This window comes from Triticum aestivum, chromosome 3D (genome assembly GCF_018294505.1).
Source record: "Triticum aestivum cultivar Chinese Spring chromosome 3D, IWGSC CS RefSeq v2.1, whole genome shotgun sequence".
Taxonomy (NCBI): Eukaryota; Viridiplantae; Streptophyta; class Magnoliopsida; order Poales; family Poaceae; genus Triticum; species Triticum aestivum.
The window spans coordinates 360,388,055-360,460,143 of NC_057802.1; the positions used below are offsets into that span (position 1 = coordinate 360,388,055).

Genomic DNA, 72,089 nt, shown 5'->3' on the forward strand with positions numbered 1-72,089 from the left:
GACCGGGACGGACATCAAGACCATGGCACTATGTATAAGAAACAATCATACAAAGTAAGAAAATTATAAATACCAACTATATAAATCATACAATCATACAAATAACTATATAAATCAAGTACAACATAAAAAATTGAATACCAAATAATCACTATCGGTAATGACGTGCTCATCGTCATCATTAATAAAAGCATCATCATCATCACTATCGGTAATGACGTGCTCATCATCATCATTAATAAATGCATCATCATGTGGAAGGCCACCTTTACGTAATTGTTCAAGCATTGACAGGTCATCTGCAGCAGTAACTTCTTCTTCTTCCGGCTCTTCTTGTTCCAGCTCAGGGGTGAAGTCGGATTCACTATCGTTGTCTACTTCAATGTTCCGGGGTGGAGTAGAGCGGTTCTTGAAACGTTTTTTTGGAAAGATGTGTTTCTTGGAAGAATTCTCCTTCGTCATATGTGTCTTGGTTAATGTGAGGTTCATAATCCTTTTCATTGGGGAGGAGGTGGTCTAACACGTGCGGCACTTCATAAATGACGTCCCAACCACTGGGATTTGGATCACTTTGACAGGCCCACGGTAGATAGAAAACTTGGGTTGCCTGTTGAGCCGTAATATAGACATGGGGAACATCCAAATGGGTGCTTTGTTTGATTTCGACTAGCCCTATATGTTCATGAGTCCTTCTTGTCTCCCTCGCCTGGAACCAATAACATCTGAAGACTACGCTGTTTGGTGGGTTTTCACCATAGAATTCAAGTTCATAAATTGCTTCAACTCTTCCATAATACTCGATACCTCCTTCGCCGATAGCAGAGACACAACAATTTGTAGACTTTCGGTCGGCCACAGATAGCTCTTTGCCATGGTACGAAAGCGATACCCATTGATGTCGTATTTGTCAAATGAACGGACATTATAGTCAAAACCATTAGCTACTTGTCTCAATTCGGCATCCATAATCTCTGAATTAGCCTACAAGTTTAATACGAAAGGATTGTTGCATTAGTCACAAATTAGCCAAAGAAACGAAAGGGTCCAATAGAAATTACCCTTTTTTGAACCAAGAGATGAAACCAGGATGTTCGTCTCCTTGTTTTGCCAGAAGCTCATACTCTTCGACGGAATCCTTTTGGATCACCGCTCCATACGAGAATATGGCGATGTATCGACTGCATCAAATATCCAGGAATAAGAGAAGTTCAAAGGAATTAGAAGTTGTGAAACAATGTACCGAGATCTTACTCGATGTACGGCCGCACTTCTGTTAGGTTGTTGAAGAGATACAGCGAAATGGTCCAGCATTCTTCAACATCCAACCTTACTGGTTTCCAACCACTTGCTGGTGCGAGATTCCCTTTGAATAGGCTGAGGTTGGATTGACCCTTTTGAGGTTTGTCAGCATTGTACCGAGGCTTCGGATTATGCAAATGACGACTTTTGGCTTCGTAGTGTGCTATCACAAAGTTTGCCGCCTCCTCAGTGATGAATGCCTCCGCCATCGATGCTTCTATTCTATGTTTATTTTTACATTTTGCTCGAAGCGTCTTCTGCATCCTCTCAGTTGAGTAGCACCAACGATTTTGCACGGGCCCCCCCAATCGTGCCTCAATCGGGAGATGCAAAATCAAGTGTTGCATTGGATTAAAGAAGCTTGGCGGAAAGATCATCTCTAACTTGCAGATCAACTCCAGCGCCAACTGTTCCATTTCTTCTAGGAGGCCAGGCGATAGTTCTTTCGCACAAAGAACACGGAAGAAATAGCTTAGCTCTGCCAGTACTAGCTATTCATCCTCGGGGATGAAGCCACGCAACATCACCGGCATTATCCGCTCAATCCATATGTGCCAATCATGACTTTTTAGACCAAATATTTTCAATTTTTGAAGACTCGCTCCCCTCTTTAGATTTGCTGCATACCCATCGGGGAACATCAACTGCATTTTCACCCACAAAATAATTTCCTTCATAGCTGGCCTTCCAAGATTGAACCATGCCTTTCGCCTCGTCGACTTCCCCTTTCCTTTCGGTTCTTTCATGTTTTGTAACGGTCTATCACATAGCTCCTCTTGAAAGACTCTAGCCTTAGTATTATCCTTTGATTTCCCCTCCATGCCAAACAATGTACCAAAAATGGCTTTGGCGATATTCTTTTCAGTGTGCATCGCGTCGATGTTGTGTGGGCAAAGGAGGTCTTTGAAGTAAGGCAGATCCCAGAAGCATGTCTTGTGAGTCCAAGCGTGTTCCTTATTATACCGCTTGAAATACCCTGGACGCTCTAGATCTGGCTTGAGAGAGTTTAACTGATCTACTGTTGGCCTGTCAACGCAGGTGGTGCAGAGTGTTTGACAACTCTACCTTTGATGAAGTTCTTCTTGTCTTTCCTGAACTTATGGCCAGGATGTAGAAACGGTCTATGCAAGTCGAAGCAACTATACTTGTGCCCTGCCGTCAGCCAACGAAACTCAAGAGCTCCCTCGCATGTGGGGCATGGGAACCTTCCATGCACACACCAGCCAACGAATAGCGCATACGCCGGCAAGTCATGCGTCGAGTACATGTACCAGGCACGCATTATGAAGTTCTGTTTGCTAAAGGCGTCGCATGTCTTGAACCCATTATCCCAAGCTTATTGCAATTTGTCCTTAAGCGGCTGCATGTACACATTCATATTCTTCCCCGGATAGTTGGGCCCTGGAATTATCAACGTCGGGAAAATGTTCTTTCTTTGCATAATCTGCCCGGGGGGAGATTGAGTGGAATGACAAACACGGGCCAACAGCTATATGGGGTTGCCATCTGACCAAACACACTGAACCCATCTGTGCTGACGGCGACTCGAGGATGCCTTGGATCTGCCATTTTTTCCTTATGTAATGCATCGAAGCGCTTCCACGCTTCACCATCTGATGTGTGCACCATCATCACATTCCCATCTGCATCTAGTTCAGTTCTTTTGCCTGTTTTGTGCCATGTCATCTGTCTGGCCGTCTCTTCGACCATGAAAAGACGTTGAAGTCTTGGTACGATTGGCATGTACCGAAGAACATTAACGGGTATTTTGGTCTGCGTCTTCTCACCCATACCGTTGTCTACCACAACATACCTGGAAGAATTGCAAATGGGACAATAGTTAAAGTCCTCATACTGAAGCCTAAATAAGACACATCCTTTCTCACAGGCATGTATCTTCTCATAGGGCATCTTAAGAGCACGAAGAATTTTGTCTGACTGGTACAGGTTTGGAGGTAGCACATGGCCTTTGGGTAGAAATCGTCCGAATACTGTCATCATCGCGTCGTAGCATTCTCTGCCCAAGTTGAATTGAGCCTTCAAAGCCATTATTTGTGAGATGGCATCCAGCTGACAAAGCTCAGTGTGCTCATGGAGAGGACGTTTTGAGGACTCCAACATTTCAGTGAAGGCCTTTGCAGATTCCTCCATCTCCTCGTCCGAGTCCCGAGCATCGTCAAAGTCTTGCACCATGTCTGCGGTCCCGGTACCATGCTCGTCGGTGCGACGACGAACCACCTTGGCTCTGGCACATTGGGCAGACTCACCATGTAATGTCCAGACCGTCTAACCAGGGGTAAAACCAAACTTCTGCAGGTCTTTACTCATTTCAAGCTCGTCCCTCTTTTTATAGTTGTCGCAATGGGCACAGGGGCACCAGCTAAATTCCTGGCCATTTGCAAATGCGGCTCTAACAAACCCATTTGTTTTTGTTAACCATTCCTCGGTCCAAACTTTCTGACTAGTGTAACCGGTGTACATACCTGCACGATCACTAATATTGACTTCCTACTGGACACACAGGAAATATATACATAATTAAGCAAACCATATCCATCAGTTAATGGAGTTTGTCAGTTTTATTACGTCCATACAACCTACACGCTAATTGGTAAAGATAGGTCCTAATCCCACCCGAGTATGTGTAGATTGGGTTCGTTTTCCCATGCTCTGCTCCGGATCCGACGCAAAATTTCAGCAGCACCTCCCCGCTGTTCTCCTGATACACGTCTCGGCAATAAGCAGAGAGGATGTGTACCCGGAGAAAAACAGGGAGGCACTGACGAAATTCTGCATCGGATCCGGAGCAGAGCATATGGGAAAACAAACCCAATCTACACATACTCGGGTTGTTCATGGATAACGTTGGACAATTCGAAAGAATCACGATTATAAATATGCAAATGCATGCATATTTATAGATGTAACCCTTTCGAACGGGAGACGCATAGTGGTTACGCATGCTGATGATTGACACCTATAGCTAGCAAGTTTCATCGGGACATGTCATTTGTGCTCACCAACGAATGCAGGGGCGGAGCTCGTCGAACACTAGACCCTCGCAGCGACGAAATAACTGCACATTTAAATCCAAAGATGAGTAACATAGCAATTTTGTTTCTTCTGTCGACCTAACTAAATATTGACAACAGGACGAGCGGGTTAGGGGGTCCTTGGCGTCGATGGAACCCTAAATAGCAAGTATCATCGGTGCGAGATAAATGTGGCGCTCGGCGTTGAACACTAGATCCACATTCCACAAGTGAAGCCGGCGCCCGGCGTCTCGCAACAATAGTTCTGGTGGCTGATGACGGTCGAACACCATCGCGAATTTGTCTGGCAGCCTCTATGATGAGGATTAAAGCCAAGTTTTGAAATTTCAAACAACCAAACCGACTTGAGTCAGTTTGGGTGTTTCAAGTTTCAACACTTGCCTTTTAATCGTCATTGCAAAGGCTGCCAGACAAATTCGCGATGGTGTTCGACCGCCATCGACGCCGAGAATAGTTGCTTTGGGACGCCGGACGTCGGCGTCACTTGTGGGACATGGATGTAGTGTTCGACACCGACGACCACATGTATCTCGCACCGATGATACTTGCTATTTAGGGTTCCATCGACACCGAGGAACCCCCTAATTAATCCGCTCGTCCCCAGGCGCACCCTTTTCCTACTTCTTTTTCTCATCTTCAACTTCTACTTCTTTTTTTCATCTTCTTCTTCTACTACTACTATTGTTCTTTCTTCTTCTTCTTCTTCTTCCTCTTCTTATTTTTCTTTTTCTTTTATCTTTCTTTATTATTCTTAAAAATAGGAAAAAAAACCTAAACAAAACTATAAACTAAATGTAACCTAAAATAAACTAAATTAACCTAAACTAACCTAAATAACCTAAAATAACCTAAACTAAACTAACCTAATTAACCTAAACTAAACAAACATGAACTAAATCTAAAAAAACTGGAAAAAAACTCACCACGATGAGGGGCAGGGCGGCGGCAGGGCGGGGCCGGACGGTGCGGTGCGGCCGGGTGGGCGGGGCGGCGCGGGCACGGGGCCGGGGCGGGGCGGGGCGGCACGGGGCCGGCGGGGCGGCGCGGGCGGCGGCGGCCCGCGACGGGGGTGGCGTGGGGCGGCGGCTCAGGCACGGGGCCGGGGCGGGGTGGTGCGGGGTGGCCGACGACGGGGGTGGCGCGGGGCGGCCGGCGGTGCGGGTTAGGGGCGGCGGCAGGGGTGAGGGGTGGCGGCGGCTCGGGCAGGGGACGGACAGATCAGAGAGGGGGGCACGGGCGTGGGCGCGACCCCTTTTCTGCTAGCTAGTAGGGCACAGCTCTTTGCCATCCGCGAGCGGACGGCAAAGAGCGTACCTAGTGCGGTGGGGCCAGGGGGAAACGGACGACCTAACGGTCATTTTCTTTGCCGTCCGCTGGCTGACGGCAAGGAACTTTTGCCGTCCGCCAGCAGACGGCAAAGAAAATGGCCGTTAGGTCATCCTCGTAAGCCCACCACCCATCCTCTTTGCCGTCAGCTAGCAGAAGGCAAAGCGTCTTTGTCGTCTGCTAGCGGACGGCAAAGATATGCTGATGGCAAAGCCTTCCGTTGCCGTCCGCTGCCTCTTTGTCGTCCGTTTTCCTGTGGCTGATGGCAAAGCCTTTCTTTTCGTCCGCTAGCTGACGGCGAAGAGTCGGCAGATGGCAAATCTGCTGATTCTAGTAGTGTAATAGCAAAGCTCACGGTACATCAAGATCGTGCCAAATCAAGAACACGAGAGAGAGAGAGAGAGAGATCAAACACATAGCTACTGGTACATACCCTCAGCCCTGAGGGTGAACTACTCCCTCCTCGTCATGGAGAGCGTTGAGATGATGAAGATGGCCACCGGTGATGATTTCCCCCTCCGGCAGGGTGCCGGAACAGGGTCCCGATTGGTTTTTGGTGGCTACAGAGGCTTGCGGCGGCGGAACTCCCGATCTAGGTTTATTTCTGGAGGTTTTGGTATTTATAGGAATTTTTGGCGTCGAGAACAAGTCAGGGGGTCCACGAGGAGCCCACAAGGTCGGAGGGCGCGCCCTAGGGGGTTGGGGGCGCCTTCCACCCTTGTGGAGGCCTCGTGAATCTTCTGGCCCAACTCTTCTACTTCAAGGTGTGGTGATCTCCATTACTATTTTCGAGAGTAAAAATTGCTCTCGAAATATGTATGATCTATTAGTGCGAAGAAAATAAGCTTTATACGAACTTGTGATATGGAAGAAATAAAAGCGACGGACTGCATAATAAAGTTCTTTATCACAAGTGGCAATATAAAGTGACATTCTTTTGCATTAAGATTTTGTGCATCCAACCATAAAAGCGCATGACAACCTCTGCTTCCCTCTACGAAGGGCCTATCTTTTACTTTTATTTTCTACCCTTATACAAGAGTCATGGTGATCTTCACATATTCCTTTTTACACTTTTTCTTTTTGGCAAGCACTTTACATTGAGGGAAGATCCAAATATATATATATATATATATATATATATATATATATATATATATATCCACTCGGATGTAGATATTCATAAGCTATTATTGTTGACATTACCCTTGAGGTAAAAGGTTGGGAGGTGAAACCATAAGCCCCTATCTTTCTCTGCGTCCGATTGAAACTTTGACCTCATAAGTATCGCGTAAGTGTTAGCAATTGTGAAAGACTAAATGATAGTTGAGTATGTGAACTTGCTAAAAAGCTCTTACATTGACTCTTTCTTGCGTTATGATAAATTGCATTTGCTTCAATGACTGAGATCATAGTTTGTTAGTTTTCAATAAAGCTCTTGTTTTATACTTTACCTTGTGAACGAATTGTTACTTTAGCATGAGAAGTTATCTACTCCTATAAATAGCACACTTGATGGTGATGGTGTGCCTGCCATCTAGGAATTCTGACCGTCTGATCTGACATCTAACGCATCGAAAGCGCCCAGCAGTCTCCATCTTCCAGAACAATCCAGATCCATCCACATCCACCTTCCTCCAGCCAGCCAAATCTGGCGCGATGGTCGTTGCCGCTGCCGGCGCCGTCCACCCCCAATGCCTCAGGATGCCTCGTCTCTACCGTGGGAGCCACCACCACCCCTCCACCTCTCCTTTCCCGTCTCCGACGCTGCCAACAACGAGAAGTACGGTGTCAACGTCGTCGGTTCTTCACGCCTCCCATGCCTCCTCCTCTACCGTAGCAGTCCACCAACTACCATAACACCAGCTCCTCCTCCTCCTCACCGTCTCCTCCAGTCCCCTCCCCCACCACCTGATGCCACCCGCAACAAGTGCGTCGACGGCTGCGCGCTGCTAATCCACGGCGGATGTGCCATCAAATACTACTGATTCCCCTCGGTGTCGGCCATCCCTGCCACCCTGGCGAGCTCCAACCCCCGCCATCCCGACCTCCGCCGTCGGCTTCGAGTGTAGTGGCGCTGAGGGAGTCCTAGATTAGGGGGTCCTCGGACAGCCGGACTATATCCTTTGGTCGGACTGTTGGACTATGAAGATACAAGATTGAAGACTTCGTCCCGTGTCCGGATGGGACTCTCCTTGGCGTGGAAGGCAAGCTTGGCAATACGGATATGTAGATCTCCTCCCTTGTAACCGACTCTGTGTAACCCTAGCCCCCTCCGGTGTTTATATAAACCGGAGGGTTTAGTCCGTAGGACAACAACAATCATACCATAGGCTAGCTTCTAGGGTTTAGCCTCTACGATCTCGTGGTAGATCAACTCCTGTAATACTCATATCATCAAGATCAATCAAGCAGGAAGTAGGGTATTACCTCCATCGAGAGGGCCCGAACCTGGGTAAACATCGTGTCCCCCGCCTCCTGTTACCATCCGCCTTAGACGCACAGTTCGGGACCCCCTACCCGAGATCCACCAGTTTTGACACCGACATTGGTGCTTTCATTGGGAGTTCCACTGTGCCGTCACCGTAAGGCTAGATGGCTCCTTCGATCATCCGCAACGATGCGATCCAGGGTGAGGTTTTCCTTCCCGGACAGATCTTCGTATTCGACGGCTTCGTACTGCGGGCCAACTCGCTTGGCCATCTGGAGCAGATCGATAGCTACGCCCCTGGCCATCAGGTCGGGTTTGGAAACTTGAACTATACTACCGACATCCGCGGAGACTTGATCTTCGACGGATTCGAGCCCATGTCAGGTGCGCCGCACAATCACGACGAGCATGATTTAGCTCTGCCATCGGACAGTGTTCGGGAGATCACACTTGCAGCCACTCCGGCCCTCAATCCGGAACAAAACCGCGCCATCTGAAGACGGGTGGATGGACCCCGCCACGGAGGCCGCACACTCAGTAGCGATAGAGCCGAATACTGACTTCACCTCCTACGAGACCCGTGTTGCCGAACCGTTGGATTCGTCCCCGGCCACGGACTCCAAGCCGCCTGCATCCATGCCCATCAAATACGATTGGGCACCGATCATGGAGTTTACCTCCATAGATATCTTTCAGCACTCGACTTTTGGCGACGTACTAAACTCATTGAAGTCTCTCTCCCTATCAGGAGACCCTTGGCCGAACTATGTCCGGCTAGAATGGGATGCGGACGAAGAAGAAATTCGCGCCCCACCCACCACCCACTTAGTATCCACTGTCGACGATTTAAGCGACATGCTCGATTTCGACTCCGAAGACATCGACGCTATGGACGATGATGCAGGAGACGAACAGGAACCACCGCCCACAGGGCGCTGGACTGCCACCTCATCGTATGACATATACATGGTGGATACACCCAAAGAAAACAATGACGAGGAATGGAAGGATGCAGCGAAGGATAGCTCCCTCGAGAAGCAACCAAAGCGACGGCATAGGCGCCGTTCCAAATCCCGCCTCGGCAAAAACAGCGATAACAGCGCAAGAAAAAATAACACCCCGGTCGACTCTAGAGGAAACGACGACCACACGGACCCAGCGACAGAGCAGGACGAACCAGCGAACGGCGAACATAGCACGAAGCCATTGTCCGATCAGGGCGACGCCGAGGATAAAGCTAATCCACCTCTCTCCGGAGAGGAAAACAGTCCGGAAGACGATGCACACATCATCCCGGAAGGGCACTTGGAACAAGAGAACCTCCGCAGAAGGCTTATTGCCACCGCGAGGAGTCTGAAGAAGCAGAAGCAAAGGCTTAAGGCCGCGCAGAATACGCTGAACAGTAGATGGAACAAAGTGCTCGACACTGAAGAAAAGTATGGTGGTAGTTACCACACAAAGAGCTATCCAAAGCGCAAGTTGTTGCCTGAATTCGATGATGAGGCCTTAGAGCCCACACAGCCGAAAAACAAAACGGCCGACCGGTCGGATCGACCACCTCGTGGTCGTGATAGAGCGGCTAACAAGGCCGCACATAAGTCAGCACACGATTCACGTGAGGACTTGCATCAGAAGGCCGGCGTGACCAGATCCATCTACAGATCTAGGAAGCGCGCTCCAGCGCACAACCAAAACCGAACACTACAACCATCAGAACGCCATGACACATCCAAATACAGGGGTGCCGCACACCCCCTATGTTTCACCGATGAGGTGCTGGATCACGAATTTCCAGAAGGATTCAAACCCGTGAACATAGAGGCGTACGGCGGAACGACAGACCCTGGGGTGTGGATTGAGGACTTTATCCTCCATATCCATATGGCTCGCGGAGACGATCTCCACGCCATCAAGTACTTGCCCCTCAAGCTGAAAGGACTAGCTCGACACTGGCTGAAGAGCCTCCCCGAAAATTCAATTGGAAGCTGGGAGGAGCTTGAGGATGCTTTTAGGGCTAATTTTCAAGGGACCTATGTCCGACCTCCGGATGCAGATGATTTAAGTCATATAATTCAACAGCCCGGAGAGTCAGCCCAAAAGCTTTGGAACAGATTTCTCACTAAGAACCAAATCGTCGAGTGCCCGAACACCGAAGCCTTAGCGACTTTCAAACACAGCGTCCGAGACGAATGGCTCGCCAGACACCTCGGCCAAGAAAAACCGAGAACAATGGCAGCCCTAACAAGCCTCATGACCCGCTTTTGCGCGGGCGAAGATAGCTGGCTAGCCCGTAGTAGCACCAGCGACCCAGGCACATCCGAAGTCAGGGATGGCAATGGAAAACCACGACGCAGTAAAAGCAAGCATCCAAATAACGAAGACAGCCCAGACAACACGGCGGTAAACGCCGGATTCAGGGGCTCTCGACCCGGTCAGCGGAAAAAGCCTTTCAAAGGCAGCAGGGATGGACCGTCCAGCCTAAACAAGATTCTAGACAAATTATGTCAAATTCATGGCACCCCCGATAAACCTGCAAATCACACCCATAGAGAATGCTGGGTCTTCAAGCAGGCCGGTAAGCTAAACGCCGAACACAAGGGGAGGGAGACACCAAGTGAAGACGAGGACGAGCCTCGCCAGCAAAGCACTGGGGGAAAGAAAAAATTCCCACCATAGGTCAAAACAGTGAACATGATTCACGTGACGAAGAGGAGAAGCAAACAGGCACTCCGAGACACACGCGCCGTAGAGCCCGTCACCCCTAAGTTCAACCCCTGGTCGGCCTGCCCGATCACTTTTGATCGCAGGGATCACCTGACAAGTATCCGACACGGAGGATTGGCTGCCTTGGTGTTAGACCCAATAATCAACGGATACCATCTCACACGAGTCCTTATGGACGGCGGAGTGGTCTTAATCTAATATATCAGGACACAGTCCGCAAAATGGGGATAGACCCGACAAGAATCAGCCACAGTAATACTACCTTTAAGGGAGTAATTCCAAGCCCAGAGGCCCGCTGTACGGGCTCTCTAGTACTAGAGGTTGTATTCGGTTCTCCCGACAACTTCCGAAGCGAAAAGTTAACCTTCGACATCGCTCCATTCCGAAGTGGCTATCAAGCACTACTCGGAAGAGCAGCTTTTGCTCGTTTTAATGCAGTACCGCATTACGCTTCTCTTAAGCTTAAGATGCCCGGTCCACGTGGAATCATCACAATTAGCGGAAATATCGAGCGTTCCTTACGCGCGGAAGAATGTGTGGTGGCTTTAGCAGCCGAACATTAACGGCCTCTCCAACCAGAATAAATGATCGGTCGTCAAGACCGCGGACACGGCTAGACGAGTCCAGCGCATCATTAGCTGTAACAGCTTAGATATACCTAAGATTGGTTCGATGGATTTACCCTCATAGGCGGTACCAGGGGCTTCCCGCATGTAAAAGGACTACAGTTCGGCTCGACCTTACTTATCTTAATTTTTAATGGTTTATTGAGAATAACCAATTTTTCGCACGACAACTTTCACCTAAGTTCCTCTCTTTTACAGATGGTAATCATGCTACACCCTTCCAGGATACGGCACAACGGAGACACAGGCGCAGACGTGCAGCAGGGCCCCGCTCAAAGGTTTCTTTTTAGATTAAGACCCTGCGTAAACCTTTTTTACTGTCTCTTGTTGCTTCACATCCTCCGGATACTCAGCATAACCGAGAGCGATGCTGACGTTATTGGCATTTCGCCAGAATGATGCACGTACCTGGACACTCAGGGATCATTATCAAGGGCGTTATTCAGCCCGGTATATGTTGTAAAGACCGAATACCTTAGGGAGTGTTCGGCGTCGCGAGTTTGGCCTTATATGCATCAGCTCCGAATCATGTCTTTGGTCAAATGTTGGGTTTACCCGGCTCCCGCGTTTTGCTACCTTACGTTCCGCTCTATCGGCTAAGGTGGCACCGGGAGAACTACTGCGATTGTGCCCTGGTTCATCCGGACGAGCACCTCAGTAGAGAAAGCCGAAAACTGACTGTCATGATAAAGCGCGAGACTGGTCAACCACTCGATGACTTAGCGGAATCTTCGGGATTCCTCCGCATTAACGAAGGGCCGTTTCCCGGTCATGTAGGTACGCGCCCCATATTCGGATGAGCGCGGAGGTACCAGGGGCTATATAGTAGTCCCACCGTCAAACTCCTATGGCTAAGTGAAAGTGTTAAAGCAATATAGTCCGATTGCCTCGTTCGCTGCTATCACCTCCTTAATGGACCAAGACGTTGGATCAAGTGTGACTACGCGTTTTTGCGAACACCCCCGCATTATATGCGTGGGGGCTGAAGCCGACGACTGCAAGCTTTCAGGTTATATACATATATACATAAACGGCCGCACAGGAGGCATCATAATACTTTCAGGCAAAAGTATAAACACACCTTTATAATTTAATAGCATTGTTTTTACAATCGGGATACATGTCACTTGAACATGATACTCTTCGAGCACTGAGCCTCTATTACACGAGCGCCTTCTAGGACTTCTTCAAAATAGTGCTCGGTCGGGATCTGGAGGGCCTCGGGTGGCAATAGCGGTGGCCTCCATCTCCGCCTAATATGTCTTAACACGGGCAAGAGTCATCCGCGCACCCTCTATGCACGCCGACCTTTTTATAGCGTCAATTTGCGGCACAGCGCCAAGGAATCGTTGCACTAGACCAAAATAACTATTCGGCCTCGGTCCCTCCGGCCAGGTGATCCACGACTGACCTCATAGCAAGTCCGGACAACCTATGGAGCTCGGCCCACTCGGCCATCTGTTCATTTAACATCAGCGGACGCGTTGGAGTGCTGAACTGTGACCAGAACAACCTTTCCACTACATGATATTTCTGATCTTTGAAAAACTTGGTCGCATCAGCGGCACTCGCTGCTAAATCCAAGTACGCGTCTGCAGAACTCCATAATTTATCCAGAGGAGCATACTTCAGGTCTCCAAACCTCGTCCGCAACAAAAAGGGCTTCCCAGTCGTGATATCTCCGGCTTGACGGAGTTCCTCCTTCGCCGCTCTGACTTGCGAGCGGGTTTCCTTGGCAGCTTCCATGGCCTCCTTCAGGTCCGCCGCCTTCGCTTGGCTCTCCTTTTCAAGAAGCTCATACCGGCTGGTGGCATCTTTCAGCTCAACAGCCATCTTGGCTATTTTTTCTTTGCTCTGGCAATGCGCAGCCTGTTTGGCCCTTAGCTCTTCGACCGCCTTCAGGGCGGCCGCATCACTCTTCCTAGCTTGTTCCTTGGCCCGGGCAAGTTCCGCCCGAAGGGTCTCCACGGCGACAGCTCCATCTGTAGTCACAGCATATTATAGATACTAGCATCATGCTCCTCTTAATATGTGTTGATCATAGGAGAATACATACCCTGTGCCTCGTCAAGCCGCTTGTTTACAAGCACGATGTCGGCATCTGCCGCATCAAGTTGCCGCTTCAGTTCGGCAAATTCACCAGTCCGGCTAGCCACCGGACCCTCGGCCGCCTACACGTAAAGGCAGCACGGTTATTACCTGGGACTATGATCCTCTAGTTGCCGTCTTGTTCGACAGCAACCAGAGTCTCAGGGGCTACTATCTGCATAGGCCACACCTAGCGTCTGCGGTATCGTCAAAAAATATATATTACTTTACGTACCTCAAAGCCTTTCAGCAGACTCATAAAAGCTTCATGCAACCCGCTTTCGGCGGATGAAATCCTCTCAACCACCGTACCCATTAGCGTACGATGCGTTTCTGAGATAGCCGCTTGCTCCAAAAGATTCATCAGTGCGTCTGGTCGCACACCGGACAGTTCCAAACTCTTTCTGTTGCTCTCCTTAGGAGCTGAATACCCCGTACTTCGGGTGGTCGAAGGTTTACCTTCTGGCCTTGGCGGATCAGGAGAAATCCTCCGTGACGACACCTCAGGGTCGCCCGCTTCACGAGGCGGGGAGGCACGGGGAGGTGTTTCGCTCTCCATCATCTCCGGAAGAAGATCCCCCGAAGACGAACTCTGTCGAGAAGGGCTACGATCCGAACTACAAGACACACGCCTCGGTTATCGTTCTCGGAAATGAAGCAGGATATATTTACTATAAAGTACTTTCGTTTACTTACAGCTCGGTAGAGGGCTGGTCCCCTCGCAGTTACTGTGCGGTAAGGATGCCCTCCGGGGTAGGACCCTCTGACAAAGGTTTTTTCACTCGCTTGGAGACCATTACTTCCAAGTCTTCAGAGACGGTCCTCTTCCTTCCCCGGGGCGAGGGAATTTTAGATTCATCCCCCCGGTTATCCTCCTTCGCGGAGGCACTAATTCCCCCGGTTTGGATGAATAGTGATTGAGGCTCGCTTTCGGCTTCTTTGTTCCTCCCTTTATCTTCCCCTGATGGCGCTTGATAAGGCGCAAGCTCAAGCATCCTGGCTAGTACAGGATCCGGTGAGCCCTCGGGAAGGGGGGCCGGACACCTGATCATCTTCGCCTTTTTTATCTAGTCCTAGTCAAAAGGTGACTTTTCAGAATGATGTTGTGATAAATTAAAAGACAACATGTTCGGCCGCAGAATTACTTACTTGAGTGTCTGGACGATTGCAGTTCAGACCCGCATCCTCGGAGGTGTCCAGACACTCTATTTGTGATCCGAAGAACGATCTGTACATCTCTTCGAGCGTCACACCGAAGAAGTGCTGAATAGTTCACGGTCCTTCCGGGTTGAACTCCCACATACGGAGAGGTCGACGTTTGCAAGGCAGGGCTCGACGAACTAGCATGACTTGCATTACCTTAACAAGGCTGACATCTCTCTCTAGGAGATCTCGGATGCGACTCTGCAATGTTGGCACATCATTTACTGGCCCCCAGTCCAGCCCCTTGTTGACCCATGATGCCAGTTGTGGCGGGGGGCCCGAGCGGAAGGCAGGGGCGGCTACCCACTTAGTACCCCGGGGAGCTGTGATATAAAACCACTCCCGTTGCCATAAACTGGACACCTCCGGGAAGGAACCCTTTGGCCATGGAACATCGGCGCCTTTGCTTATTACGACACCTCCGCACTCTGTGTGTCGCCCCTCAATCATCTTCGGCTCCACATTGAAGGTCTTGAGCCATAAGCCGAAGTGTGGGGTAATGCGGAGGAAGGCTTCACACACGACGATGAACGGCGAGATGTGAAGGATGGAATCCGGAGCCAGATCATGGAAATCGAGCCCGTAGTAGAACACGAGCCCTCTGACAAAGGGATCCAGACAAAAACTGGCCCTCGGAGGAAGTGGGAGACGAATACGACACTCTCGCCAGGTTCGGGAGCGGGAATGACCTGCCCTCGAGCAGGCAGCCTGTGCGAGATTTCGCCGGTCAAATACCTAGCCTCTCTTAGCTTCTTGATGTCCTCCTCTGTGATAGAGGAGGGCATCCACCGACCTTGAAGGTTGGATCCGGACATGATTGTAGGTCCAAAGCGCCTAGCCTGAGCCTTGGGTGTTGGAACTCGAGGTGGGGGAAGGATTCGATTGAGTGCGAGAAGAAGGGGACAGGCCTAGGCCCCTTTATAAAGACGATGAATATCAAGCGTCCTCCGCGTGGCCGTTTGGGACTTGCCTAAAATCGAGGAGTCATACCAACAGGCACGATTGGGTTGCCCATACCCGTATTGATGAGAATCCCTTGAAAAAAGGGACACGATCTCTGCTTCGACGGGACGTGCCAATGAAAACCGCCTCGCAACACGTGCAGTGGCAGGCTTGGAAAAATGGTTCATCATGACCAGACCACCGCAGTACGTCACGTTATGAAAAGCTGTCAGTGGATTAGATTTGTGGAAATATTATTCTCTCTACGGTGGTATGTGAAATTTGCTTTGCAGAGCTGGACACTATCCTTGTGTTCAAAAACATCTGTGGAGTATTCGGAGGAGGAACTCGCCTTGCAATGCCGAAGACAATCTGCGCGTCGGAATCATCGTAATTGAAGCCTGGTTCAGGGGCTACTGAGGGAGTCCTGGATTAGGGGGTCCTCAGACAGCCGGACTATATCCTTTGGTCGGACTGTTGGACTATGAAGATACAAGATTGAAGACTTCGTCCCGTGTCCGGATGGGACTCTCCTTGGCGTGGAAGGCAAGCTTGGCAATACGGATATGTAGATCTCCTCCCTTGTAACCGACTCTGTGTAACCCTAGCCCCCTCCGGTGTCTATATAAATCGAAGGGTTTAGTCCGTAGGACAACAACAATCATACCATAGGCTAGCTTCTAGGGTTTAGCCTCTACGATCTCGTGGTAGATCAACTCTTGTAATACTCACATCATCAAGATCAATCAAGTACGAAGTAGGGTATTACCTCCATCGAGAGGGCCCGAACCTGGGTAAACATCGTGTCCCCCGCCTCCTGTTACCATCCGCCTTAGACGCACAGTTCGGGACCCCCTACCCGAGATCCGCCGGTTTTGACACCGACAGGCGCCGACAGCATCCTTGCTGGTGCCATGTCCAACTTTGCACTATCGCTTCCTAGCTCATGTGCTCGTAAGCAAGTGAAGCGCCCGGAGATTTGGGACAACATTAACGACCGAGACAGGGCCATGCCGAGCTGCGAACTAGCAGCGAGGAGGCTCCTCCGGCGCTCCCGGCAATGGAGGCATACACGACACGGGCGAGCGACGCCGCGGGCGGCGAGCGGCATACACAGCGAGCCGGCTCCCCTGGCGCTCGAGTCAACGACAACGTACACAGCGGTTGGCGGCCCTTACTATCACCGCCGACCTACAGCGTGTCATCGGAATCTAGCAGCACCGCGTTGATACGTCCATTTTGCATCATGCTTTTATATTGATATTTATTGCATTATGGGCTGTTATTACACATTATGTCACAATACTTATGCCTATTCTCTCTTATTTTACAAGGTTTACATAAGGAGGGAGAATGCCGGCAGCTGGAATTCTGGGCTGGAAAAGGAGCAAATATTAGAGACCTATTCTGCACAACTCCAAAAGTCCTGAAACTCCACGAAAGTTATTTTTGGAAATAATAAAAAATACTGAGCGGAAGAAATACCTGAGGGGGCCCACACCCTAGCCACGAGGGTGGGGGCGCGCCCTACCCCCCTGGGCGCGCCCCCTGCCTCGTGGGCCCCCATGTTGGCCCTCCGGTGCCCGTCTTCTGCTATATGAAGTCTTTCGTCCGAAGGAAAATCAGAAGCAAGCTTTCGGGACGAGACTCCGCCGCCACGAGGCGGAACCAATCTAGGGCTCCGGCAGAGCAGTTCTGCTGGGGACACTTCCCTCCGGGAGGGGGAAATCATGGCCATCGTCATCACCAACGCTCCTCTCATCGGGAGAGGGCAATCTCCATCAACATCTTCACCAGCACTATCTCCTCTCAAACCCTAGTTCATCTCTTGTATCCAATTCTTGTCTCTAAGTCTGGGATTGGTACCTGTAGGTTGCTAGTAGTGTTGATTACTCCTTGTAGTTGATGCTAGTTGGTTTATTTGGTGGAAGATCATATGTTCAGATCCTATATGCATATTAACACCCCTCTGATTCTAAACATGAATATGCTTTGTGAGTAGTTACGTTTGTTCCTGAGGACATGGAAGAAGTCTTGCTATTAGTAGTCATGTGAATTTGGTATTCGTTCGATATTTTGATGAGATGTATGTTGTCTCTCCTCTAGTGGTGTTATGTGAACGTCGACTACATGACACTTCACCATTATTTGGGCCTAGAGGAAGGCATTGGGAAGTAATAAGTAGATGATGGGTTGCTAGAGTGACAGAAGCTTAAACCCTAGTTTATGTGTTGCTTCATAAGGGGCTGATTTAGATCCATATGTTTCATGCTATGGTTAGGTTTACCTTAATACTTTTGTTGTAGTTGCGGATGCTTGCAATAGAGGTTAATCATAAGTGGGATTGTTGTCCAAGTAAGGGCATCACCCAAGCACCGGTCCACCTACATATCAAATTATCAAAGTACCAAACGCGAACCATATGAACATGACGAAAACTAGCTTGACGATAATTCCCATGTGTCCTCGGGAGCGCTTTTCTCTATATAAGAGTTTGTCCAGGCTTGTCCTTTGCTACAAAAAGGATTGGGCCACCTTGCTGCACTTTATTTACTTTTGTTACTTGTTGCTCGTTACCAATTATCTTATCACAAAACTATCTGTTACCTATAATTTCAGTGCTTGCACAGAATACCTTGCTGAAAACCGCTTATCATTTCCTTCTGCTCCTCGTTGGGTTCGACACTCTAACTTATCGAAAGGACTACGATAGATCCCCTATACTTGTGGGTCATCAAGACTCTTTTCTGGCGCCGTTGCCAAGGAGTGAAGCGCCTTTGGTAGGTGGAATTTGGTAAGGAAAAATTTATATAGTGTGCTAAAATTTACTGTCACTTGTTACTATGGAAAGTAATCCTCTGAGGGGCGTGTTCGGGGTATCTTCACCCCGACCAGTAGAGCAAAGAGTTGCTCCTCAACCTACTGAACCTGCTGAAAAGCAAAATGTCTACTTTGAAATTCCTTCGGGTATGTTAGAAAAACTGCTAGCTAATCCTTTTGCAGGAGACGGAACAATGCATCGTGATGAGCACCTAATATATGTGGATGAAGTTTGTGGATTATTTAGGCTTGCAGGTGTGCCCGATGATGTTATTAAGAAGAAGGTCTTTCCTTTATCTTTGAAGGGAGATGCATTGACATGATATAGGCTATGTGATGATATGGGATCATGGAACTACAAACGATTGAAATTGGAATTTCATCAGAAGTTTTATCCTATGCATCTTGTTCATCGTGATCGCAATTATATATATAATTTTTGGCCTCGCGAAGGAGAAAGCATGGCTCAAGCTTGGGGGAGGCTTAAATCAATGTTATATTCATGCCCCAATCATGAGCTTCCAAGAGAAATAATTATTCAAAATTTCTATGCTCGGCTTTCTGATAACAATCGCACCATGCTCGATACTTCTTGTGCTGGCTCTTTTATGATGAAGACTATTGAATTCAAATGGGATTTATTGGAAAGAATTAAACGCAACTCTGAAGATTGGGATCTCGGCAAAGGTAAGGAGTCAGGTATGACACCTAAGTTCGATTGTGTTAAATCTTTTATGGATACCGATGTTTTCCGTAAATTTAGCACTAAATATGGACTTGACTCTGAGATAGTAGCTTCTTTCTGTGAATCTTTTGTTACTCATGTTGATCTCCCTAAGGAGAAGTGGTTTAAATATCATCCTCCCATAGAAGTAAAAGTAGCTGCACCTATTAAAGTTGAAGAAAAGACTATCACTTATAATGATCCTATTGTTCCTACTACTTATGTTGAGAAACCACCTTTCCCTGTTAGAATAAAGGATCATGCTAAAGCTTCAACTGTGGTTCGTAAAAGCAATATTAGAACCTATACACCTCCTGAGCAAGTTAAAGTTGAACCTAATATTGCTATTGTTAAAGATCTCTTGGCTGATAATATTGATGGGCATGTTATTTATTTCCGTTAAGAGACTGCTAGAATTGCTAAACCTTGTGCCAAAAATAAACATAGACCTGTGGTAGGCATGCCTGTTATTTCTGTTAAAATAGGATATCATTGTTATCATGGCTTATGTGACATGGGTGCTAGTGCTAGTGCAATACCTATTGACTTATACAAAGAAATTATGCATGATATTGCACCTACTGAGTTAGAAGAAATTGATGTCACAATTAAACTTGCCAATAGAGATACTATTTCACCAATGGGAATTGTTAGAGATGTTGAAGTCTTGTGTGGGAAAACTAAATATCCTGCTGATTTTCTTGTTCTTGGTTCCCCACAAGACAGTTTTTGTCCCATTATATTTGGTAGACCCTTCTTGAACACTGTTAATGCTAGGATAGACTGCGAAAAGGATGTTGTTACTATTGGTTTAGGTGATATGTCTCATGAGTTTAATTTCTCTAAATTTCGTAGACAACACCGTGAAGAGGAATTGCCTAGTAAGGATGAAATTATTAGTCTTGCTTCTATTGCCGTACCTCCTAATGATCCTTTGGAACAATATTTGCTAGACCATGAAAATGATATGTTTATAAATGAACGAAGGGAAATAGATGAAGTATTCTTTAAACAGGAACCCATCCCGAAACACAATTTGCCTGTTGAAATCCTAGGGGATCCTCCTCCACCCAAGGGTGATCCCGTGTTTGAGCTTAAACCATTACCTGATACTCTTAAATATGCTTATCTTGATGAGAAAAAGATATATCCTGTTATTATTAGTGCTAACCTTTCAGAGCATGAAGAAGAGAGATTATTGAAATCAGCACCGTGCTGCTATTGGTTATACTCGTGATGATCTTAAGGGCATTAGTCCCACTCTATGTCAACACAAAATAAATTTAGAGAAAGATGCCAAACCAGTTCGTGATCACCAACGACGGCTGAATCCTAAGATGAAAGAAGTGGTAAGAAAGGAAATACTAAAGCTCCTTGAGGCAGGTATAATTTATTCCGTTGCTGATAGTCAGTGGGTAAGTCCTGTCCATTGTGTTCCTAAGAAGGGAGGTATTACTGTCGTTCCTCATGATAAAGATGAATTGATTCCGCAAAGAATTATTACAAGTTATAGGATGGTAATTGATTTCTGCAAATTAAATAAGGCTACTAAAAAGGATCATTACCCCTTACCTTTTATTGATCAAATGCTAGAAAGATTATCCAAACATACACATTTTTGCTTTCTAGATGGTTATTCTGGTTTCTCTCAAATACCTGTGTCAGTCGATGATCAATCAAAGACCACTTTTACTTGCCCTTTTGGTACTTTGGCTTATAGACGTATGCCTTTTGGTTTATGTAATGCACCTGCTACCTTTCAAAGATGCATAATGGCTATATTCTCTGACTTTTGTGAAAAGATTTGTGAGGTTTTCATGGACGATTTCTCCGTCTATGGATCCTCTTTTGATGATTGCTTGAGCAACCTTGATCGAGTTCTGCAGAGATGTGAAGAAACTAACCTTGTCTTGAATTGGGAGAAGTGCCACTTTATGGTCAATGAAGGTATTGTCTTGGGGCATAAAGTTTCTGAAAGAGGTATTGAAGTTGATAAAGCCAAGGTTGATGCTATTGAAAAGATGCCATGTCCCAAGGACATCAAAGGTATAAGAAGTTTCCTTGGTCACGCCGGTTTTTATAGGAGGTTCATTAAAGACTTCTCAAAAATTTCTCGGCCTCTGACTAATTTATTACAAAAGGATATACCATTTGTCTTTGATGATGATTGTGTAGAAGCATTTGAAATACTTAAGAAAGCGTTGATCTCTGCACCTATTGTTCAGCCACCTGATTGGAATTTACCCTTTGAAATTATGTGTGATGCTAGTGATTATGCTATAGGTGCTGTTCTAGGGCAAAGAGTTGATAAGAAATTAAATGTTATTCAATATGCTAGCAAAACTCTAGACAATGCCCAGAGAAATTATGCTACTACTGAAAAATAATTCTTAGCAGTTGTATTTGCTTGTGATAAGTTCAGACCTTATATTGTTGATTCTAAAGTAACCATTCACACTGATCATGCTGCTATTAATTATCTTATGGAAAAGAAAGATGCTAAACCTAGACTTATTAGATGGGTTCTCTTGCTACAAGAATTTGATTTACATATTGTTGATAGAAATGGAGCTGAGAACCCCGTTGCAGACAACTTGTCTAGGTTAGAAAATGTTCTTGATGACCCACTACCTATTGATGATAGCTTTCCTGATGAACAATTAAATGTCATAAATGCCTCTCGTACTACTCCATGGTATGCTAATTATGCTAATTACATCGTTGCTAAATTCATACCACCTAGTTTCACATACCAACAAAAGAAAAAGTTTATCTATGATTTAAGACATTACTTCTGGGATGACCCACATCTTTATAAAGAAGGAGTAGATGGCGTTATTAGACGTTGTGTACCTGAGCATGAACAGGAACAGATCCTACGCAAGTGTCGCTCCGAGGCTTATGGAGGACACCACGCTGGAGATAGAACTGCACATAAGGTATTGCAATCCGGTTTTTATTGGCCTACTCTCTTCAAGGATGCCCGTAAGTTTGTCTTATCTTGTGATGAATGTCAAAGAATCGGTAATATTAGTAGGCGTCAAGAAATGCCTATGAATTATTCACTTGTTATTGAACCATTTGATGTTTGGGGCTTTGATTATATGGGACCGTTTCCTGCCTCTAATGGATATACACATATTTTAGTTGCTGTTGATTACGTTACTAAGTGGGTAGAAGCTATTCCAACTAGTAGTGCTGATCATAACACCTCTATTAAGATGCTTAAAGAAGTCACTCTTTCGAGGTTTGGAGTCCCTAGATATTTAATGACTGATGGTGGTTCACATTTTATTCATGGTGCTTTCCGTAAAATGCTTGCTAAGTATGATGTTAATCATAGAATTGCATCTCCTTATCACCCACAGTCTAGCGGTCAAGTAGAATTGAGCAATAGAGAGCTCAAATTAATTTTGCAAAAGACTGTTAATAGATCTAGAAAGAATTGGTCCAAGAAACTCGATGATGCATTATGGGCCTATAGAACTGCATATAAAAATCCTATGGGTATGTCTCCGTATAAAATGGTTTATGGAAAAGCATGTCACTTACCTCTCGAACTAGAACATAAGGCTTATTGGGCAATTAAAGAGCTCAACTATGATATCAAACTTGCCGGTGAGAAGAGGTTATTTGACATTAGCTCACTTGATGAATGGAGAACCCAAGCCTATGAAAATGCCAAGTTGTTTAAAGAAAAGGTTAAAAGATGGCACGACAAAAGGATACAAAAGCGTGAGTTTAATGTAGGTGATTATGTATTGCTATACAACTCTCGTTTAAGATTTTTTGCAGGAAAACTTCTCTCTAAATGGGAAGGTCTGTACGTTATCGAGGAGGTCTATCGTTCCGGTGCCATAAAAATCAATAACTTCGAAGGCACAAATCCGAAGGTGGTGAGCGGTCAAAGAATTAAACATTATATCTCAGGTAATCCTATAAATGTTGAAACCAATGTTATTGAAACCGTAACCCCGGAGGAATACATAAGGGACACTTTCCGGAACATTTCAGACTCCGAAAAGGAATAGGTATGTGGTACGGTAAGTAAACTGACTCCAAAACAGTTCTAATGGCAATTTTTCTCCGTTTTGGAATATTTAGAAAAATAGAAAAATAAGAAGTAGTCCGGGAAGGACATGAGGCCTCCACGAGGGTGGAGGGCGCGCCCTACCCTACTGGGCGCGCCCCCCTACCTCGTGGGCACCTCGTGTGCTCTCCGGACTCCGTTTTCTTGCACGATACGTATTTTGGTCGATAAAAATTCATTATTTAATCTCCCAAAGGTTTTGACTCCTGTATCACGCGAATATCCTCTGTTCTTGTTTCGATCTGTTTTTCTGACAGATCTAGATCATCATGACGTCTCCAAGTGCCCCCAAGGACAAGTTCTTCGAGAAGGTCATCAATCCCTATCTCGCGGAGGTGCTGCAACACCCTCAACCCATTGAGATGCATGAGGGGGTGCTGCACATCCGCGATGTTGAGGGACCGAGGAAGACCGGAACCGTGGAGACAAGGCTCGAGGCAATGGAGCAACAAGTTTTCAAGTGCCAGGAGATGGTGGAGCGTGGACTTGACTCCAGATACATAATGATCACGGAGTTCACCAACAACCACAAGCGGGATGCCAAGGACATTGGGGAGGCCATCTTCAAGCTCCACGAGAAAATCGAGCACCTCCAAGCCCAAATCTATGACCTACAAAACCAAAACTGTGAGTATGAATATAGATTCAAGAGGATGAGTTTGGCTGCAGATTTAAGGATCCTGGAGATTCGATCATCCTTCTATGATGGTGAGCCTATGCCTTGGAAGATGGACGACAAGCCTACATCATCAACAATCCCTTCACCAGCAAAGGAGACATAATCACATGGGTATGGGCACTCCCCTTGGCAACTGCCAAGCTTGGGGGAGATGCCCCGGTATCGTATCACCACCACATCTCCTATCTTTACTGTTTTTCTTAGTTCGATCCTTTTAGTAGTATCTTGATCTAGTAGAATAAAGTTTTGGTATGATGTAGTTTTGAGTTTTGCTTTATGATCCTTCTATATAATAAAGATTAGTGTTGAGTCAAGGGCTTGATTATTTGCTATGATCTTGAGTGAATAAAAGAAAAAGAAAAGAATAAAAAGAAACAAGGAGATCATATTGATCTTATGGACAGTAATGACTTCACATAGAAAGAGTATGATGATTAAAAGTTGTTGAGAGTTGACAAACATAGCTTTGGTCATCGTTGCAATTAATAGGAAGTAATAAAGAAAGAGAGGTTTCACATATAAATATACTATCTTGGACATCTTTTATGATTGTGAGCACTCATTAAAATATGACATGCTAAAGAGTTGATGTAGGACAAGGAAGACAACGTAATGGGTTATGTTTTCTTATATCTGAGATAAAGTATATTGTCATGGATCATCCAACATGTTGAGCTTGCCTTTCCCTCTCATGCTAGCCAAATTCTTTGCACCAAGTAGAGATACTACTTGTGCTTCCAAAAACCCTTAAACTAGTTTTGCCATGAGAGTCCACCATATCTACCTATGGATTGAGTAAGATCCTTCAAGTAAGTTGTCATCGGTGCAAGCAATAAAAATTTGCTCTCTAAATATGTATGATTGATTGGTGTGGAGGAAATAAGCTTTATACGATCTTGTGATGTGAAAGAAATAAAAGCGACGGACTGCATAATAAAGGTTCATATCATTAGTGGCAATATAAAGTGACGTTCTTTCGCATTAAGATTTTGTGCATCCAACCCTAAAAGCGCATGGCAACCTCTGCTTCCCTCTGCGAAGGGCCTATTTTTTATTATCTTCTACCTTATGCAAGAGTCATGGTGTTCTTCACCTATCCTTTTTACATTTTATCCTTTGGCAAGCACAGTATGTTGGAAAGATCCTGATATATATATATCTAATTGGATGTAAGTTAGTATGAGTTATTATTGTTGACATTACCCTTGAGGTAAAAGGTTGGGAGGCGGAACTATAAGCCCCTATCTTTCTCAGTGTCCGATTAAAACTCTGTAACCACAAGTATTGCGTGAGTGTTAGCAATTGTGAAAGACTAAATGATAGTTGAGTATGTGGACTTGCTGAAAAGCTCTGATATAGACTCTTTCTGACGTTATGATAAATTGCTTCAATGACTGAGATTATAGTTTGTTGGTTCTCAATAAAGTTTCTGATTCATACTTTGCATTGTGAATAGATTATTACTTGAGCATAAGAAATCATATGACAATATCTATATATGTTGTTGTTATCATGATGCCCTCATGTCCGTATTTTATTTTATCGACACCTCTATCTCTAAACATGTGGACATATTTCTCGTTATCGACTTCCGCTTGAGGACAAGCGAGGTCTAAGCTTGGGGAGTTGATACGTCCATTTTGCCTCATGCTTTTATATTGATATTTATTGCATTATGGGCTGTTATTACACATTATGTCACAATACTTATGCCTATTCTCTTTTATTTTACAAGGTTTACATAAGGAGGGAGAATGCCGGCAGCTGGAATTCTGGGCTGGAAAAGGAGCAAATATTAGAGACCTATTCTGCACAACTCCAAAAGTCCTGAAACTCCACGAAAGTTATTTTTGGAAATAATAAAAAATACTGAGCGGAAGAAATACCTGAGGGGGCCCACACCCTAGCCACGAAGGTGGGGGGCGCGCCCCCTGCCTCGTGGGCCCCCTGTTGGCCCTCCGGTGCCCGTCTTCTACTATATGAAGTCTTTCGTCCGAAGAAAAATTAGAAGCAAGCTTTCGGGACGAGACTCCGCCGCCACGAAGTGGAACCTTGGCGGAACCAATCTAGGGCTCCGGCAGAGCTGTTCTGCTGGGGACACTTCCCTCCGGGAGGGGGAAATCATCGCCATCCTCATCACCAACGCTCCTCTCATCGGGAGAGGGCAATCTCCATCAACATCTTCACCAGCACCATCTCCTCTCAAACCCTAGTTCATCTCCTGTATCCAATTCTTGTCTCTAAGTCTGGGATTGGTACCTGTAGGTTGCTAGTAGTGTTGATTACTCCTCGTAGTTGATGCTAGTTGGTTTATTTGGTGGAAGATCATATGTTCAGATCCTATATGCATATTAATACCCCTCTGATTATGAACATGAATATGCTTTGTGAGTAGTTACGTTTGTTCCTGAGGACATGGGAGAAGTCTTGCTATTAGTAGTCATGTGAATTTGGTATTCGTTCGATATTTTGATGAGATGTATGTTGTCTCTCCTCTAGTGGTGTTATGTGAACGTCGACTACATGACACTTCACCATTATCTGGGCCTAGAGGAAGGCATTGGGAAGTAATAAGTAGATGATGGGTTGCTAGAGTGACAGAAGCTTAAACCCTAGTTTATGCGTTGCTTCGTAAGGGACTGATTTGGATCCATATGTTGCATGCTATGGTTAGGTTTACCTTAATACTTTTGTTGTAGTTGCGGATGCTTGCAATAGAGGTTAATCATAAGTGGGATGCTTGTCCAAGTAAGGGCAGCACCCAAGCACCGGTCCACCCACATATCAAATTATCAAAGTACCGAACGCGAATCATATGAACGTGACGAAAACTAGCTTGACGATAATTCCCATGTGTCCTCGGGAGCGCTTTTCTCTACATAAGAGTTTGTCCAGGCTTGTCCTGTGCTACAAAAAGGATTGGGCCACCTTGCTGCACTTTATTTACTTTTGTTACTTGTTGCTCGTTACCAATTATCTTATCACAAAACTATCTGTTACCTATAATTTTAGTGCTTGCAGAGAATACCTTGCTGAAAACCGCTTATCATTTCCTTCTGCTCCTTGTTGGGTTCGACACTCTTACTTATCGAAAGGACTACGATAGATCCCCTATACTTGTGGGTCATCACGCGTTCGCTCGCGGGCACCATCGCGGCGTCGACGCGTGCGTCCAGCAGACCAAAAGTCCCGGCCGTGTGAGCTGCAGGTGGATAGCAGGAGCGAGAGCATGCTTTGCTTCTAAAAATGGTCCACAAGTTCTTGAATCAATGCAATATCCCATGGGTACATTTGATCTGGGAATCTTATTACCAGAACGGCCTGCCCCCTGGTTAGAATGCCCAATGCACATTTTGGTGGAAGGATTGCCTGAAGTTGCTGGACACCTACAAGATACATTCTTCATGTACTCCTGGTTCAGACAAGTCAATCTTGTTTCGGAAGGATAATTGGGCTGGGAATACATTGAATTCTCAACGGATACAGCTGGCCTCCTTTGCCCTAAATCCTCACATGTCTCTGCATCGGATCATCAATACTGAGGACACTTGATCACTATTTCAGCAACCTTTTTCAGTGGAAGCCTTTGAACAATATCAGGAGATGCTTGGTCTGCTGCAAAACTTCCCCGTTCAGGATCAAAATGACACTTGGCGATTCCCTTCCGGTGCAACGTCCTATGCTTAGTCAAATACATACAAAATTCTTATGGGGTAATTTCATACCATCCTTGCCATCTCCTGGTTATGGGAAGCTAATTGCTCTCAGTTGAAGCACAAGATTTTCTTCTGGCTTCTCATTCATCAATGATAGACTAAATACTAGAGGGACTAGAGGGATGCTCCTTAGGAAGAGTTTCTTCATTGACGACTACTCTAGGCACACCCTACTGAATTAATACCAGTGACCCATGTTCATCAAATTGATTTACACTCTTCTGTATGGGCATTTTTTAGCTTGGACGAAAGGATTTATCATTTGGAAACATTATGTTTGATTGTGCTCGTTATATACCTATCGACAATATAACATCACTTGATCAATGTCTCATACAATTTTTTACCGTTTGTTAGCAACATAGACTCCTCACTATAAACAATGTTTCACCTGATCTCCAATCTTTGTGCTTCCATAGCGTAGCACGAGCATCTTACTAGCATAACAATATGTTGTTGTTCTAAAGATGATCATGATGCCTTAATGTCCATATTTTATTTTATCGACACCTCTATCTCTAAACATGTGTACATGATTATCGATTTCGGCTTTCGCTTGAGGACAAGCGAGGTCTAAGCTTGGGGGGGGGTTGATATGCCCATTTTGCATCATGCTTTTATGTTGATATTTATTGCATTGGGCTGTTATTACCCATTTTGGTACAATACTTATGCCTTTTCTCTCTTATTTCACAAGGTTTACATGAAGAGGGAGAATGCCGGCAGCTGGAATTCTGGACTGGAAAAGGAGCAAATCTGAGAGACCTATTCTGCACAACTCCAAAAGTCCTGAAAATTTACGGAGAATTATTTTGGAATAAATAAAAAATATTGGGCGAAGAAAATACCAGAGGGGACACACCAGATGACCACAAGGGTGGGGGCGCGCCCTACCCCCTGGGCACGCCCCTGTGTCTTGTGGGCCACCTGGCAGGCCCCCGGTGCCCATCTTCTGCTATATGATGTGTTTTGACCTGAAAAAAAAATCATAAGAGAGCTTTCGAGGTGAAGAGCCGCCGTCTCGAAGCGGAACCTGGGCAGAAGCAATCTAGGGCTCTGGCGGAGCTGTTCTGCCGGGGAAACTTCCCTCCCGGAGGGGGAAATCGAAGCCATCGTCATCACCAACGATCCTCTCATCGAGAGGGGGTCAATCTCCATCAACATCTTCACGAGTACCATCTCCTCTCAAACCCTAGTTCATCTCTTGTATCTTATCTTTGTCTCAAAACCTCAGATTGGTACCTGTGGGTTGCTAGTAGTGTTGACTACTCCTTGTAGTTGATGCTAGTTAGTTTATTCGATGGAAGATCATATGTTCAGATCCTTAATGATAATTATTACTCCTCTGATTATGAACATGAATATGCTTTGCGAGTAGTTACGTTTGTTCCCGAGGACATGGGAGAAGTCTTGTTATAAGTAATCATATGAATTTGATATTCGTTCGATATTTTGATGAGATGTATGTTGTCTTTCCTCTAGTGGTGTTATGTGAACTTCGACTACATGACACTTCACCATTGTTTGGGCCTAGGGGAAGGCATTGGGAAGTAATACGTAGATGATGGGTTGCTAGAGTGATAAAAGCTTAAACCCTAGTTTATGTGTTGCGTCGTAAGGGGCTGATTTGGATCCATATGTTTCATGCTATGGTTAGATTTATCTTAATTCTTCTTTCGTAGTTGCGGATGCTTGCGAGAGGGGTTAATCATAAGTGGAAGGCTTGTCCAAGTAAGGACAGCACCCAAGCACCGGTCCACCCACATATCAAATTATCAAAGTAACGAACGCGAATCATATGAGCATGATGAAAACTAGCTTGACAGTAATTCTCATGTGTCCTCGGGAGCGCTTTGCTTTATATAAGAGTTCGTCCAGGCTTGTCCTTTGCTACAAAAAGGATTGGGCCACCTTGCTGCACCTTTCTTACACTTATTACTAGCTACCCGTTACGAATTATCTTATCACAAAACTATGTGTTACTCTACTAATAAAAAGGCTATTGCTTCTGCCCGTCCGCCCTCATGTTAGATTTTTTTCGTCCATCCGTACGCTAATCTATTTTCTGTCTGCGCTCTTTCTTGGGCCTCGCCTTGCGATCGTTTGGTGTGGCTGATGCGTTGCCACTTGGGCCTAAGCATGTCCGCGTCAGATGTTGTAGCCAGTGTTTCTGTAAAAATAAGATTGTGGCTAATAGATAGTCCCACATCGTTTACTTGTAGATTGTCCCACCAGTTTAAATGTGTTTGTGAGTTGACGACAACAAGCAGCATGAAAGGAGTTGGTCAAAGAAGGAATTAATCGGGCAGGAGATGCTGCCTCAAGAATCGAAGGATTAACAATCAACGAAGAAAAAGAACAGAGGGAACTTTCGGGGCGGACGAGCGATGAGACAAAACTGGAGCCCAGCAGCGCTGGGTCGGCGCAGGCGATGTCATGGCCGGAGCAGAGGCGGGGGCAAACTTGGGCGGTGCTGGTCACCGTCGAGGTCAGAGGAGGGAAGAAAAGGAAGGGGAGGAGCGAGGAGGAGCTCGTCAGCGCCAATGCCTTGCCAGAGGCGCGGGGAGCAGGGGGGCGAGGAGAATCAGGGCATGGGGGCTATGCGTGCCTGTGTGGCGGCGCACAAGGGAAGGGATCGAGAGAGGAGAGGAATTTGGGATCGGTCGGGTCGCTGCTCTAGCCTAGGCAAATGGGTGTTGCGCTGCTCCTCTCTCTCTCTCTCTACTATTTTTTATTTCTTTTTAATTTAGAAATAAACAGAGAACTAAAAGAAGTGAGGAAAACTCCCCTCGAGTTTTGAAGTGAGGATATTTCCCCTGGATCAATTTAAATGTGATTAATCCAAGAACATATAGGATTTGGCCATGATGGAAGAATTTGAATTTAATTCAAAACAAACGTACACGGATCACTATGCCTCAGTGCTAGCCGAACGCGGTTCACTCCAAGTCTGAAAAGGAATCTATAGAAGATGGGCAAGTTTGGTAAAATGACGAATATACACAAAGAAATAGCAGATGGGTAGGTTGTGTACACAAAGAAAAAACTCACGAATTTATTTCCATCATGGAAAAATACTCCCATAGTTCCCCCAAGCACATCGATTGACTTCAATTAGAAGAACACAGTGTGTATGTTGCTGCCAAAACATAAAAAGAGGAATAACCCTGTATGGGCTCGGCCGGCGAGTGATGCGACGAGGAAACACGCCACGCTTCTCAGATTGTTCCTCCAACGGCACCTGATAAACGCTAGCTTCAAGAGGATAGGAATAGGAATACTCCAGGACCAATCTGTCAAGAAGCATGGTCGGCGGCGAGTGGGAGCCAAGACCACCACGCCATGCACACATACCATCATCCGCGTTAGCAATTGCCACCGGCTACAAGCGTTTGCAAGAACATGAACATATGCCGATGGGGATCGGAGCCGAGCCGAACACCCACATAAAATTGTATAAAACCACGAGCACTCACAAAATTGTTGTTTGGAGCAACGATTTTGAGTATGTTTTCTCTTTTCTAAAAATAAAATTAGGTGCAAACAATCAAAACATCTTTAAAAAATAGGTTCAAACAATCAAAACATGTATGCTCTACATGAAAAAAATAACTACACAAGTTTTTGTTTTCATTTTGCCAGAAAAATAGTCATATTTCGGGTACAAAGACCAAAGATCATGTAAAAAATACAACTACAAGTTAGAAAATTCACACTAGAAGTAGGTACTCTATAGCTATCTCTATAGTGGGAAACAATGCATGCCTTTGTAACTATTGTTGGCACTATTAAACTTGATTTGGGAAATTAAATTTTAGTAAGATTGAGTTATTTTTTTCTTCCGTTACAACGCACGGACATATTTGCTAGTAAAAATAAATGGTTCCCCAGGTTCTCCTCCCATGAAGAACATCTAGAAATGTTTTTTCTCGCAATCCGTATGGTTTGTCCAGGAACCCAAAGAAACGGCAACCCAGCAGAGCCAGGCTGGCCGGCCTAGACCTGAGATGGAAAGAGCATTAAAGAGAGATAGAGAGAGCATGCTGCATGCATACCCAAATCTTTTGGCAATCTATAGGGATTCGGGCCGCTCGTCTCCTCTCCTCCCAAGTTCCAACAGTCTTTCCGCCCCTCCCGCCACGACTTTTTCCCGTGTCCTGAGCCAGACAGACAGACCCACACGATAAAAGCAAGCAAGCAAAGCAGAGAGCGGCGCAGACGCCATCTGCGGCCATGCCAGGGAACAGAAGAGAGAGAGAGAGAAAGAGAGGGCGAGCTTAAGCAAGAAAAGACTCGCTGGCTGGCTGGCTGCTGCTCTTGCCGCTTCTCTTCTCAAAAGAAAGGAAAAAACATCTTCACACTTGGCAAACACGCACGCGCGACGGCCAGTGCCCGAGACCAGACGGTGAAAAATTCCTCTCGCTTGCAGCGGATGGTAGAAAGCCCGCCCCTGGCATGGCCGCTCATCAGTCCTGAAAAAAGGCTTCGTGAAAACCGAAAAGCACGGCGTAACGTTGATCACCCTTGCTACTACTAGTAGTACTTTTTTCTTAATCTAAACAAGAAAACCTACACAGATCGAAGTTCTCTCCACGGCTGGCAATGGCATGCCGCTGAGGGTTTCGAGTCTCGACTCTCGATGACATGTGAGGGAGGCCTAGCACGAGTAGTACTAGCTGAAACTACCGGGGCTTCGGCACGGTGGCCCACTCCCAGCGAGAGATTGCTTTCCCGGTAGTAAAAGACAGGGACCGTCGCAGCAGAGCCATGCTCATCGTAGACACCCACACAGTCGGGGAGAGAGAGAAGCAGACATGCATGCAGGGGGCTGCTCTGTACGTGTACGCGGGCTGCTGTGCCAGGAGCAGTGCGCGCTGTGCGGACAAGAGAAAAAGCAGGGGAAACAGCTGACAGCCATTGCTCATTTGCTCCCTCCTCTCCTTTTGCCTCTCTGCCTTCTCTGCTCCGCGCGCCTTCTCTCTCCTCTTCATTCAAAACCAAACGGAGTGGGCTGCTCTGCTCTCTGCTTAGCCTTTCTTTTCTTTTCTTTGGGAGACACGCAGCCCCACACCTTGCCTTGCCGGCTTGCTTTGCTCCCTTCCCTTCTTCCTCGCTCCCTCCCTCCCCTCAAAGAGTACCACCGGCTACAACACTCTAGCTCCCAACCAAGCGAGCAATGGACGCGGATGGGGCCCACCAAGCTCCACCCAGGCCTCCATGGCCTCCTCGGAAGCACCAGGTGGACGCGGAGGAGAAGGTGAGGCCGTGCTGTGTGTGTGTGTGTGTGTTCTACTTGCTTCCTCGTTGTTCTTGAGCTTGTGAGTTGCCCTTGTGGCGAAGTAGCACAACATACAAGCAGAGCATAGGCATGCGCAAGATACGTTTTTAGAACGGGCTGCAGGTGTCAGTTCTAGATTTTTTTTTTTTTTTTTGCGGGTGCTGGTTCTAGGTTTTCATCGTATAGATTTGGTTGCTAGCTGCTGTTTCCAGCAGCGCTGAATCAGCATCATCGTCGTAAGTCCACGTATATTAGCTAGACGGCTGAATTTGCCTGTCAAATATGGTTCCAACTTCAAGAAACAATGCATCATCAATGACGCAGAGGCCGGAGGCATGCCTCCATTTCCAAAAAAAAAACTTCAAGAAACAATGTTACAAACCGAAGTATTTGGCTACACAAAAGGTAGTCAGATGATTAGATCCAGCATGCGAGAACTTGATGTAGGCTACTACTTCTTTTAAGGTCACTAATTGGTTTAATCATCATCTTTGATGAGCCTCCAGTCGGACCATAGTACCGTTTGGTGGACGTACATTTCGTCTTACTGCACTCGTACTAGTCCTAGTGCTAGTAGCCTAGTACTACGAGTACTTCGCACATTTCACTGGTGTGCGGTAGTTTAGCGCTTGGTAACTCTTACGTTTCATATTGCTATATTCTTTTGTCAAAGAACACAAGTAGAAAAACTTCAGCGTTACTTCTCTCTTGAATCGTTGGGTTCATAGTTAGGCGAAGATTTTGGAGTTAGGTCATGATTCTTCCAGAATGGGCTTATTTTAGTGCTTTGATGCTTTCATCAGTATATATGCCCTCGGGTGGTCTCTCTTTACCTAAATATTAGGCGATTTATTTATACTAGTTAACAGAAACATGTTCCTTAGCCACTAGGGTCACGCCAAGCCGCCAAATCTAGCTCTTTTCTTGAGCCACTGACTGCTAGTGTAGGCGAATAAAGGTTATTGCGCCTTGGTAAGTTATATTTTAGGTGACAGTGAAATGTCTCATCCCCTTTGTGATCTGCATTGCCTTGTGGCAAGAGGGCCTTATTGTGCACCCTTTGACATTATGGTATGTCGAAAAACCAGCTAGAATTGGAAAAGATACACTAATTGGGACCATCTTAAAATTTCTCACCATTCAAACATAGAATAAAATTATTTGCTTGTTTTTACTAATTTTATTGTTCCCATCACTGTTTGTTTAAGTAGACTTCCAGTAACTGTGAGGCGACTTTACTAATATGATCAGGATGGAGTTTATGATCGATGTAGTATCAGGTAGCGTTGCATTAGAAAGTCGCATGTTCTCTATTGTCTTCTAGCACTGATCATTTTATCTTTTCTCAAAAGGTGAACCTGTGTTTTTCTCTCAAAACATAAAACACGGTAAACAAGAAGACGGCTTCAAATAAGAAATATGACAAATATTTTTCAGAAGAAACAAGAAGACAAAAGGCTCATACTTGTGTTGCAATTGTTATTATGTAGACTTAAGACTAGAGAAATTCCTCTTGGCATCTCATTGCAAAGTGAAGACACCACATTTTCCCCTGACCAGCCTATGCATGTCATTTTTGTCTTTTACTTTGTTACAGCATTGAAATGCCAGAAAGTGCAAACTTGTAGATTTATGTGGCTCCTGTTTCAATTACTCATCTTCTACCTTTTTTCATATATATACACGATTTGCGTGCCCTACTAAAGGTCCTTCTGTTAGGACCATAGCCATCAACTCACTTTAAAGCAATCATTGTTTGCTTTATTTCTATTTTTTTTAGTTTTTCTAAGAATCCTGATTGTTTTTAGAAGTATGGATTCATTTCCTCGCTTCCTAGAAGATCATTGCACAGTGAGCTTGTGGAGTTACGCCCTGATATGTTGGTGTAGATCAAACAAAACTACTCTGATATTTAGTTTTTCTTAGATGCCATAGAGTCACTTCTCTTCAACTAAATTTCTTTACAAGAAGATGTGGCACCCAAGGTGTGGATTTCTTGCTCCCGGGCTTCATGGAGAGCCTTTTTTTTTTTTAATCGAAAGTGAGAGTTTTAGGTTTCATAAAGTTCTGAAACTAAATACACACATACCTAGCACTTCTTGCAGCCATATTGTGAAAAAGAAAACGCCCTTAAGGTTGACGTGTACATATTGGCAAAACTAAACTTTTCATTATGCTTATTTGACCTTAAGGTTATAAGCTTATGAGCCGCCGACAAACCATGAAAAAAAGCATTATTCTCTCTGCATGTGTCCATATCAACAAACACTTTGGGTCCTGGGTTTTTTTTTTTTGAAATTCAGTTTGGGTCGTATCCTAGCTTATATAATGGGTATGTCCATAATCTAAGTGGGTCCAGCTGAAAGCTAAGTGGTGACCTTATGCACTAGAGATGCTTATATAGGATAACTCATGGGGTTGGCTATTCTGAATGGCGTCGTGCTGCAGTGTAATTTTGTTATCCCAATTAACATGAGATTTTTATCTTCTCCTGATTTGCAGGTGCCAGGCCCGCGTTGATCACTCGGAGGAGCCGGGCGTCCACCGGTGGTGACGCCTGCTCGATCAAAGAGCGAGGGAGGGAGGAGAAGTCGGGAATGAAGCCGTATTGGTCCGGGAGCGTATACATAGTACTCATATTCTTTTGCGTAACGTTAGACAGTACTACCAGATGGTATAAGTTTCAGTTTTCAGGTAGAGGTGCAATCAGTAACTGGCCAGCTAAGCCTGCCTATTCTTTGAATTTCTATCTACTCTACTATTCGCGCTGCGTCTTTATTCCAATCGAATCCATGGTCCGGCCGTGGTGTGGTTGCACACTGACTTAGCAATTTTCACGCAGTCTAAGGTGTGACGCTAGCTAGGCGTGTAACGCGTGTTAGTCAAGCGCTGCACAATGTAGTGTGGCGCTCTGCTGTCCGGCGTTACAGGGTCTGCGGAGTGATTTTTTTTTCTCTTCAGTTTGTGAATTGATTTCGACCACAAGTCATATTTGTCGTTTTTGCCCTGTCTGTGTATCTTGCCATCTAGGAGTAGTCTTCAGCAGCGCTTCAACTGTACCGGAGTGGGACTCGTCGAGTCTGAAAATAGGCCAAACTGTAAGAAGTCTTGACTCTTGAGGTGAACACCGCAGTCCTCTTTGCCAACCCTACTCTGGCTACAATTCAGGTGCTTTGTAGAGCTCACGGTAAGTTTTCCCAAATGGCAAGTGCCACACGTCAGGTGCATAGCACTCGGGCCCTGACGTCTTTCGGTGGCAATTTCAATCACGCAAGGTTGACAAATTCCGGCGACAGAAGGCAAGCTTCTGTCAAAAATATACTTAAGCATGAAGTTGTCATGCTTGTCAACTAAAGTTGACATCCTTCGATTTTCCATACGCTCGTATCTGACGTGTGACTATTATCAGGGTTCTAAGTTTTGGGATTACTTTCCAAATGCTCGATGCACAATATTGTCCACTCCAAGCACTCCAGGGCATGTCCGAGGCTCCGGGGACGTCTGCAAATAGCTTTGCTGAGCAGCATGATACACACACAGTCAAGAGTGCAGTCACAGTACACCGACCAAACTATCTAAAAATGGCACGGGATGGCTGCGCCATGTTAGCCTTCATTTGGGGGGGCAACACGTCTAGAACTAGATGATACATTTACATGATTAAGTTGCTGCTTCTTGGACAGGGGCATGGATAAATGCCATTCTTGTACCTCCATTCTTCTCCAAACGCCCTCATCGCAGATGAATAACTGCGGACAAGTTAAATTAATCAGGTGCCATAATCTAGGTGGCTCGAGAAAGTAAAACGCCACATAACATCTTTTTGTTTATTTGATGGATCGTGAAATTTCGAGCTAGCAGGAGAAACAGAGCCACAATGATTAACCTTGGTGTCACTCCGGATGGGCAAAGCGAAATGTACAGGTCTAAAGCATTACCATTATGGTGGTAATTAGTTATATGTGCAAGAGTTGTACTATGGTGGATAAAAATGCACAAGCACGCATATGTATGCTGATACGTGTGTGTATATAGTACATCTAAATTTTAGTCTTCATTCTTCAACGTCTGTGATTAATAGCCCTAGTGTAATTTAAGTAATCGGTCAGCTGCATGGCAAAAGTCGCATCCTAGTAGAATTATTATTGTACTCTCTCCGTCCAGAAATACTTGTCATCAAAATGAATAAAAAGGGTTGTATCTAGATGTATATTAGTTCTAGATACATCCCTTTTTATCCATTTTGATGACAAGTATTTTCGGACGGAGGGAGTATCAATTTGAGCTCACCACGCAGAATAAGAAGGCAAATACGGAGTACATGCTATATACACAATTAGTTTATCACTAGTATTTGCAAACAAACAGATAATCTGTTTACACCAACTGTCCAAAACACATACTTGGCAATCCATACAAATACCAGTTCCATTTAATTATAAGATTACTTATAGGAGAAGCTCACAAGGAAAAAGAGGCCCGTTTTGTTTTACACAACAGCAAAAGTGCAAGTTTCACTTTCTGGTAAAAAAAACACAAGTTTGTGCTTAGTGTCACTAGCATGCGGGCCTGTGCATTATGACCTAAAGTGGCATTTCAAGTTGAATTGGTATGGATCAAAAATCAAAATGCCTTAGATAGTAATTCAAGAAGGGCGAGATAAAGAAACAAAATAAGTTGAAACGAGTTGCTCCCAATATACTCACCTAATTCGGTGCCACAATAAGTTCGTCGCCACGTGGCACTTTATCATCTGCATGGCCATCTGAATTAGCAACTGTAGAAACACACAGGAAACCAATCATTGGTAAGTGCACATGAGTATACAAGAGTAAAACTAAGTTCATACTATATCTGTAAGACTCAGTGATACCTTCTGTGTCTGCACGTAACCAATCTTGCGCGCAGACCAATCCCTCAACCGTTGAAGGGTCCATAGTACTGAGATACTCATTCAGCACCCGGGCTTCACTGTCCAGTGGGATGATAGATACAGGGATAGCAAGAATATCACGGGCCATTTGAGAAAGGACAGGATACTTTGCCGCAAAAGACTTCCACCATCCCAGGATGTCAAAATTATCTTGATTCCCTTCTTTTTGACGATAGACAGCTTCCTCAAGATACAAGTCCAAGTCAGACTTGAAGGACTGGCCTGACGATGACTCCTGAATATACTGATCAAGTCCCCGTCGGGCATCTGATAATGTGATGCGAGAGAAGGTCTTAGAGTCATTTCCATTGTTGTACACAGAGCTCATGCAAGAACTACTGTTTCCAGCGTAGAAGAGAACGGCTGGATTTTTCAATGAATCTGCTGAATGTTCATACTCATTGCACAGGCTGGTAAAGGTTTGCTTGATGGCTTCTATTGTTGCCTTTGCTGTAAATTGGTCATTTCCATAAATCAGCTGAAAAAAATACTCAATTGACTTCATCTTGTACCGAGGATCCAGTATGGATGCAAATGCCATTACTGGCCTAGTAAGATCCCAGTATCCCTCGAACTTTTTCAGCATTCGGCCAGCCACTTGTGCAACAACAGGAGATGGACTATTGCGCCAGGTGTTCAAAAGAACCTGGATCTCACACATGTCATTGAAATATAGGTTTGCGGTTGGGTTTTCCACTGGAAACTTCTCCATTGTATTATTGAGCGCGTCAAGTATTTCAGTGAGGGCTTTCACATCAGCCCACTCCTTAGCGGTCAAGAAAGCAGCATAATTTGCTTCCTGTTCTGCAAGGCGCACAAGCACATCGTGATAATAGCATGCAGAATCAAACATTAAGTAAGTGGACGGCCAGTTGTTTGGAGAATCAAGAACTAACAGTTTTTGGTCAATCTGCAGCAGCTTTGCGGTATCTAGAAACTTTTGAAGCCTTTCTTGTGAGAACTTGACATTCTGAATCATCTCACGGACTCTATTAATTATGTCAGATGTCTGTTCCAAGCTTTCTTCAACTGTGAGATTCAGAATATGTGCACAAGAGCGCACATGGAACAAATTTCCGTTTAACAGGAGAAGTCTCCTAGGCTGCATAACTCTGAGAAGTTCTGTGGCAACAATGTCACCAGAGGTGCAATTGTCTAGCACAACAGAAGCTACCTTCCTTTCAATACCCCACTGTTGTAACTTCTCCAGAATGAGATTGGCAATCTGATTGGCTGTAAAATGTTCCTCGACATGCACAAAGTTAAGAATTTTTTTCCTAAGTTTCCATTCATCGCCGGAATGATCAATGTAGTGGCAGGTCAAACACAAGTAGTCCATCTGTGTACTCGATCGCCACATATCAACTGACATGCTAACCCGGCAAGGGGTCTTGAGGAGCACATCCTGGAGCTTCAGCCTCTCGCTTTCATAAATTGCCATGCTATCAGCTCTCACTATGTCATATGACACCATGCTAAACTGTGGCTGGAGATTCTTGACGAACTTTCGAAACCCCAGATCATCCACTATTGAAAACCGGTAGCCATGCTGGACAATCATACGGGCAAGGTCTTGCCGGCTGAGTTCTTGATCAAAGTGTGTGCTATCATTGTCATTGTCCTCACCAGAGGCATGTCCATCGCCAGGCTGCCCAGTGGATGTTTTGTTGTGGAGAATACGGCGCACAATCAGCTTCCGACGCTTACCAGCACGGCGTGTAGAGGTGGTGGTGCATATCGCAAGGTGGTTGCGTAGGTGTGTGGTGCCTGAACGGCTGGTTGCTGTGAGCTGCTTCTTGCAGTGGTTACAGATAGCAACGCAATTGCCGTCAGCACGGCGCTCCTTGGTGAAGTCCTGCCAAACAGCAGACCGCAACTTGCGTGCCCGTGGATTGTGCACCGCGTTCACAGACGCGAGCGTGGTGCTCACTGTGCCATCAATCGTCACCTCCATCGCTGCCGGTGCCAGCATGGTATCGCGTGTAGGCTTACACACTGCAGCAGGTCCAAAGAAGAAGTATCAGGAGAACAGTCGATAGTGGATAGAACTACACATTTTGATCCAATACGAAGTTAAAGGAAATGGCTCCATGTTTCTCTCTTTTGCAGAAACAAAGGGTCAAAGAAGGCTTTGGACACCCTACTGAAGAACTGGGAATCAATGGATGATGACTTCCCATGTACTGTCTGAATAAAAATTCCTCTTTCCAACTTAAAGATTGCTCATGTGTTAAGCGCATACTCACACTACATGACGGCTAAAATTTCGCGAAGTGCTGAAAGCTACCATGGCACAGGGTATATGCAAAATACGGACTGAACGACCTCCTTTCACTAAATCCCCTTCACCTACCCCGTCCGAAGACCCAATCCCCAAAACCACGACACAATCAGCCATGGCAAGCAAGCGATCTCGGGAATCCAGGGACTAATCGAAGCCCAGAGGGGTCGGGTCCTACTCCCGCCCCCATGCTCGAGCTCCACGAAATGGGCTCCCAAGCCGGGGCCTCAGCTACAGCTAGCGTTTCTGGCTCGGGTAAGCGGACCCGGGACGGAGGAGGCGGAGAGGTAGAGGGCGTAGGGCGGGAGACTGACCTCGTCTGCGGCGGCCGGCGGCGAGCGGCGGTGATGGGTCGCGGGGAGGGGACCCGCAACCCGATCCGGTGGGGGCTTAGCAGATCGGAGCCGGGGCCGAGGAGGCGTGGGTTGCGAGCCGCGACCCATTTCGCGAGTGCAGGGTGGTGGTTTTGTCGCCGTGGTGGGTTTCGGGTCCGCGCCTGCGCGATGGACGGCCCCGATGCGGCCGCGACAGCCAGCTTCTCGGTCGGGCGTGGTTGGCCCGGACCCCAGACTACTTTGGTTAGTGGTAGCCAGGTTGGAGTGGGTGTGGGTGGACCGAGGCGAACAATACCTGAACCGCGCGGGTTCGGGCCGAACTCAGCAGAGACCACAAACGAAACGGGCTCGGTCGGACGTACGGGGGCAGTCCGTCACGTCACGTCACGGTTTTACTTACAGTTGGTGTAGGATTTTACGTAGAGTTCGTGGAGGATTGCTACCGTGTCCGATGTGATCCATGGGTCGTGGCCTCCCATAAAAGGCATGGAGGTCCGCGCTACGACTTCCCATAGAGGAAAACTTCCGAGGACGATGACGACGGCGACGATGGGGCGCAACTCGGCGGCGGTACTCGTCGTGCTTGCCTGCCTCGTTTCCCTCGCATCGGCCCAGCAGGTCAAGACGACGGACACGCGCTGGAGCTACCGTCTTCCGCTGCCCGACGGCGTCAGCGGCGCCGAGAGCCTCGCGTTCGCCGGCAAGGACGGGATCTACACCGGCGTCTCCGACGGGCGTGTCCTCAGGTGGGGCGGGAGCGCCGCCGGCTGGAGCACCTTCGCCTACAATGCCAACTACAGGTCGGTCGGTGTAATTAAAAGCTCAAAATCGTGTTGTCAAGTGGGTCGATCGCGATTTAAAATTTAGCTTACGTGTGACATGTGGGACGTGTGTAGGAAAATTCCTTTGTGCTCGGATTCTGGGGTGCCGTCGGAAGAAAAGGAGAGCATATGCGGGCGGCCGCTGGGTGTCCGGTTCAACAGGAAGACCGGCGAGCTCTACATCGCCGACGCCTACTTGGGGCTCATGAAGGTCGGCCCGGAAGGCGGCGAAGCCCAGGTGCTAGCGACGGAGGCGGACGGCGTCCCCTTCCACTTCCTCAACGGCCTAGACGTCGATCAGGCCACCGGCGATGTCTACTTCACCGACAGCAGCACCAACTATCCCCGGAGGTACCGTGCACGCCCGATCACGCCTTAATTTTATTTTATTTTTGTAACATCAACCCCGGAGATGACGAATCAACGTGCAGGTTTAACACGGAGATCATCATGAACGCCGACGCGACCGGCCGCCTGCTCAAGTACGACGCGCGGACGAAGCTCGTCACGGTGCTCGAGGCGGACCTGCCGTACCCGAACGGCGTCACGCTCAGCCGCGACAGGACGCACCTGGTGGTGGCGCACACGGTGCCGTGCCAGGCGTTCCGGTACTGGCTCAAGGGGCCCAAGGCCGGGCAGTACGAGCTCTTCGCCGACCTGCCGGGGTACCCGGACAACGTGCGGCGCGACGGGCAGGGCGGTTTCTGGGTGGCGCTCAACCAGGAGAAGGCGCGGCTCAACGCGACGGCGGCTCCGGTGAAGCACTTGGTCGGCGTCCGTCTCGGCGCCGACGGCGTGGAGGTCGAGGAGTTGACGGCCGCCAGGGGCGTGACGCTCAGCGAGGTGGCGGAGCAGAGCGGCAACAAGTTGTGGTTGGGTTCCGTCGAGCTTGATTATATAGGCCTCTTAGTTTGATCGATTATGTGGCAGCGCCTTTATGGATTAGTACGGGTTCGTTGGTGGTTGTCTCATTGAGTTAGACTAGCCACAATGGGTAGTAACATAAAATAGTAACATTGCCCATATTATTATTTTATGTTACTACCTCTATAATGGGGAGTAACATATGTGTGGTAACATGCAACACTTTATTTATTAAACTATAGACTCATATTGCCTTGATATGTGTGATGTTACTCATACTAGTAGTAACTAGCTATGTTACCACATGTCTCTCTTTCTTCATTTATTGCTTGCCACATCATCTATTTTATCTAGATATGTGTGATGTTATTACCTATGTTACTCCCACTGTAGGTAGTCTTACTAAATAGAGTTAAAGGTCATGGCTTCGTATGGCTTCAGGACTACATGCAACGTTTTTTTGCAGATGTAATTATGCGAGTATTAGTTATCCTTCTGTCAAATCCATTTGCTTTGCTTAAGATCTTTTTCTGTTTGCATGTTTTTCTTTCTGAATTTCGACTATTCGTACGGAATACTATTTAATAATACCATTTATTAGGAAAACATGAAAGGGTGATTTAAAAAGTCATCCAGAATTCTTTCTACATGAAAAAGGACAACAAAAAAGTTGTTCGATACTCATGTTGACTTTGAAGCAGCTACATGGTACTGGCATTTTGTAGGCGTGGTTCGGTTTTTCCCATTTGTCTCTATCTATTGCTGGGAAGGTATATGAAAGAAGGTAACGAAAAGTGGATCGAGGAATAAAAGCTCGAAGACAAAGAGAACTTCTCCGGGTTAGTGGAGAACCCATGCAGCATGGCTTCTCTGACGAGCAGGAAGCCACAAAAAGCAATGTACTATTGTAACTGATTTTTTAGTAGGCGAAGTTGCCGAATTCTGAAATCACTACAGGCATTGTGCAGAAAATTGTCGGCCCTAAAAACGATGTGTCCCCATGATCATTTTACATCACGATATCTTTCTCTTCTAGTTATGCATTTTCCACTTCACTTTTATTTTTATTTATTTGATGGAATCGTCCGGGCAGAAACCGGGAAGAATCTCTTCTGCCGTAGAGGCCTCGTTGACTGCTTCCGCTACGCCAGGAGATGATGATCACGAAAAAACAAAGTGGGATGTCAAGACACCGATGAAAAAGATGGGTTTCGGCTATAGCCTCTGTTGGAAAAGGCAGTGCCTCAGAGGCGCTTAGGCACGCTTAGGCGCTAGGCCACAACCAAACGCCTCGCCTAGGGCATAGGCGAAAGCCTAGGCATTGAAATCAATAAATTTTCCACTCGAGTGAGAAGTCATGACATATTTTGTTGATGACCCAAATGGACCATATTCCAATGGACATTATATGATAATTTACTGATTTACATGCTCTAAATTGATGCATATTGAGAAACAGTATAACGGGGCGAGCTAGGAGCCTCCACAGCGATTCGTGTCTCTCAGCCGTTGGATCACTCAAACATACGATGCAGATCAAGTCGGTCATCCCACATCCTTCACACGTTCGACGAACCGTCTCGCGGGCTGCTGCTCCGCAGAACGAGCTCCTGTTTCTCTCCTTAAGCGGGCCGTCCAAGGCCCAGGCCAGGTCGTCCAAGTTCCAGCTCTATTCCCCTGAACGAACGGCTCCTTTGTTCCTTCCTACGCGATGCGCCGTCGCCGTCAGGATGCTTCTGCTACACGAGCACGACTGGGTCCGCGTCGGTGATGTTCACCCTCCTGTACTCTTCCTCCGGAGCCCCTTCTTTACTTTTTTTATTTCATGTCTTGCAGCGCTCCTCCATGGCAGCGCGGCGCCCGCCCCCGTCATCGTTGTCCATGGCCGGCTGTCCTTCTACTGCATCCGCCACCATGCCTTGCGGCTGTACGGCGCATCCGTTCCCATTCCATAACTGAAGCTGACATGCTTCGTCACTAATCTCAGCTTCATAGGTAAACACATCATTTCTCCATACACTTTGCTTGGATTACTGTGGAATCAAATACTGATTGGTTTGAGTCCTCGTTTTGCAGTCCGTTGAGAAGAAATCTTGCCCCGTTAAACGTTATTCATTTTTTCTTTTGTGAGTTCCATGCTTATATTGGTTTGCTTGGATCTGTTGGGTTACGTAGTAATTTCAAAAAAATTCCTACGCACACGCAAGATCATGGTGATGCATAGCAACGAGAGGGGAGAGTGTTGTCCACGTACCCTCGTAGACCGAAAGCGGAAGCGTTAACACAACGTGGTTGATGTAGTCGTACGTCTTCACGATCCGACCGATCAAGTACCGAACGCACGACACCTCCGAGTTCAGCACACGTTCAGCTCGATGACGTCCCTCGAACTCCGATCCAGCCGAGTGTTGAGGGAGAGTTTCGTCAGCACGACGGCGTGGTGACGATGATGATGTTCTACCGACGCAGGGCTTCGCCTAAGCACCGCTACAATATTATCGAGGTGTAATATGGTGGAGGGGGGCACCGCACACGGCTAAGAGATCAATGATCAATTGTTGTGTCTTTGGGGTGCCCCCTGCCCCCGTATATAAAGGAGCAAGGGGGAGGCGGCCGGCCTAGGAGGAGGGCGTGCCAAGGGGGGGGAGTAGGACTCCTCCTTTCCTTGTTGGAGTAGGAAAAGGGAAGGGAGAAGGAGAAGGAAGGAAGGGGGCGCCCCCTCTCCCTAGTCCAATTCGGACTAGTCCATGGGGAGGGGTGCGGCCACCCTTTGGAGCCTTTCTCTCCTTTCCCGTATGGCCCATTAAGGCCCAATATGAATTCTCGTAACTCTCCGGTACTCCGAAAAATACCCGAATCATTCGGAACCTTTCCGATGTCCGAATATAGTCGTCCAATATATCAATCTTTACGTCTCGACCATTTTGAGACTCCTCGTCATGTCCCTGATCTCATCCGAGACTCCGAACTCCTTCGGTACATCAAAACACATAAACTCATAATATAACCGTCATCTATCTTTAAGCGTGCGGACCCTACGGGTTCGAGAACTATGTAGACATGACCGAGACACGTCTCCGGTCAATAACCAATAGCGGAACCTGGATGCTCATATTGGCTCCCACATATTCTACGAAGATCTTTATCGGTCAAACCGCACAACAACATACGTTGTTCCCTTTGTCATCGGTATGTTACTTGCCCGAGATTCGATCGTCGGTATCTCAATACCTAGTTCAATCTCGTTACCGGCAAGTCTCTTTACTCGTTCCGTAATACATCATCCCGCAACTAACTCATTAGTTGCAATGCTTGCAAGGCTTTAAGTGATGTGCATTACCAAGTGGGCCCAGAGATACCTCTCCGACAATCGAAGTGACAAATCCTAATCTCGAAATACGCCAACCCAACAAGTACCTTCGGAGACACCTGTAAAGCACCTTTATAATCACCCAGTTACGTTGTGACGTTTGGTAGCATACAAAGTGTTCCTCCGGTAAACGGGAGTTGCATAATCTCATAGTCATAGGAACATGTATAAGTCATGAAGAAAGCATTAGCAACATACTAAACGATCGTGTGCTAAGCTAACGGAATGGGTCAAGTCAATCACATCATTCTCCTAATGATGTGATCCCGTTAATCAAATGACAACTCATGTCAATGGCTAGGAAACATAACCATCTTTGATCAACGAGCTAGTCAAGTAGAGGCATACTAGTGACACTCTGTTTGTCTATGTATTCACACATGTATCATGTTTCCGGTTAATACAATTCTAGCATGAATAATAAACATTTATCATGATATAAGGAAATAAATAATAACTTTATTATTGCCTCTAGGGCATATATCCTTCAGTCTCCCACTTGCACTAGAGTCAATAATCTAGTTCACATCGCCATGTGATTTAATATCAATAGTTCACATCTTTATGTGGTCAACACCCATAGTTCACATCGATATGTGACCAACACCCAAAGGGTTTACTAGAGTCAGTAATCTAGTTCACATCGCTATGTGATTAACACCCAAAGAGTACTAAGGTGTGATCATGTTTTGCTTGTGAGATAATTTTAGTCAACGGATCTGTCACATTCAGATCCGTAAGTATTTTGCAAATTCTATGTCTACAATGCTCTGCACGGAGCTACTCTAGCTAATAGCTCCCACTTTCAATATGTATCCAGATTGAGACTTAGAGTCATCTGGATCAGTGTAAAAACATGCATCGATGTAACCCTTTACGACGAACCTTTTTTCACCTCCATAATCGAGAAACATATCCTTATTCCACTAAGGATAATTTTGACCGATGTCTGGTGATCTACTCCTAGATCACTATTGTACTCCCTTGCCAGACTCAGTGGTAGGGTATACAATGGATCTGGTACACAACATGACATACTTTGTAGAACCTATGGCATAGGGAATGACTTTCATTCTCTTTCTATCTTCTGCCGTGGTCGGGCTTTGAGTCTTACTCAATTTCACACCTTGTAACACAGGCAAGAACTCTTTCTTTGACTATTCCATTTTGAACTACTTCAAAATCTTGTTAAGGTATGTACTCATTGAAAAAACGTATCAAGCGTCTTGATCTATCTCTATAGATCTTGATGCTCAATATGTAAGCAGCTTCACCGAGGTCTTTCTTTGAAAAAATCCTTTCAAACACTCCTTTATGCTTTGCAGAATAATTCTACATTATTTCTGATCAACAATATGTCATTCACATATACTTATCAGAAATGCTGTAGTGCTCCCACTCACTTTCTTGTAAATACAGGCTTCACCGCAAGTCTGTATAAAACTATATCCTTTGATCAACTTATCAAAGCGTATATTCCAACTCCGAGATGCTTGCACCAGTCCATAGATGGATCGCTGGAGCTTTCATATTTTTGTTAGCACCTTTAGGATTGACAAAACCTTCTGGTTGCATCATATACAACTCTTCTTTAATAAATCCATTGAGGAATGCAGTTTTGTTTATCCATTTGCCAGATTTCATAAAATGCGGCAATTGCTAACATGATTCGGACAGACTTAAGCATAGATACGAGTGAGAAACTCTCATCGTAGTCAACATCTTGAACTTGTCGAAAACCTTTTTGCGACAATTCTAGCTTTGTAGATAGTAACACTACTATCAGCGTCCGTCTTCCTCTTGAAGATCCATTTAATCTCAATGGCTCGCCGATCATTGGGCAAGTCAATCAAAGTCCATACTTTGTTCTCATACATGGATCTCATCTCAGATTTTATGGCCTCAAGCCATTTCGCGGAATCTGGGCTCATCATCGCTTCCTCATAGTTCGTAGGTTCGTCATGGTCAAGTAACATGACCTCCAGAACAGGATTACCGTACCACTCTGGTGTGGATCTCACTCTGGTTTACCTACGAGGTTCGGTAGTAACTTGATCTGAAGTTACATGATCATCATCATTAGCTTCCTCACTAATTGGTGTAGGAGTCACAGGAACAAATTTCTGTGATGAACTACTTTCCAATAAGGGAGTAGGTACAGTTACCTCATCAAGTTCTACTTTCCTCCCACTCACTTCTTTCGAGAGAAACTCCTTCTCTAGAAAGGATCCATTCTTAGCAACGAATATCTTGCCTTCGGATCTGTGATAGAAGGTGTACCCAATTGTCTCCTTTGGGTATCCTATGAAGACACATTTCTCCGATTTGGGTTTGAGCTTATCAGGATGGAACTTTTTCTTATAAGCATCGCAACCCCAAACTTTAAGAAACGACAACTTTGGTTTCTTGCCAAACCACAGTTCATACGGTGTCGTCTCAAACGAATTTAGATGGTGCCCTTTTTTTACGTGAATGCAGCTGTCTCTAATGCATAACCCCAAAACTATAGTGGTAAATCGGTAAGAAACATCATAGATTGCACTATATCCAATAAAGTACGGTTATGACGTTTGGACACACCATTATGCTGTGGTGTTCCAGGTGGCACGAATTTGTGAAACTATTCCACATTGTTTTAATTGAAGACCAAACTCGTAACTCAAATATTTGTCTCCGCGATCAGATCGTAGAAACCTTATTTTCTTGTCACAATGATTTTCCACTTCACTCTGGAATTCTTTGAACTTTTCAAATATTTCAGACTTATGTTTCATCAAGTAGATATACCCATATCTGCTCAAATCATCTGTGAAGGTCAGAAAATAACGATACCCGCCGCGAGCCTCAACACTCATTGGATCACATACATCAGTATGTATTATTTCCAATAAGTCAGTTGCTTGCTCCATTGTTCCGGAGAACGGCGTTTTAGTCATCTTGCCCAAGAGGCATGGTTCGCAAGCATCAAGTGATTCATAATCAAGTGATTCCAAAATCCCATCTGCATGGAGTTTCTTCATGCGCTTTACACCAATATGACCTAAACGGCAGTGCCACAAATAAGTTGCACTATCATTATTAACTTTGCATCTTTTGGCTTCAATATTATGAATATGTGTATCACTACGATCGAGATCCAACAAACCATTTTCATTGGGTGTATGACCATAGAAGATTTTATTCATGTAAATAGAACAACAATTATTCTCTAACTTAAATGAATAACCGTATTGCAATAAACATGATCAAATCATATTCATGCTCAACGCAAACACCAAATAACACTTATTTAGGTTCAACACTAATCCCGAAAGTGTAGGGAGCGTGCGATGATGATCATATCAATCTTGGAACCACTTCCAACACACATCGTCACTTTACCCTTAACTAGTCTATGTTCATTCCACAACTCCTGTTTCGAGTTACTACTCTTAGTAACTGAACCAGTATCAAATACAGAGGGGTTTCTACGAACACTAGTAAAATACACATCAATAATCTGTATATCAAATATACCTTTGTTCACTTTGCCATCCTTTTTATCCGCCAAATACTTGGGGCAGTTCCGCTTCCAGTGACCAGTCCCTTTGCAGTAGAAGCACTTAGTCTCAGGCTTAGGACCAGACTTGGGCTTCTTCACTTGAGCAGCAACTTGCTTGCCGTTCTTCTTGAAGTTCCCCTTCTTCCCTTTGCCCCTTTTCTTGAAACTAGTGGTCTTGTCAACCATCAACACTTGATGTTTTTCTTGATTTCTACCTTCGCTGATTTTAGCATTGCGAAGAGCTTGGGAATTGTTTTCGTCATCCCTTGCATACTATAGTTCATCACGAAGTTCTACTAACTTGGTGATGGTGACTAGAGAATTCTGTCAATCACTATTTTATCTGGAAGATTAACTCCCACTTGATTCAAGCGATTGCAGTACCCAGACAATCTGAGCACATGCTCACTGCTTGAGCTATTCTCCTCCATCTTTTAGCTATAGAACTTGTTGGAGACTTCATATCTCTCAACTCGGGTATTTGCTTGAAATATTAACTTCAACTCCTGGAACATCTCATATGGTCCATGACGTTCAAAACGTCTTTGAAGTCCCGATTCTAAGCCGTTAAGCATGGTGCACTAAACTATCAAGTAGTCATCATATTGAGCTAGCCAAATGTTCATAACGTCTGCATCTGCTCCTGCAATAGGTCTGCCACCTAGCGGTGCATCAAGGACATAATTCTTCTGTGCAGCAATGAGGATAATCCTCAGATCACGGATCCAATCCGCATCATTGCTACTAACATCTTTCAACATAATTTTTCTCTAGGAACATATCAAAATAAACATAGGGAAGCAACAACGCGAGCTATTGATCTACAACATAATTTGCAAAATACTATCAGGACTAAGTTCATGATAAATTGAAGTTCAATTAATCACTTAAGAACTCCCACTTAGATAGACGTCCCTCTAATCATCTAAGTGATCACGTGATCCAAATCAACTAAACCATAACCGATCATCACGTGAAATGGAGTAGTTTTCAATGGTGAACATCACTATGTTGATCATATCTATTATATGATTCACGCTCGACCTTTCGGTCTCAGTGTTCCGAGGCCATATCTGCATATGCTAGGCTCGTCAAGTTTAACCTGAGTATTCTGCGTGTGCAAAACTGGCTTGCACCCGTTGTAGATGGACGTAGAGCTTATCACACCCGATTATCACGTGGTGTCTGGGCACGACGAACTTTGGCAACGGTGCATACTCAGGGAGAACACTTTTATCTTGAAATTTAGTGAGAGGTCATCTTATAATGCTACCGTCAATCAAAGCAAGATAAGATGCATAAAAGATAAACATCACATGCAATCAATATAAGTGATATGATATGGCCATCATCATCTTGTGCTTGTGATCTTCATCTCCGAAGCACCATCATGATTCCCATCGTCACCGGCGCGACACCTTGATCTCCATCGTAGCATCGTTGTCGTCTCGCCAACTATTGCTTCTACGACTATCGCTACCGCTTAGTGATAAAGTAAAGCAATTACATGGCGATTGCATTGCATACAATAAAGCGACAACCATATGGCTCCTGCCAGTTGCCGATAACTCGGTTACAAAAACATGATCATCTCATACAATAAAATATAGCATCATGCCTTGACCATATCACATCAAGTCATGCCCTGCAAAAACAAGTTAGACGTCCTCTACTTTGTTGTTGCAAGTTTTACGTGGCTGCTACGGGCTTAGCAACAACCGTTCTTACCTACGCATCAAAACCACAACGATAGTTTGTCAAGTTGGTGCTGTTTTATCCTTCGCAAGGACCGGGCGTAGCCACACTCGGTTCAACTAAAGTTGGAGGAACTGACACCCGCTAGCCACATATGTGCAAAACACGTCGGTAGAACCAGTCACGCGTAAGCGTACGCGTAATGTCGGTCCGGGCCGCTTCATCCAACAATACCGCCGAACCAAAGTATGACATGCTGGTAAGCAGTATGACTTATATCGCCCACAACTCACTTGTGTTCTACTCGTGCATATAACATCAACGCATAAAACCAGGTTCGGATGCCACTGTTGGGTTACGTAGTAATTTCAAAAAAATTCCTACGCACACGCAAGATCATGGTGATGCATAGCAACGAGAGGGGAGAGTGTTGTCCACGTACCCTCGTAGACCGAAAGCGGAAGCGTTAACACAACGCGGTTGATGTAGTCGTACGTCTTCACGATCCGACCGATCAAGTACCGAACGCACGGCACCTCCGAGTTCAGCACACGTTCAGCTCGATGACGTCCCTCGAACTCCAACCCAGCCAAGTGTTGAGGGAGAGTTTCGTCAGCACGACGGCGTTGTGACGATGATGATGTTCTACCGACGCAGGGCTTCACCTAAGCACCGCTACGATATTATCGAGGTGTAATATGGTGGAGGGGGGCACCGCACACGGCTAAGAGATCAATGATCAATTGTTGTGTCTTTGGGGTGCCCCCTGCCCCCGTATATAAAGGAGCAAGGGGGAGGCGGCCGGTCTAGGAGGAGGGCGCGCCAAGGGGGGAGTCCTACTCCCACCGGGAGTAGGACTCCTCCTTTCCTTGTTGGAGTAGGAAAAGTGAAGGGAGAAGGAGAAGGAAGGAAGGGGGCGCCCCCTCTCCCTAGTCCAATTTGGACTAGTCCATGGGGAGGGGTGCGGCCACCCTTTGGGGCCTTTCTTTCCTTTCCCGTATGGCCCATTAAGGCCCAATATGAATTCCCGTAACTCTCCGGTACTCCGAAAAATACCCGAATCATTCGGAACCTTTCCGATGTCCGAATATAGTCGTCCAATATATCGATCTTTACGTCTCGACCATTTCAAGACTCCTCGTCATGTCCCTGGTCTCATCCGAGACTCCGAACTCCTTCGGTACATCAAAACACATAAACTCATAATATAACCGTCATCTAACTTTAAGCGTGCGGACCCTACGGGTTCGAGAACTATGTAGACATGACCGAGACACGTCTCCGGTCAATAACCAATAGCGGAACCTGGATGCTCATATTGGCTCCCACATATTCTACGAAGATCTTTATCGGTCAAACCGCACAACAACATACGTTGTTCCCTTTGTCATCGGTATGTTACTTGCCCGAGATTCGATCGTCGGTATCTCAATACCTAGTTCAATCTCGTTACCGGCAAGTCTCTTTACTCGTTCCGTAATACATCATCCCGCAACTAACTCATTAGTTGCAATGCTTGCAAGGCTTTAAGTGATGTGCATTACCAAGTGGGCCCAGAGATACCTCTCCGACAATCGGAGTGACAAATCCTAATCTCGAAATACGCCAACCCAACAAGTAGCTTCGGAGACACCTGTAGAGCACCTTTATAATCACCCAGTTACGTTGTGACGTTTGGTAGCACACAAAGTGTTCCTCCGGTAAACGGGAGTTGCATAATCTCATAGTCATAGGAACATGTATAAGTCATGAAGAAAGCATTAGCAACATACTAAACGATCGTGTGCTAAGCTAACGGAATGGGTCAAGTCAATCACATCATTCTCCTAATGATGTGATCCCGTTAATCAAATGACAACTCATGTCAATGGCTAGGAAACATAACCATCTTTGATCAACGAGCTAGTCAAGTAGAGGCATACTAGTGACACTCTGTTTGTCTATGTATTCACACATGTATCATGTTTCCGGTTAATACAATTCTAGCATGAATAATAAACATTTATCATGATATAAGGAAATAAATAATAACTTTATTATTGCCTCTAGGGCATATTTCCTTCAGGATCATGTTTATTTTTCTTGTTGGGATGGAGAATTGGGAAATAAATCAATGAATTCTACCATAAATTGATACAGAAGTTTGGGGGCTGGAATACCATTTGCTTTTCATCATGATGCTGTTAAGCATGTGATCTTGAGTAGAGAGAGAGATTTTCTATGTTCAATTCTATAACCTAGCAAGTATCTCAGGTGGTAAGAAATTATGTGTGTTGAGTCAGTGTGGTAAGATCTGGCAGATGTTGATTGCTTGCTGGCTTCTACGTTGCTTATTGCGTCAGCCACTATTGGTGCATAATGGTTAGGCTCAGACTGCATTGCTCATCTCCAGGTGTAATGCCTGCATCGTAGGCAAAGTCTGAAGGTATTCTCCTACATCCTGATAATTCTTTGTGTGATATTGTAGTACTTGAAAATATTCCCTTCTATTGCCAATTTTCATTTGCCAGTTGAGCTCTTGTTTGATTAATTTCTCATTCTAGACATTGCAGATTAATCTAGAACTTGCAGTTGTGGGTATTTCCTGAGTGACAAAACGGAAGTAAGCATGGAAATTAAGGGACAATTACAGGACGTGAGCTATGCCCCTCCACAACATTTTGACGTCCCCTGTTCGATCTATAGAAGCATGGGCATGATTTCTTTTGGGCTTTATTAGTATGACTCTCCTCCCCTTGTAGTATTGGTTAGCGGACACTGATTATTATTTTAAAATATTGTTCAAACCATTTTAGCTTACTAAGGTTGAACCGGGGAAAGCTTGTGAAGGCATATTTCTCAACAATTTTAAAGCTTGCATCTATATTTTCATTAAGGGACGGGCGCGGCAAAGCATGCCTTTATGATCTAGTGGGTATATAATACCTGAAGCATGCCTTAATGGTTAAAATAATATGACTGCCTAGGCCACGCCTAGTGCGCTTAAGCATCGCCTAGGCGCTAGGCAAAGGCCGATCGCCTCGCTTCCGCCTATCGCTTTTTTCAACCTTGCCATCCGCAAGCCGCACCCCGCCCAACCCAGAAGTACCCTCCATTTTGTTGTTGAAAAGTAAATAAAGAATGTTCTGAGATCGTGTCGAAATCGTAAGCTGCCCGAAACCAAATTGGAATAAATTTACAGTGATCTTAACCTGGAAAATGCGAGTGAGGAAAAACGGGTAAAAATAAACCAGGTCCTTGAGGGCATTTCAAGGCGACACCTTTATTTTTCTAATAACATGTAGGATAAACCCCATATCGACTTAATTGTGAAAGTCCATGATTGGGATCACGCATGAGATAGAAATTCACTTGTGTAGGTTTCTCATAGAAAATACAGAAACCGAGGCCCCTACTTACCTACCGGGTAGGGGGGAGAAGAGTGGGAACTAGGGCTTCTTTCACTTGTTTGTTTTCCTACAACGGTATCTCCGAACTCAACGGCTCCCACGATTCAGAGCGATAGCGAATTCATACTAGGACTAGGAAGCGAATAATTGCATTCCTTCCAGGAGGTCGAGTGCACGCTTTCCTCGGTTTCGAATCAAGCGACAAAGATAGATCCTCAGTAATGGCAAAGGGGCAGCCTTGCTTTCGGACATTCATCTGCATATATTTTCATTAGATGTCCAATTGACATCAGTATGAGAGAAACTTTCATCCCTATATTTTCACTGAATGGAATTAGCGTTACCTTTGCTGTTAGTTTGAATTCATGAATCGTGTTTCTAGTGGCGAGTAACTACTACAAAAGGTACACAAAACGGGAAAGGAAAAACACAGGAAAGAAGAATATATTCAATAATGTCATCCTTGTTTCGGTACCGGATTCAACTTGAGGGCCGGTTCTCTCTTCTCCCGTCCAGAAAAGTTGGCTTAGTGGATACAGCCTCTTGTTTCTAATGTCCTTCTTTGGACAAGACAACTACAGTATCTATATGGTTTAGTCAGATGATGCATCAACCGTGAAAAGGCTCTGATATGTAAAACATGGGGATATGATGTAAGGGCATCTTCAACACTGACCCGCAAACCGGACACTGCATTCGTCTTCGGACAGAAGTGACCATGAATGCGGGAGGCGGCCATCTTCAATACTTTTCTTTTCTTTTTTTCTTACCGAGTATACCATCTTCAATACTACAGGATTGCATGTATTTTTGATTGAGCTCGAAAAACATAGGAATATTAACACAAGATTGGAGTGGATGAAGATTTTATCATGAAATCCAGTACAAATGGATCCTAAGAAAAAAAATCCTATGTAATGAATTTCAATCAAATGAAAAATTTCTTTACAAATCTTTTGAATCAAAGCGGCTCTATCTCTTTAAGCAACTAGATGATACTTCACGCGTTGCTGCGGGAATCAGTTGCAGTATATTTCAATGAATTTTGATTGTGCATAATATCAATATTTAGATTAATAAATTGTGAATCAAAATTTAAAATTCATTAGATTTATTATATTTGATTATGCATAGTTGTATGTGATGGTGAGTCCTTTTTTGGAACGAGATCCTCTCACATACAAGAAAGTACTGCAGAGGGACGTCGATGCCTACATGCCGTTCTTTTGGCATCCAACGGCAGGAGGTGAATTCTGTGAAAACACAACGCATGAGTCACCTCGCCGGCGGTCGGCATGCCTAGCTCCGGGTCGTGGTCAGTTGCACCTTGCCATTCAAACTGCTCTCAACCAGAGATCGTCTCATCCTGGTCGCGACGCTCTCCTCTGCACCGCCGAGAGACGAACACGAACAACAATGCGGGAACACAAGGACGTCGACGATGGCGTCGCCGTAGCATATTCCCCCGGTGCTTACTAAACGGCGATGAGGCCTCGCAGGCCTCGGAGCCAGACGGAGAGAAAGAGCACGACGACCCGAAGCCGGTCTTCTACTCCTTCTCTTGGAGGAAGTGGCCGGCGTGCGGCAGTGCGGTGATGGTGCGGAGGATGAGCACGGCTACCTAGACGCCGTGGTGCAGTCGACCATGACCGTAGAGCTGGGCATGCTGGCCGCCGGCGACCTGACTTGTTTTCACAGGTCTCACCTTATGGCGTTGGATTTGAAAAGAATGGACTGTAGGCATCGACGTCCCTCGACAGTAATTTCTTATACATGAGAGGATCTCATTCCCTTTTTCATGCATGGTTGCGTGTGGTGGTAAGTCTGTTCCCATGCATGGTTGCATGTTTAGGTGGGTTTATCCCATTCATAATTATATGATGATGTGGCGTGCTTGCATGTTGAGAAAAATAAGTTAATGAGGATGACTCTATTAGATATATAAGATTACTTTGCTTATCACAAAGGATAAATAAAATATATTAATATCAATTACCAACGAAAAGGAAAGGATATCAATTACCTGACCTTTGCATGAACGTGATCTTGGGAGTTACTTAAAACATCTAGGATGTACACACCCAAATTATTAAAACAGAAAAAATGCAACCAATAGAACAACTTCATCAAGCAACAACCAAAAAACACCACCTAGCTGACATTGCCGTGCGTTGCCGTCACCTGCCGATCCATCATGCACAACCGCGTGCAAACAAAAAGTCTTGAGTGGACGGAACACATGATGCCAAGCAATGCGTAGGGACGTCCGCTGACCACCATCTCCAGCATTCTTTGCAATTAAGAGTCGAGGCAGTCTGCAGAGAGCCAATTTAGTTCGTACACATGGGGAATCTCGGACAAGAGACAACCCACGCATCAAGCAGAAGTTGAGTTTTTAGATGGCATCTTAAACCATGTCGAGCACCCCAAACCTCTGCAACAACCGGGAGACATCCAATCACCAGATCGCGTCGCAGGGAACCTCCAATATGGAGGCTAAAACTCTGCCGACCTTGCGCTCGGTAAAGAAAGTTGCCAGCCCGAGGACACGTCATCAGGAGAAAAATAACCGATGCACGCGCAACCACGAAAATTGCAAATTGCCTCCCTACAGGGCCTGATAAAATGCATCTTCGTTGTTGCCGGGAAATGGGGAACCAAGAATGTTCATTGTCGACGTAATTTATTGAATGAGTCTCCATCATAGATCACTGTCGCCATCATTGAAGCCACGACAAATCGCCGCACTACCGTCGCACCCGCAGCGACATGGCCACTATCGAGATGTCCTAGGGCCACATGCATATGCGCCTTTTAGGTCCGTTGCAACATTCTAGCCAGGAGGACTAGGACTCCTATAGCGCAAGGAGATGAGCCGGCCACCCCCGGAGCACATATTTTCATTCCTCAAAACTATGCAAACGTGAGCTAAAATAGACCTATCAAAAGGTTTTTTCGGCAATAAGATATGTGTTGGGTTTTCATCCAGAGAGTGCATTGAATGATAATGATCATTCTGTTGCCAGTTGATCCCAACGTGTCATGTGGCGTCTCTGCCTAGCGGGCGACCCATGAGAGAGAAACTCTAGCATGACGCCACATTCCTCCCTCTCTCTGCCTCCTTGTTGTCGTATGAGAAAGACGCCACGAAGCCCATGTTGCAATCGGCGAAGCCTGGCAGTGAGACTTCTAATACCGTTAGTGTTCTTGTGGGAAGATGGTGCTGTCATCGGCCATCTCGCATGGGGGTGGCATGGTCATCGGTGTGGTGCTCGAGCTTGTGTATCCGGTGTGGAACCGTGGCTCTGAACCACACGATCGACCATGGCAGTAAGCCTTAATCTGTGTTCTGGCGAACAGAAGGGGGAGTTATTGTCTGTTGTTGGGCTCTATGGTAGAACCCGTCGGGGAGGCATGATAGGTGACGGTTTACCCTGTGGCAGATGTCAGTGGTTAGAGCCCACTTATCTCCTGTTCGAGCGGTTCTCGAGCCATCAATGATCGGTGCAACCCTTGACCAACGGCTGGTGGCATGTCCTAGTGGTGTTGGTGCCTAGATGCACCAATGGGGATTATGTCGTGGCCCTACTTGGTGACGTATCTTATCACAGGCCCAAGATAGGTGGCGGTGACAGTCGTCCCCACATGGATTTGAGCACAAGTGCTTCAATTCATGTAGTGATCCATCGCTAGTGATATTCCATTTCGACGTGTTCTGCTGCGATGTGAGCGAGCCTATAGTGCGTTCCTCGTGCCAATACTTGATCAAGGCGAGTGTAAGCATAGGTTGGATAAAAAGAATGGGGTATTCTTTTTGCAGAGATAGCGGTGGATTGAAGAGGAAGTGCACTTTCATTGGGTGAAATTCCACGATATCGCCTTCAGGCTTGATTAGACAATATCTCAGTGTATGTTGTTGTGACTTTGTTGGAGGTGTTGGCTCTGCTTTGGGATGATAATCCCATTATTTTCCTGTTTGGTTGGAGTAGACAACATCGGCATACGCGGGAGAGGGGGCGTTCGAGGAGGGGGACCTTTCTTGGATGCAATGTTATCGGAGTGATGTGTTGTGTGTTGGAACCAATGTTGTATTTATGACTGGATTTGGTCCTAAGCAGCCTGTCTAAAGAAAATGGTCTCCTAATTTTTTTTCTTTTTGGCAATTGAAGTGTTTTGTCTTGCTTCTTGGCATATTTTTAATAAAACTGTTGTTGTGTTTTTGTAGAGGCTAGAAGTCTTTTCCTTCCTTTTTTAAAACAAAAACAAATATAATATAGTTGGTGAATGAAAGTTGTTTCATAGCAGGCTGGGGAAAACATATATTAGGAAGCACTAATGAACCTGGCAGACAAACAAACAGAACAAAAAATGATTTGTTCTTAAATTTTAGTAAGGAGATTTTGTTCTCTTCATAATTCATGGACTTCTGGACTCTAGAAACCCAACAACCCAACTACTTCCCATGGTTGGTATCATTCAATATAATTTTCTTGAATACACACATAACTGTGTGTCTTTGTCAACAATTGCAATGTCACTAACGATAGATGTAACAAAAACCAAAAACGATCAACGAGAACTTACAACTCAAGGGGCACAAGACCACAAAAGAGCACTCAATCCATCATAGGTGAGAACATGACATATACTTACTCCTCAAAGGGTGCGGGCAACCTTACCACGCGACCAACTTTCAGGCGTCAAGATAGCATAGACCTAACTATGGCAGACGGATTACACAATAGTCCTAGACGTACGGGTGAGCTACGCTCATTTTACAAAAACTTCTAAATAATTACCCCCTGAATTTCACGGGGGTGGACTCTCCCTCCCCTACCTCCAATCATAATCCTCCACCTAATCCAGTCCATTAAATGTGTGATTAGTTTCATTTTAGATCTAGCATTACTCTGAATTGCATAACATATTTTTTTAAAGAAATAACATCTCTTAAATCACTAAGCTCCCTAGGGGTGAAAACCCTGGGAGTCGATTGAGGGGTTCGATTTTAGAGTGAGCCGTCAATTTTGACCGGGTTAGCATGGGTCAGTTGATTTCATGGTGATGGGCTCCCTCCCGTGCTCAACCCCTCTCTCTCTCCTTTGTTAAGGTTCCCTCGCGGACGAATCGGCGCACCAGAGACCCCACAGCCCACCCCTGCCTCCCCCATCTTCCAACTCTCTCCATCCTCACGCATGGGCTTCAGATTGATATTTCATATATGACGTTTACATTTAAGGCGCACACATAATTTCTTAATCGTGTAACTAAAACAATATGTGCCAATTGCTTTGTTTCATGTGTGTACTCATTGGTTTCATTCATAGTGCAGAGTAACCAGTTTTTATCGAAAAAGGCTTTCACCCCGCTTTATACATTAAGCACGATCATCCACAACCCGGTACAAATGCACGCCACCACAACACACACACACACACACACACACACACACCCAAGGTAGGATACATAGGCGTTGATCGCAGCAACACCACCCCAAGTACCACAAGAGCAACCGGGGTCCTCCGCCATGAACATGCCACGGCGAAGATATGAAACTGCATATGACGAACCGTGGACTCCAAAGTGGTGCCTTAATGAAGGATACGACATTGGAATGCCGCCACCGCCCGACCCGAGGGTCAGAGTTTCCCCTGGAGCAACACAACGGGCAATGATGCACGTGGCGATGCCTTCAAGAAGGGAACGAACTTCGCCGCTGCCGGTCTGTCCGTAGATAGAATAGATTTTCACCCCGGCCCGAACTCACCGCCACCGATTGCCACACCCTGGCAACCATGTCGCCCACACGACCATGGTCACCCGACAGCACCAAGCCACGGGCCCTGCCCATGAGCGCCGCGACACCACCACCAGGGCATCCAAGGCCTTGACGCCACCTCACCCGCCACCCATCACTACCCCAACCAAAGAGACTAGTGGAAAGGTCCCGCCTTCCGCACCCCTGAGCTGCCCCATCGTCGAGACCCAATAGGCCGGCCAAAACTGGCCGCCATCGATCTGTCTTGCCGCCGGGCGCGAGGCGAGCTCGGACCTGCCGCCGGGCGCGAGACGAGTCCGGTCTTGCTGACGGGTGCGAGACGAGTCCGTTCCTGCTGCCGGGTCCAAGACAAGCTCAGTCCTGCTGCCGGGTGTGAGACAAGCGATGGGCCGCAGCTGGGAGAGGGCCAGCCCTTCGATGAAGGTAGCACCCGAACAACGAGGAGAGGCATCGAAGGTCATCAATAGAGCTCACCGACAGGCCGACACCAAAGAGGGCCAGCCGCTGCCGTGAAGCGACCCAGACCACCGCCATGAGCCACCACCATGTCGTGGCAGCCCACATCCATGTCGGGACTCCGAGGGCCAGCCCCGAGCCGAGCGCCACCACCCTCGTCGCCAAAGGCCGCCGCACACAGTGTCTGGCCAAAGCCCACATCGTCGCCTGCGCCACCACCACCACCACTGCGCCGCCACCCCCTGATACGTCTCCGTCGTATCTATAATTTTTTATTGTTTCATGCTAATATTATACAACTTTTATACACTTTTGGCAACATTTTATATGATTTATTTGGACTAACACATTGATCCAGAGCCCAGTGCTAGTTCCTGTTTGTTGCATGTTTTTTGTTTCACAGAAAATCCATATCAAACGAAGTCCAAACGCGATAAAATTTTACGGAGAATTATTTTGGAATATATGTGATTTTTGGGACTTGGAATCAACGCTAATGGAGGCCCAATGCCTCCACAACCCACCAGGGCGCGCCCAGGTGTCTTGTGCCCACCTCGTAAGGCAGTTGGGGCCCTTCTTCTGGCACAATAAAGATAATTTATGGAAAAAATCGTGTAAAAATTTCAGCGCAATCAGAGTTACGGATCTCCGGGAATTTAAGAAACAGTGAAGGGTCAGATCTGGGGAACGCGAAACAGAACAGAACAGAGAGGGAGATCCAATCTTGGAGGGGCTCTCTCCCTCTCTCTCCCGGTGGCGCCGGAACGCCGCCGGGGCAAGGATCATGACGGCGATCTACATCAACAATCTTGCTACCGTCAACACCAACTTTCTCCCCCTCTATGCAGCGGTGTAACACCCCTTCTCCCCAATGTAATCTCTACTTAAACATGGTGCTCAACTCCATATATTATTTCCCAATGATATTTGGCTATCTTATGATGTTTGAGTAGATCCGTTTTGTCCTATGGATTAATCATGATCTTGCTTGGTATGATTGTATATTTTATTTATGGTGTTGTCCTACGGTGCCCTCCGCCTCGCGCAAACGTGAGGGGTCCCGCTGTAGGGTGTTGCTATACATTCATGATTTGCTTATGGTGGGTTGCGAGAGTGACAGAAGCTTAAACCCGAGTAGGTGGGTTGTTGCGTATGGGATAAAGAGGACTTGATACTTAATGCTATGGTTGGGTTTCACGACCTTAATGATCTTTAGTAGTTGCGGATGCTTACTAGGGGTCCAATCATAAGTGCATATGATCCAAGTAAAGAAAGTATGTTAGCTCATGCCTCTCCCTCATATAAAATTACAAGAATGATTACCGGTACTTGTTATCGATTGCCTAGGGACAAATGACTTTCTTATTGACAAAAGCTATCCACTTTTATTACCTTGCAATTTATTCGTAGTTTTATTCTCACAAAATATTCGTAGTTTTATTCTTGCAAAATAGTTTCATACTTGTTCTAGGTAAAGCAAACGTTAAGTGTGCGCAGAGTTGTATCGGTGGTCGATAGAACTTGAGGGAATATTTGTTCTACCTTTAGCTCCTCGTTGGGTTTGACACTCTTACTTATCGAAGAAGGCTACAAACGATCCCCTATACTTGTGGATTATCAAGACCTTTTTCTGGTGCCGTTGCTGGGGAGCAATAGCGTGGTGTGAATATTCTCGTGTGTGCTTGTTTGCTTTATCACTAAATATTTTTTATTCTCTGTTCTAAGTTGTTCTCTATCTTTAGTTATGGATATGGAACATGAAACACCAAAAAGTTTAGTTGTACTTGCTACTCATGGAGATGGGGAACCTCCTAAAACCCTCGATGCTCGTTATGTGAAAGATATTATGCACTATTTTGATAATCCTGAGAAAACCCCATTCAACTATATAATGGGAGTAACGTTGGATCAAAGTGAATACTTTAGGGATTATCGCTTGAGTCATAAAGGGAATTTTTTATGGGATCAAATTCATATGTTGGAATGGTATGCTCGGGAACTATGCTTGAGATATGATTATACTTGTTGCGCTAGGATGAACGCTCCACATCTTCCCTTTTCATGCGAATTTAATGAGAATGAAACCTTAGCTTCCTATGCTAATGGTATATATGATTACTATGATGTTGAAAGAATGGAAGAATTTGTTGCTTTTAAGGGTGCTTATGAAATTGAATCTTTGTTTGAAAAGTTTGAAGATTTTGATGATTCAGTTTATAGACCTAAAATTTTTGCTATCCTTAAATATTACTATGATAATTATAAATGCAATTCCGATATTGATGCATTTATTAAGAAAGTCTTCGTTGTCCAAGAAGAGACTAACATTTTTGCGGGAGTCCATGGAAGAAGGAATTGATGAAACTGTGAGCTCATTGGATGAAAAAGATGATGAGGGGAGCGAAGAACAAAATGAGGAAGAGTGGATTAGCTACCCATGCCCACCTTCTAATGAGAGTAACTCTTCAACTCATACATTGTTTAATGTCCCTTCGTGCTTACTGAAGGATGAATGCTATGATAATTGCTATGATCCGGTTGATTCTTTTGAAATATCCCTTTTTGATGAAATTGATGCTTGCTATGCTTGTGGCCAAGATGCCAATATGAAATATGCTTATGAAGATGAACTTGCTATAGTTCCTTATATTAAGAATGAAATTTTTGTTATTGCACCCACACATGATAGTCCTATTATCTTTTTGAATTCTCCAAACTACACTATATCGGAGAAGTTTGCTCTTATTAAGGATTATATTGATGGGTTGCCTTTTACCGTTGCACATGATGATTTTGATGAATATAATATGCATGTGCTTGCTGCTCCTACTTGCAATTATTATGAGAGAGGAACTCATCTCCGCCTCTCTATGTTTCCAACACGAAAGAATTGCAAGAAACTTCTTATGCTATGTATTGGCCTTTACTTGATGTGCATGAATTGTTCTTGTATGACATGCCGATGCATAGGAAGAGAGTTAGACTTCGTCATTGCATGATATATGTTGCTTTGTGCTCACTACTAAATGCCAAATAATTGTTAATTAAAGTTGGCTTTGATATACCTTGGGACCCAGGTGGATTCATTACTTGAGCACTTTATGCCTAGCTTAATGGCTTTAAAGAAATTGCTGCCAGGGAGACAACCCGGAAGTTTTAGAGAGTCATTTCTTTCTATTGAGTGCTTTTATAAAGTTTTAAAACAAAAAAATATAGAGGGGAACTTAAAAAGTTTTTCACAAAAGAGAAGCGATTGAAAGTTATGCATTAGAGAACTGAGGGTCGACCTTGAACACTTGTGTTCATGCCCATGGAGACAATGTAGAATTTTGATGAAGTTTCTCACAAAAATAATTATCCCCTTGTACAATTCCATTTTATTATAAAAATAATGTGCCAAGATTTGCCTTTAGGATGAGTAGATTGCCTGTTGGTATGTGCGGTGCAAAAACAAAAACTTTGGTTGTAGTGCGTGATTTTACATTTTTTTTACTGGAATGTCGAAAGTTTCTGAAACTTTTTGCACAGTCTTGTCATACAAAATTTTTATTTTGTCCTAATTTTTCAGAATTTTGGAGTACCAGAAGTATGGTGAATGTTCAGATTAGTACAGACTGTCCTGTTTAAGACAGTTTCTGTTTTTGATGCATTATTTGCTTGTTTTGATGAAACCATCGATTTTTTTATCATGGTATAAGCCATGGAAAAGTTATATTACAGTAGCTACAATGCAAAAACAAAATATGAATTGGTTTGGAACATTACTTAGAGTAGTGATTTGCTTTATTATACTAACGGATCTTACCGAGCTTTCTGTTGAGTTTTGTCTGGATGAAGTGATCAAAGATCGAGGAGGTCTCGATATGAGGAGAAGGAGGAGAGGCAAGTGCTCAAGCTTGGGGATTCCCAAGGAACCCCAAGTAAATATTCAAGGAGACTCAAGCGTCTAAGCTTGGGGATGCCCCGGAAGGCATCCCATCTTTCTTCAACAAGTATCGGTATGTTTTCGTCTTCGTTTCGTTCATGTGATATGTGTGAATCTTGGAGCATCTTTTGAGTTTAGTTTTTATTTTTTCCTTTATGCACCATGCTGGTATGAGATAGTCCATGGTTGATTTATAGAATGCTCATTGCACTTCACTTATATCTTTTGAGCATGGCTTTATAGAATGCTTCATGTGCTTCACTTATATCATTTGAAGTTTGGATTGCCTGTTTCTCTTCACATAGAAAACCGTTATTTGAAGAATGCTCTTTTGCTTCACTTATATTTATTAGAGCATGATCTTTTGTAGAAAGAATTAAACTCTCATGCTTCACTTATATCTATTTAGAGAGTCAACAGGAATTGGTCATTTGCATGGTTAGTCATAAAATCCTACATAGAACTTGTGGATCACTGAATATGATATGTTTGATTCCTTGCAATAGTTTTGCGATATAGAGATGGAATATGTGGGAGGTACTAGTAAACGGTTGTGGTTAGTAAGAATATTCGTGTTAAGGTTTGTGATTCCCGAAACATGCACGTATAGTCTCTCGTTATGCTATGAAGTTGGAGCATGATTTATTATTGATTGTCTTCCTTATGAGTGGTGGTCGGGGACGAGCGATGGTCTTTTCCTACCAATCTATCCCCCTAGGGGCATGCATAGTAGTACTTTGCTTCGAGGGCTAATAAACTTTTGCAATGAGTATATGAGTTATTTATGACTAATGTGAGTGCATGGATTATACACACTCTTACCTTTCCGCAATTTGCTAGCCTCTACGGTACCGTGCATTGCCCTTTCTCACCTCGAGAGTCGGTGCAAACTTCTTCGGTGCATCCAAATCCCGTGATATGATACACTCTATCACACAATAAGCCTTATTATATCTTCCTCAAAACAGCCACCATACCTACCTATTATGGCCTTTCCATAGCCATTCTGAGATATATTGTCATGCAACTTCCACCGCTTCCGTTTGATGACTTGAGCATTCATTGTCATATTGCTTTGCATGATCATATAGCTGACATAGTAGTTGTGGCTCAGCCACCGTTCATCAGTTTTTATACATGTTACACTAGATCATTGAACATCCTGGTATTGCCAGAGGCATTCATATAGAGTCATATTTTTGTTATAGGTATCGAGTTGTAATATTGAGTTATAAGTAAATAGAAGTGTGATGATCATCATTATTCATTTTTAGAGCATTGCCCCAGTGAGGAAAGGATGATGGAGACACAAGTCAGGATGAGACTCCGAACAATGAGAGAAAAAATATAAAAGAAAAAGAAAAGAAAAAAAAAGAAAAAAGAAAAAATAAAAAAAGAGAGAAGGGGCATGCTAGTTCCACACTTGTGCTTCAAAGTAGCACCATGTTTTTCATATAGAGAGTCTCCTATGTTGTCACTTTCATATACTAGTGGGAATTTTTCATTATAGGATTAGATGCACACCCACTTAGTTTTCATGATGAGCTTTCATACACTTATAGCTCTTAGTGCATTCGTTGCATGGCAATCCCTACTCCTCGCATTGATATCAATTGATGGGCATCTCCATAACCCGTTGGTTAGCCGCATCGATGTGAGACTTTCTTACCTTTTTGTCTTCTCTATATTTACCCCTATCATCATACTCTATTCCACCCGTAGTGTTATATCCATGGCTCGCGCTCATGTATTGCGTGAGGGTTGAAAAAGCTGAAGCGTGTTAAAAAGTATGAACCAATTGCTCGGCTTGTCATCGGGGTTGTGCATGATAAATACTTTGTGTTAAGAAGACAGAGCATGACAAGACTATATGATTTTGTAGTGATAGCTTTCTTTAGCATTGATATTTTGAAAGACATGATTGTTTGTTGGGATGCTTGAGTATTGATGTCTTTATGTCAAATTATAGACTATTGCTTTGAATCACTTGTCTTAATATTCATGCCATGATTAGATATATGATCAAGATTATGCTAGGTAGCATTCCACATCAAAAATTATCTTTTTTATCATTTACCTACTCGAGGACGAGCAGGAATTAAGCTTGAGGATGCTGATACGTCTCCGTCGTATCTATAATTTTTGATTGTTTCATGCCAACATTATACAACTTTTATACACTTTTTTTTATATGATTTATTTGGACTAACATATTGATCTAGTGCCAGTTCCTGTGTGTTGCATGTTTTTTGTTTCGCAGAAAATCCATATCAAACGAAGTCCAAATGCGATAAAAATTTACGGAGAATTATTTTGAAATATATTTGATTTTTGGGACTTGGAATCAACGTAACGGAGGCCCAAGGCCCCCACAACCCACCAGGGCGCGCCGGGCACCCCCTGTCACGCCCATGTGTCTTGTGCCCACCCCGTAAGGCGGTTGGGGCCCTTCTTCTGGCGCACGAAAGATAATTTATGGAAAAAAATTGTGTAAAAATTTCAGTGCAAGCGGAGTTACGGATCTTCGGGAATTTAAGAAACGGTGAAGGGCCAGATCTGAGGAACGCGGAACAGAAGAGAACAGAGAGGAAGATCCAATCTTGGAGGGTCTCCCGCCCCTCCGCCGCCATGGAGACCATGGACCAGAGGGGAACTCTCCTCCCATCTAGGGGGGAGGCCAAGGAAGAAGAAGAAGGAGGGGGCTCCCTCCCCTCTCTCCCGGTGGCGCCGGAACGCCGCCGGGGCAAGGATCATGACGGCGATCTACATAAACAATCTTACTACCGTCAACACCAACTCTCTCTCCCCCTCTATGCAGCGGTGTAACACCCCTTCTCCGCACTGTAATCTCTACTTAAACATGGTGCTCAACTCCATATATTATTTTCCAGTGATACTTGGCTATCCTATGATGTTTGAGTAGATCCGTTTTGTCCTGTGGGTTAATCATGATCTTGGTTGGTATGATTGTATATATCATTTATGGTGATGTCCTATGATGCCCTCCATCTCGTGCAAACGTGAGGGGTCCCCGCTGTAGGGTGTTGCAATACGTTCATGATTTGCTTATGGTGGGTTGTGAGAGTGACAGAAGCTTAAACTCGAGTAGGTGGGTTGTTGCGTATGGGCTAAAGAGGACTTGATACTTAATGCTATCGTTGGGTTTCATGACCTTAATGATCTTTAGTAGTTGTGGATGCTTGCTAGGGGTCCAATCATAAGTGCATATGATCCAAGTAGAGAAAGTATGTTAGCTCATGCCTCTCCCTCATATAAAATTACAAGAATAATTGTAGGTACTTGTTATCGATTGCCTTGGGACAAATGCCTTTCTTATTGACAAAAGCTATCCACTTTTATTACCTTGCAATTTATTCATAGTTTTATTCTCGCAAAATACTCGTAGTTTTATTCTTGCAAAATAGATTCATACTTGTTCTAGGTAAAGCAAACGTTAAAGTGTGCGTAGAGTTGTATCGGTGGTCGATAGAACTTGAGGAAATATTTGTTCTACATTTAGCTCCTCGTTGGGTTTGACACTCTTACTTATTGAAGAAGGCTACAAACGACCCCCTACACTTGTGGGTTATCACCCCCCACCAGCCGACCGCCACGGCAGGGGGCAGATGCCCGCAACCCAGGCCGCCCATACCTCACGAGGGCCAAATCCGCGCGCCCCATCGACCGTAGGATCCGCGCGCCGCATCGGCCAAAGACGACGAAGCCGGCCACCACGAGTACTCCGCCACCAGGACGCCCAACATGAGGCTGAAGGCCGCCACCACCCTATGGCGCCGGCGCGCCGCCGCACTGCACCGCCCGTCAGCTAGCGATGCACCCTGCCTGCCGCCAAGATCCACGCCGAGGAAGCCGAGCGAGGGGACGAGAGAAGCCCTGCCGCCGCCGCCAGCGACCGGGCTTAGCACGGCCGCGCCCTTGGGCGGCGGCGAGGGAGGGGGAGAGGTGGAGGGGAGGTCTGGGGCGGCGGCGACTAGGGTTCCCCCTCAGTCGCGCGCGGGGCGATGCGAGGGGGAGGAAGGGGCCCACGAGGAGAATTGTCTTTCGTGGAACGAGGATGGATCCACTAGCTAAGCCGAAAAAGTCCCGCCTTGCCCCCGCGCCGCCCCCCCGCCTCCGCCGCCGGCTGGTGCCGCCCTGGCGATGCCCCTCGCGGTGGGTGGTGATACGTCTCCAACGTATCTATAATTTGTGATTGTTCCATGCTGTTATATTATCAATCTCGGTTGTTTTATAATCATTTTATAGTCATTTTATATCATTTTTTGGTACTAACCTATTAACATAGTGCCAAGTGCCAGTTGCTATTTTCTGCATGTTTTTCACATAGTAGGAAATCAATACCAAACGGAGTCCAAATGCAACGAAACTTCATGGAGACTTTTTATGGACCAGAAGACACCCAATGGGCCAAGGCAGCGCCTGGGGGGTGCTCCGAGGGGAGCACAACCCACCAGGGCGCGCCAGGAGGCCTAGGCGCGTCCTGGTGGGTTGTGCCCACCTCGGGTGCCCCCCGTTCCGCCTCTTTGCTCTATAAATACCCCAATGTTCCAGAAACCCTGGGGGAGTCGACGAAAATCAATTCCAGCCACCGCAGAGTCCAGAACCACCAGATCCAATCTAGACACCATCACGGAGGGGTTCACCACTTCCATTGGTGCCTCTCCAATGATGCATGAGTAGTTCTTTGTAAACCTTCGGGTCTGTAGCTAGTAGCTAGATGGCTTCCTCTCTCTCGTTTGATTCTCAATACAATGGTCTCTTGGAGATCCATATGATGTAACTCTTTTTGCGGTGTGTTTGTTGGGATCGGATGAACTTTGAGTTTATGATCAGATCTATCTTTTTATATCCATGAAAGTTATTTGAGTTTCTTTGATCTCTTATATGCATGATTGCTTATAGCCTCGTATTTCTTCTCCGATATTTGGGTTTTGTTTGTCCAACTTGATCTATTTATCTTGCAATGGGAAGATGTGCTTTGTAGTGGGTTCGATCTTATGGTGCTTGATCCCAATGACAGAAGGGGAACCGACACTTATGTATCGTTTCTACTAAGGATAAAACGATGGGGTCTATCTCTACATAGATAGATCTTGTCTACATCATGTCATCATTCTTATTGCATTACTCCGTTTCTCCATGAACTTAATACACTAGATGCATGCTGCATAGCGGTCGATGTGTGGAGTAATAGTAGTAGATGCAGGTAGGAGTCAATCTACTAATCTTGGACGTGATGCCTATATAATGATCATTGCCTGGATATCGTCATGATTATTTGAAGTTCTATCAATTGCCCAACAGTAATTTTTTTACCCACCGTTTGCTATTTTTCTCGAGAGAAGCCACTAGTGAACCCTACGACCCCAGGTCTCTTTCTCATATTATTTGCCTTTGCGGTCTACTTTTCCTTTGCTTTTATTTTCAGATCTATTTAACCAAAAATACAAAAATACCTTGCTGCATTTTATACTTATTTGGCGTTCGATCTATCAATCTATTACAACTCTCTCACGTGCGTTTGCCAATTTCTGGCGCCGTTACCCGAAAGGGATTGACAATCCCGTTAACATGTCGGGTTGCGAGTGGTTGTTATTTGTGTGCAGGTGCTATTTACGTTGTCTTGCTTGGTTCTCCTACTAGTTTGATAACCTTGGTTTCATCACTGAGGGAAATACCTACCGCTGCTGTGATGCATCATCCCTTCCTCTCTGGGGAAATACCGACGTAGCTTCAATCCGCCATCAAAATGAATTTCTGGCGACGTTGCCGGGGAGGATCTTCAACATATACCAGGTTCCTAATCACAAATCTCATCTCCTCACAATTTACATTATTTGCCATTTGCCTCTCTTTTTCCTCTCCCCCACTTCACAAAAATTTGCCGTTTTATTCGCCCTCTTTTTCATTCGCCGTTTTCTCGTCGGATCTATCCTTTGCTTGCAATCATGAGTGATTTTGGTATGGCACCAACAGATGATGGCCTAACTCCTAAGATGGGAGTACGGGCAATCTGGATGCTAAAACTTTTATCTTGGGGCAAGGAAATGTTTTGGGAAAAGAACGTATCCAAGAATTTTCAATTGTGTTGGAAATCTAAGTCTTGATGATGCTCCTATACTTAGGACTACCAGATCCTATGCGGATGCTATTTCAGCACTAGTTCTGAAACTTGAAAGTAAATTTATCCGTACTCATCCTACTTTGCAATGATTGCTTTTGAGCTTCCCGTTATAAAGAATCCTAAATCTAAAAAGTTGGCCACTCTCGTTCTTATGAATGAGTTTGACTACATAATACGGGAAGCTAGGGAAATCTTTGATTTTTATGGTCTGAATCGTGAAAAACCCGTGATAGATGAAATTCTTTATAATAATGATTATGCGCTAAGGCATTTGCTTGGGGATTGTTGGGGATATAACTAATGGGTATGACCCGTCCAGAAGGGGCCGGGTTATACCAACGGCGGTTCATATCATGAAGCCCATAAAGATGTTTAAGATGGTGGTTCACTATGAAGACTCATTTGAAGGCCCAGAGCCCAGAGGCGATTTAAAGCCCATAAGTGTAAACCACCATGTATGTATGATTTTTATTGTAAGGCATGTATATTTGGTCACCGAGCCGGACACATTGTTATGAGCCGGCCGAGGCTCTGTAAGCCACGGGGCGTCAACCTGTGTATATAAAGGGACGATCCGGCGGCGGTTTAGGGCAAGAGAGAACAGATCGAAAGCTAGGTCAAGCGTATTTGCTCCCTGGTAATCGAAGCATAAGTAATACCACCTCAAACTAGATTAGGCCTTTACCTGCACCGTAAGGGGCCGAACCAGTATAAACTCCTGTGTCCTTTGTCCCGTTTAACCCCTTTAAGCTAACCTAGTGCGATGGCTCCACGACTAAGTCCTCACACTAGGACATATGTCGTGACAATTCGACGACAGTTGGCGCCCACCATGGGGCTGGCGCACGGTGGTTTTGAGTTCTTAAAGGGCAACTTCGAAGGGATCAAGGGATATGCTGTGGGCCGGATGACCAAGAGTCGTCGCGGCACGCTCTACATCGACGATGCAGGCTGGGGCCCCGAAGCCGGCTCAATTGAGTACGGGTACCGGGTCCCCTTCGGCGGAATCCACGTCTTCATCGGAAAAATCGGCGAACCGGGCCCTGAGCCGGACATCTGCACCGACATCATCGAGACGGCTTAGCATGCGAGACCCGTCCGAGTTCAGCCTGCTGTGAAACGTGCCTTCGTGGGATTCATCCATGGGGCAGAATTTGAGGAAGGATCCATGTCTAGCGGTGAGACAGCCATCTATTCTGATGGTGAGTCATCCACGGGCGAGACTACTTCGTTGTATCAACTGCAGGACGACAGGCTTGGGGACTGTTCCGATGGCGACAGTATTCCGGACCCCTACGAGCCGCTGAACCGGGTTGCAATCTTCATGGCCGGTACACAGTCAGTGCAGAATTCTTCGACTGCAGGAGCAATGATTTCCGGGTCAGCAGCGGCGACGGCGGCCGGGGCAGGAGGCCCTGCGCGCCCGCCGGCTCAGGCCTTGCCCGACTTACTAGACACTTTGACAACGCTGCTGACAGCGGAGGTCAACCCGGCAAACCAAGATCAGCATAACGCGGAAGTCGCAAAATTGCGAGATCAGATAGGACCTGGCAGCT

At 45.4% G+C, this 72,089-nt stretch overlaps 2 protein-coding genes and 1 long non-coding RNA gene across 3 annotated transcripts; 2 read left to right on the forward strand and 1 right to left on the reverse strand.

Annotated features, from left to right (window-relative positions):
* The first annotated feature begins 32,645 nt into the window (after positions 1–32,645).
* On the forward strand, positions 32,646–35,818 carry LOC123078887 (uncharacterized). The gene is made up of 2 exons (XR_006437755.1): positions 32,646–32,978; positions 35,502–35,818. It is a non-coding gene; the product is annotated as an uncharacterized lncRNA (long non-coding RNA).
* Positions 35,819–36,494: 676 nt separating this feature from the next.
* LOC123078886 (zinc finger BED domain-containing protein RICESLEEPER 2) lies at positions 36,495–40,671 on the reverse strand. The gene is made up of 4 exons (XM_044501531.1): positions 40,528–40,671; positions 37,873–39,927; positions 37,706–37,776; positions 36,495–36,748 (listed from the first exon to the last, which is right to left on the reverse strand). The coding sequence occupies exons 2-3, from the start codon at positions 39,902–39,904 to the stop codon at positions 37,706–37,708; spliced, it is 2,103 nt and encodes a 700-aa protein (XP_044357466.1). The 5' UTR covers positions 39,905–39,927; positions 40,528–40,671; the 3' UTR covers positions 36,495–36,748.
* A 374-nt stretch (positions 40,672–41,045) lies between these two features.
* On the forward strand, positions 41,046–42,397 carry LOC123074663 (protein STRICTOSIDINE SYNTHASE-LIKE 10). The gene is made up of 3 exons (XM_044497445.1): positions 41,046–41,348; positions 41,445–41,720; positions 41,801–42,397. Exons 1-3 carry the CDS (start codon positions 41,083–41,085, stop codon positions 42,282–42,284), a joined length of 1,026 nt encoding a protein of 341 aa, XP_044353380.1. The 5' UTR covers positions 41,046–41,082; the 3' UTR covers positions 42,285–42,397.
* The last annotated feature ends 29,692 nt before the right edge of the window (positions 42,398–72,089 follow it).

Coding starts and splice junctions, on each gene's coding strand:
- LOC123078886 (XM_044501531.1), bottom strand. CDS start 39,904: ATGCTGGCACCGGCAGCGATGGAGGTGACGATTGATGGCACAGTGAGC. Junction 37,777..37,872: donor GTTACGTGCAGACACAGAAG/GTATCACTGAGT, acceptor GTGTTTCTACAG/TTGCTAATTCAGATGGCCAT.
- LOC123074663 (XM_044497445.1), top strand. CDS start 41,083: ATGACGACGGCGACGATGGGGCGCAACTCGGCGGCGGTACTCGTCGTG. Junction 41,349..41,444: donor GCCTACAATGCCAACTACAG/GTCGGTCGGTGT, acceptor GGACGTGTGTAG/GAAAATTCCTTTGTGCTCGG. Junction 41,721..41,800: donor AGCACCAACTATCCCCGGAG/GTACCGTGCACG, acceptor ATCAACGTGCAG/GTTTAACACGGAGATCATCA.